The 72,089-nt window shown below is 42.1% G+C and overlaps 1 protein-coding gene across 5 annotated transcripts; it reads right to left on the bottom strand.

Moving 5' to 3' along the window:
* Positions 1-23,511: 23,511 nt before the first annotated feature.
* Positions 23,512-58,153, bottom strand: LOC125181577 (ubiquilin-1-like). 5 transcript variants are annotated; one of them, XM_066987343.1, is made up of 11 exons: positions 57,881-58,153; positions 43,275-43,426; positions 40,840-40,955; positions 39,745-40,007; positions 36,200-36,358; positions 35,323-35,563; positions 34,699-34,841; positions 33,663-33,746; positions 31,033-31,148; positions 30,522-30,690; positions 23,512-29,252 (listed from the first exon to the last, which is right to left on the bottom strand). In XM_066987343.1, exons 1-11 carry the CDS (start codon positions 58,037-58,039, stop codon positions 29,100-29,102), a joined length of 1,755 nt encoding a protein of 584 aa, XP_066843444.1. In that variant the 5' UTR covers positions 58,040-58,153; the 3' UTR covers positions 23,512-29,099. The 5 variants fall into 5 exon arrangements, with proteins under 5 accessions (XP_066843444.1, XP_066843443.1, XP_066843448.1 ...); XM_066987342.1 differs by having other exon boundaries at positions 23,512-29,255; positions 57,881-58,152; XM_066987347.1 differs by having other exon boundaries at positions 23,512-25,150; positions 57,881-58,152.
* Between the last annotated feature and the right edge of the window lie 13,936 nt (positions 58,154-72,089).

Genomic DNA, 72,089 nt, shown 5'->3' with positions numbered 1-72,089 from the left:
TCATGGAAACAGAAAAGCAGCTAACTCTTAAAACAACCTGAGTTCATGTGTGAGCTCAGATTGCCAATGGGACCGCTCAGGGAACTGTCAACGATTGCATTCCCCTGACCGACCCCCTCACTGAGACCCTAATCACCCCGGAAATACCAAAATCTGGTTAAACTGGGAATTGAGAATCTGTCCCAACAAGGTCCAAAAGAAACCCCTATGGAATTTTTGAATTTTTGGACCAACTTTGAAATGCAACGAAGAGAAAAAAACTAAAACAAACAGACAAAAATTTGGACCTGGCTTCAGAAAACAAACAGAGGCAATTGGCTAGCCTCTTTCTAGGGCAATCAGCCCCTGATATCAGAAAGAAATTGTCTTAGGCTGCAGGACAAACTTACAACCCGGAAATTATGTAAATAACAAAATCTGGTTAAATTGGCTATTGGAAATTGAGAATCTGTTCCAACAAGGTCCAAAAGAAACCCCTATGGAATTTTTGAATTTTTGGACCAACTTTGAAATGCAATGAGAAAAAAAAATGGACCTGGCTTAAAAAAAAAAAAAAAAAAAAAAACAGAGGCAACTGGCTAGCCTCTTTCCAGGGCAATCGGCCCCTGATATCAGAAAGAAATTGTCTTAGGCTGCAGGACAAACTTACAACAGTCAGGAATGACGGGGACCTGGGGCATCTACCCTAGCAGGTCCACTAGTTGAAATAAAGCTAGGAAACGAAGACAGAGGCTTGAATTTTTTGTTGGTTATGGGAGCTTCTTTCTCTGTGTTAATTAGGCTGTAAATGTAATAGGAGCAACATAGTGTTAAATAGTTTAAAAGGACGATTAGGAGCTAAGACAACTACAATAATTGGAGCCACAGGGAAAGAGGAGGAACGACCATTCTTACAACCCCTTGATTTGCGTTTTGGGGGTAAGGAACTAACCCATGAATTTTTGTATGTACCAGAATGCCCGATTCCACTCTTGGGACGGGATCTATTAGCCAAATTAGATGCAACAATAACCTTTGAGGATGGAGAATTAATAATGAAGGTACCTGAGTCCAAAGTAAGACAAATCCTAATGATCAAAGATAAACCCTTTGTTAATATTCCAAAAGAAGTATGCAGTTATACCAACAGTATGGGAAACAGATGTACCAGGGAAGTCGAAACTGGCACAACCGGTAAAGGTGGAATTAAAGGAAGGAGCCAAACCTGTTTGAATCAAACAATATCCACTTAAGATAGAAGCTAGGAACGGGAATGGTGAAAATTATCGACAAATTTCTCAAATATCAGATTCTGGAAGAATGTAAATCGGAATACAATACTCCAATTTTTCCAGTAAAGAAGCCGAATGGCGAGTATAGATTTGTACGAGATCTTAGAGCAATAAATGAAATAACAAAGGATATTCACCCGGTAGTAGCTAATGTGAGAAACACTCTGTAGCCAATAACCTAGGGTCAGGTGAGGATCTCAGTGAAGTAGTAATTTATTCGCGATTGCAATGGCGGGCGTCCCACAAGTAGGACCGCACCTTCTAGTCACATAGTACAGGTTATATACTTTCTTTCTCGACGACCGGGACCCTCCCCTGTTTCCCCATTGACTGGGTAATCCAGGTTCACAACCTATCCGATACTTCACAGACAATATATGGCCTTCAGTTGCTGGCCTGTTAAATTTCAAATTTCTTTTGACTTTTTTACTGTTTGAAGTGGTAATGTTTCCTCACTTATCTGATTTGACTTGACACCGTGATTTTCACCTAATTGCTCTAAGGAGTCCGGCTGTCTGCATTTTACAAGGTTTTCTGTTAAGCTTTCTTATCACTGTAAGCATATCTCAACACCACATTCCTTCCTTCTAAACAATGTAACACTGCAAAAACAACATTTCCATTCCCACACTAATCCTTACACATTGTTAACATCTGTGAAAGGGAAATATAAATGGTTTACCGTGATAGATTTAAGGGATGCCTTCTTTTGCATACATCTTGATAAAGATAGTAGAAAATTATTTGCCTTCAAATGGGAAAACATATTGAAATTTTTGGACCACATATGGTAACAACCGTTTTGGAACAAAAGGGGGGGGGCACGGGTTATCACCCAGCCGGATGATGAAATATCAGGCAATACTAACTGAACAAGATGACATAACCTTGAAAACGACTAACCTGTTATATCCAGCAGTATTTCTAGGAACTGTTCCAGAAGAAGGACCGTTGGAACACAATTGTGTGGAAATAATCGAACATACTCATGCCAGCCACAAAGATTTGAAGGATGTACCCCTTGAAAGGTATTCAGTGGGAATACCACACTCCGTGGCACCCACAAAGCTCAGGGAAAGTAGAAAGGATGAATCAAACAATAAAACAACAATTGGCTAAGTTAATGATCGAGACACAGCTGCCCTGGACGAAATGCTTACCATTGGCACTTTTAAACATAAGAACTAAACCACACAGTGAGACTGGATTATCATCATATGAAATGTTATATGGTATGCCTTATTCTCAAGGGATGCCCCTAGGGAACAATGTAGTTGAGGATCATAGTATCCAGAAATACATAATTACCATTGGAAGGAGATTACAGGAGCTAAGAGAAATTGGGATGATGACTCAGACACCACCTTTAGGATTTGCTATTCATAAAATACAACCAGGAGACAAGGTCTTAATAAAAACCTGGAGAGAAGAATCATTGAACCCCCGATGGGAGGGACCGTACCTTGTTTTACTTACTACTGAAACAGCTGTGAGAACAGCAGAAAGGGGTTGGACCCACGCATCCAGAATAAAAGGACCAATAACTACCGAAGCCTGGAGGGTTGAGTCCACTCCTGGGGAACTGAAACTGAGACTAAAGAGGAACTGATATCCCAGCAATGAGGTTCTGCATGAATTAAGGGCACTGGATAAAGAGGACAAGGCTGAAGGGAGGAAAGGGAGAAGGCAAGACCGGGGTAGGACCCTCCACTGCGGTGTGTATGGTCTACCGAGGGAGGCAACCCCTATGGGTATTGACCGCCGAGTGAGAGGGCCTCGACCGGACTTCTCCCGCGCTAAGATCAGGTTGTCCTGAGAAAAATAACATGAGAACCTTTTAAACCCATAATAAAATTGTGATTAGTTTTTCCAGGAGCTGGATCACCCCGAAGGGCTGAATGGTAACACAAGCTCTGAAAGCGGGCCCAACCCCATGATTGAAGGCACTTCCCACACTCTCAAGATTGGACAGCGAAAAAGGATAAGAAATGCTATACTTCCTGGTATTGTTTTTACAGGGTCAGTTGGGCCATGGGCAGGAATGGAGGAATAACTTTTTCACTTTGGGGGAGGAAGTGGCTAGGGCCTTTAACCTTAGTAACTGCTGGATTTGTGGAGGACCGGGGGGGAAGTGAAAGTTGGCCCTGGGTAGCAGGCCCGGTCGAACCCAAGTGGTGGGTCAGTAATTTGAGCGAAGTTCATAATGGGACGCAATTTTGGAAAGAGGAAGGAGGCCCATGGCAGTTGCACTCGTCAGCTCGGGGTGTATACTGCTTGAACAGAACAGGAACAGTGGCGGTGGGAAAAAGCATTTGCAATTGGACTCTGTCCCCCGGATATGATTGTACCGATCCTGGATGTAGTCCTGTAAGCTGTACAGCACGTAGTGGGAAATGGAACACCACGCATGTTCAGCTGAGAAACGGGACTTGGCTGAAATGCTCATATTGAGAATTTTTTGGATCCGGATGTAAAACTGTGGCAAGAGCACAAGCGGGGGGACAATTCGATGGTCAAATCTTGAGCTGTCAGCGTGATAACACCTCTAAGGAATAGCATGTGGTGCGGGTCTATCGCTGGAAATGGCAGGATGAGAATGGGAGGCGAGTGTTCTTTAAACATTTCTGGTCAGCTTATAATATGACAGGCCGCCAAAGAGAACTGAATTGTGACTGTAAGTGGAAACCCAACGTGGGAGCTTGGAAGTGCGCATATACGAGTACAAACGGGGCAGACATGGTAACAGGACCACTCGGTAACAAGGACACTCTGTATTATCACGCCCCAAAGGGTAAAGAGGGATGGGATGGTCCTTTTCCAAACGGGACGTGGGCCCTAAAGGGACATTATTGGGTGTGTGGCAAACATGCTTAGAAGAGGCTACCCAGAAACTGGTCGGGAATATGCTATGTGGGGTACATAAGACCCTTGTTCTTTTTATTGTCACAAACACAAGGAAATCATTTAGGAATAAGATGATATGATGACCTGAACAGAGTAAAATGATCTATTGACACTTCCTTAGCCGGGGGTAGTGCCCAAAAATGGGGAAAGGATGAATGGCCTCCTGAAAGAATCATACAGCATTATGGGCGAGCTACCTGGAACCCGAATGAGTTGGTATCAGGAGCCCGAGAACCTATTTATAATTTGAACCGAATAATTAGGTCGCAAGCTATCCTCGAAGTTGTAACCAATCAAACAGCGACGGCCTTGGATCTTCTGGCTGATCAATCCACTCAGATGAGGAATGCTATCTTTCAACGTAGAATGGTCTTAGACTATTTACTAGCAGAAGAAGGGAGAGTGTGTGGAAAACTGAACGATTCTAATTGTTGTTTACAAGTTGATGATAATGGAAAAGTGGTTAAGCAGATAACAAAGGAAATTAAAAAGCTAGCCCACGTCCCAGTACAAACTTGGAAGGGTATGGACTGGGATTTCTTTTCATGGTTGCCCGGTGGACCATGGGTTAAAAGGATGCTATTTTTATTTTTATGTGGTGTAATTGTTAGTGTTGGGGAGAATCGAAGGGATGTTTTATTAATGTCTCTTAGGTGATGGGTCATACAGTATAATTAAGCATTGCCAAATGTACTTACATTATCAATCAATCTATGTATACTGGAAACTTAGGGAGTACACTGAACATTCAAATGAATCGTTGAAGGGGAACCCTGGGAGGGAACAGGTACAACCTGACCTTGGATAAGGGCCTGGAAATGCTGAAGTGAGTTGAAGCAGAACCAAGGAGCGGAGGGAGCATGCGTCGAGTGAGAAAGGTGAAAAGTTTAGCGGAGAGGAAGACTCCTTACTTCATCTGGACGACCACCTGGACGACCACCAGAGTGCGCCACGCATGTGCAAAGGGGAGGGGAGCTAATTAGAATGGAATGCGAGGCTGATGTTGCAACCTGTAATGAATATGTATACCTGACGCAATGTTGAATGTATAAATAATGGCTGGGAAGTAACGGGACTTGAAGCCAGATTTGGGCACCTGCCCCGGCTTCCAGCGCTGAATAAAGCACCTTCATATAATCACTTGGTGGTTATGTGGTTGCTACGCTAACATTTTGGCGACCCAGATGGGACGGCGTGGGCACTGCTGAGGCGGATCGTGTCTCGGTTTCGCTCCAGCCGGCACCGAGGGATTCTCGGGGAGCAGTCGACCACGACCGACCTCCGCTGCTCACGACGTACCACTGGAGTGGTAAGCAAAGGTGCTTTCAACTTTGAGTATTCGGTACCGATTTGGTTGGGAAAGCCTGCCGGTCAGACGCGGCGAAAGCCACGCTCGGTTGGGCAGGGAGCTCCCGGGGTAAGCCTAGGCGCCGTCCGTTAGACAGAGCGAAAGCTCTGCAGGTTCGGCATTCGTGGTTTGGTATTGGTAATTGTATTGGTTTGTGCTGAAGGGTCAGCACCTGGTATTATTGGTATGTGGTAAGCACGCTGCTGCTCCGGCAGCTTCTGGGAGAGTGTGCTTCTGCTCCGGCAGCTTCTGGGGGAGTGTGCTGCTGCTCCGGCAGCTTTTGGGTTTGTATCATAAGCTCAAAATGAAAAAGATTAAAGGAATTCTGGGAAAAGATGTACCTATCCCGCGGACATCCCCACTGGGGTGTTTGCTAGCACATTGGAAAGAGGGAGGTTTTGGTCAAGAAATGCGGAAAGGAAAGCTGATTGATTATTGTAATATTTGGTGGCCACAGTATAAACTAGAGGACCAAGAAACTTGGCCTGAGAATGGAACATTGCAATATAATACAATTTTACAATTAATGCTATTTTGTAAGTGGGAAGGAAAATATGATGAACTGCCGTATGTGGAATTATTCTTTTATTTGCGCCGAAAGCCTGAATGGCAGCATGCTTGTGGAATAATGGTGCTTGAAGTTTCAACTGAGGAACGTTGTTGTGCATGTACTAAGGAGGGACGCTGTATACAGCATCAGGCAATAGAGAATAATAAGTATTATGGGGAAATGAATAATGGAAATATTGATTTGGAAGTTGCGCCGTCGGCTCCGCCGGGAAGAGCCAGGACAGGGAGGGAAAAGGGAGAAAAGGAAGATAGCTGTAGTGATGGAGAATCCCCGACTTTAGTCTCCCCTGTGTCACATAGGACCCGGCAACAGCGAAGGGCAGGAGAAACTATAAATGAACAGAGAGGGAAAATAATCGCTCCCCTCAGGCAAGGAGTGGGGACAGAAGGGCCGGTATATGTTAAGGTGCCTTTTTCAGCTGGGGATTTAATGATATGGAAACAAGCAGCCGGCACCTACAGGGAAAACCCAGATAAAGTAGCCAGGGTAATGAAAATGATAATTAAAAACCAAAATCCCGATTGGGATGATCTCCAGGTGATCCTGGATACTTTGATGGACTCGACAGAAAAAGGCATGGTATTGCGGGCAGCCAGAGAGAGAGCCCGAGAAGATATACGAAATGGATTAGTGCTTGGAAATCTAGATCAAAACTTCCCCACCGAGGATCCCCAATGGGATTATAACACAGGGGATGGAATAAGGAGGCTGAAGAGATATCAAGATTGGGTACAAGTCGGGGTACAGAATGCCATGCCCCGGACCATAAATTGGTCAAAATTGTATAATGTCAGGCAAGAAAAAGCGGAATCACCTTCCGCCTTTTTAGAGAGATTGAAAGAAACTGCTAAGAAATATACAGATTTAGACGTAGAGACTGAGCAAGTTAAAGCTCAATTAGCACTCATTTTCCTGGGACAAGCCCAAGAGGATATTAGGAAGAAATTGCAAAAGTTGGAAGGTGCAGATTTGAGAAATTTGGATAGGCTGTTGGAAATAGTCTGGAAAGTGTATAATAACAGAGAAAAGGAAACGACAAAAAGGCAACAACAGAACTTATTAGCAGTAATTCAAGGGAGAGAACATGCAGGATTAAGGGGCAGGGGAAGAGGAAATATTAACGGTTGAGGTAGAGGAACAGGGAGAGGCTACCCGAGCTCAGGGGGAAACCGGCTGGGTCTTAACCAATGTGCCCATTGTAAGGGGGAGGGTCATTGGAAAAACGAATGCCCTCTCTGTGGACAGCTGATCGTTGGTGGGGGAAATTCGTTCCGAAACCAAGAAGCAGCTAAGGCGATGGTTCTGGGGGAGTATAGTAGCTGACTAGGAGATCCGGTAGCAGAAACTAAAGAGCCCTTGGTAAAAATTCAAATAGGAAATAAGGAAGTAAAATTTTTAATTGATACAGGGGCCACATATTCAGTACTCAATAGATTAAGTGGTAAGATAGGGGAAAGGAAAACTACTATTGTAGGTGCCACCGGGAAGGAGGAAATACGGCCGTTCTTACAACCCCTTGATTTACGGTTTGGAGGTAAAGAAATTACGCATGAATTTTTATATGTACCAGAATGCCCTATTCCTCTTTTGGGACGGGATTTGTTAACTAAACTAAACGCTACCATAATGTTTGAAGATGGAGAATTGATTATGAGAATCCCGGAATCAAAAGTGGGACAAATATTAATGATTAAAGAGAAAGCTGTTCCTCATATACCAAAAGAGGTAGAAAATGCAGTAATGCCTACGATTTGGGAAACGGACGTGCCCGGAAAATCAAAAGTAGCCCAGCCAGTAAAAATTGAACTTAAGGAAGGGGCCCGACCGGTACGGATTAAACAGTACCCGTTGAAGCTAGAAGCTAGGCTAGGAATAGTAAAGATTATAGATAAATTTCTTAGCTACCACATTCTGGAGGAATGCAAATCCGAATATAATATCCCAATTTTCCCAGTAAAGAAACCTAATGGGGAATACAGGCTAGTGCAGGACCTTAGGGCAATAAACGAAATAACAAAAGATATTCACCCAGTGGTGGCTAATCCTTATACATTGTTAACATCTGTAAAAGAGAAATATAAGTGGTTTACGGTAATTGATTTAAAAGATGCCTTCTTCTGCATATCCACTGACAAGGATAGTAGAAAACTCTTTGCTTTTGAATGGGAAAATCCACAGAACGGACGAAAGATGCAACTAACCTGGACAAGATTGCCTCAAGGATTCAAGAATAGCCCGACCCTCTTCGGCGGTCAACTAGCTAAAGAAATAGAAGATTGGATTAACCAAGGACAGATTCAGGTACCAAAGGATCGATACCTGCTGTTACAATATGTGGACGATATATTAATAGCTACCGAAGGAGAGTCAGAATGTATTCAGGTAACTATTGATATTTTGAATCAATTGGGACTAAATGGGTACAAGGTTTCTAAACAAAAGGCAAAAATCACGTGCACAACAGTAATTCATTTGGGATGTGAAATTTCTCAAGGACAAAGAAAATTGGGAGTTAACCGAATACAAGCTATTTGTGAAATCCCCGAGCCGCGAAATTTGCATGAACTACGGGCTTTCCTAGGTATGGCCGGGTGGTGTAGACTGTGGGTAATGGACTCATAGCAAAGCCCCTCTATGAAACCCAAAAGGCCTGTACATTTACCTGGGGAAAGCCACAACAAGAGGCCTTTAAGAAATTAAAAGAAGCCCTGATAAAGGCGCCTGCCTTGGGCTTGCCGGACTTATCAAAGGACTTCCAGCTGTTTGTGCATGAGAGACAACGATTGGCATTAGGAGTACTGACCCAGCGACTTGGGAGCTGGAAAAGACCTGTGGGGTATTTTTCTAAACAATTGGATGCGGTAAGCGCTGGATGGCCCTCGTGTTTAAGGGCCATGGCAGCCACAGTCCTTTTAATACAGGAAGCCAGGAAGCTCACATTAGGGAAACAAATTGAGGTGTTCGTGCCACATATGGTGACTACGGTATTGGGGCAAAAGGGGGGCCATTGGCTATCGCCCAGCCGAATGATGAAATATCAAGCTATACTAACTGAGCAAGATGATGTAATCTTAAGAACTACTAATTTATTGAACCCAGCAGTGTTTCTAGGAACAACTACGGAGGAAGGAGACCTCAGTCATGATTGCGTGGAGATCATCGAACATACCTATGCCAGCAGAACAGACTTAAAGGATCAGCCTCTGGGGAGACCGGATTGGGAACTTTTCACGGATGGAAGCAGCTTTGTGGAAAATGGGACTCGTTACGCAGGATACGTGGTAACTACATCAAAGGTAGTGATTGAGGCAAATTCCCTACCTCCGGGGACTTCAGCCCAACGAGCAGAAATAGTCGCCCTGACACGAGCCCTGGAACTAAGCGAGGGTAAGAACGTGAATATTTGGACAGATTCAAAATATGCATTCGGGGTAGTTCATGTACATGGGGCATTATGGAAAGAAAGGGGAATGCTATCCTCACAAGGGACTAATATAAAATACCAGGAAGAAATATTGAAATTAATAACAGCTGTACAGAAACCCCAACAGGTGGCCATAATGCATTGTAAAGCCCATCAAGGAGGGGTGTCAGAGATTGCAGAAGGTAACAGACTGGCAGATTTGACGGCCCGGAAGGTTGCGCGTGAAGTATGGGAAGTAATGGCTCTAATTCCATCAAAGGTAGGCCTCTCTTGTTTTAAATTACCTAAAGACCCAAAGTATTCAGCAGAAGACGAGAGACTTGCAAATTTGATGAAGGCCCAGAAGAATCCTGACGGATGGTATGTGCTTCCTATAGTAATGCGAGAAATCTTACCTATTTGAAACGAGGTGTCAGTAATGTCAAAATGTGAGGTGGAACCGACCCCTGGCCTTGGAGAATCCAGTGCATGATATACAGCCAGGAGACAGAGTCTACATCAAAAATTGGAACGAGGAACCCTTGAAGGAACGGTGGGATGGACCTTACCAAGTTCTACTGGTAACCTTCACCGCTGTTAAGGTAGAAGGGGTAGATGCTTGGATACATTATACTCGGGTGAAACGAGTACCGAGACTTTGGGAGGCACAGCCACTGGGCCCTACAAAATTAAAGATCTAGAGTATTTGATATGATTGTTTATCAAATTTTGGGAGTGTTTTGGGGTTGGTGGGTACTATCGTATTATAGTGAGACAAATGCTGCTTCTCTGAAAATACCTCAGAAGGAAGAGAATAAGACCGTATATGTCGGAAATAATGCCACTCTGATCTGCAGGGTCAAAAGTGATTCCCCGATAGATCTGTCTAAAGCCCGGATTATACAGGAAAAGATTCGAGACCCCCCGCAAGACCCCGATACAATTTACAACAACAAGGGCGGGCATGAGGGATTATGGGAACGCTGGAAAAAGAAAAGGTGGGTAAATGAAAAATGTCAAGGGAAAGGAGGAAGTGTAGAGCTGCACCCCCGGAACCTGACTCTCGAAGACCAAGGAAAGTATAGGTGCTTGGTAAGAACTGGTGAGAATTTGAGAGGAAAAAAGGGCTATGGAATTAGGCCTGGTCATTGTTGTAGGTTACAGGGTAACAGTAGAGCCAATACCAGCCGGACAAGGAACAACGATCCAGTTGAGGAGGATGAGAAACACAAGACAGATACAGGATTGGGAGGCCAGATGACCCTAACAATTAGAGGAATTACCAGGGAGAACTTAGAAGAATATCAATGTTCGTATAATAACGGAACTGCTGGAGGATTTAGTAAGATTATAGTCTCCGAAACCAGAAGGAAAAGATCAATTCAGCCTACAACACCAAGAATGCAATGGGTAGTAAAGAATCGAGAAGAAAATCTGATGATAGGTTTGATTAGGGATTTTGCAAAAATGCGGAATGTGAGTCAAGTAACTGCTTGTTTACCTATACCCAAGTCAGCAGGGGACCCTATACCATGGGGGATAATAACATCTTCCTTGCCCCAAATTGAGCGGAATAAAACAATTCAATGTAAAGCAGAAAAGACTGTGAAAACAGAAAAGATCGAGGGATATTATAGGGAAAAGATAATTGCCTACTACTCACAATGCGAAAAGAAAAGAAACTATCAATTCACGAATTTAGACACCATGAGCAGACGACTAGGATGGTGTGAGTATGATGAGCAACGTACAAAATCACAGGAGAAAGTTAAATGGGAATGCGAGGAAGTAAGTGAATCAGGAGAATTAGAAGGCTGGGATAGCGCATGGACCATGAGCATACTGCAGAGATATCAATATGGAGGAAATACTCCCTGGTGCATACAGTGGACTGGTAAGAGAAATGATAGCCAAAGGGACCAAGAATATATGGCAGATCAGAGGGAAACTAGTAGTCGAGAACGAGTGAAGGCAGTCCCATGGTGGAACTGCACCCAGATCCTGAATTGCGATACGGACCTGAAAACCATACCTTTACTCCCAGTAAAAATAGCTTTAGCGACCGGATGTGCATGTAGGGGACTGCGAGTCAACGGAAATATAACCAGTCAGAAGAGCAACAAGAGAATCAAGGTAAATTGCAAATATTCAACAATACGGAGTATGGGATACTTCGTATGGGCTGCTAATGATGGAACTTGGACAACACACCTGGAACTAGATGGTCCGGCGAAAGAAATAACACTAGGCTTGCCCACCTTGTGTCCGCTTTGGAAGAAATCTCCTTTTAAAGGGAGTTCGACAAACTTGCGAACTAGAATAAGAAGGGAGGTAGACCAAGATGATGATTGGCAAGACCCCTCAACTGCAATCAGGATAGGATGGGTGATAGAATCACTATTTGCCCCAATAGCAACATACCAGAATAGGGAAATAATATATAGCTTAATGGGCCAAGTAAACAGGTTGGCAAAGGTGACCAAGAAGGGGTTCAAAGATTTAAATTTACAATTACAGGCCACAACCAAAATGACCCTGCAAAACAGAATGGCTCTGGACATGCTTTTGTTAAAAGAGCATGGGGTGTGTGGATATTTGAAAGGCAGAATTGATCATTGCTGTGTACATATTCCAAATATAACTACAGATGTGGAAAATGACATATCCCAACTAGCTCATGTGGAACACGAGCTAGAGGAAGAAAAGCAAGAAGCTGAGCAAAATTGGTTGGGAGCAACTTTTGAGGGACTAGGCCTTCATCTGGAAGGATGGCTCAAGTCCCTCCTACAAAGCATTGTGCTGCTGTTAATTGTATTCGCTGCAATGGGAGTAATGTTCTCGTGTGTGAAAGGAGAAATAGTTAGGAGTAGTGCATGGAATCGCCGAATAATGAGAGTCCTTACTGGGAATCACCCAGAACACCCTATCCCTCTTACTCCACCCCCATCCTATAGTACTAGCGTTAACAACCAGGCATAGAGGAATCAATAAGATAGTAGACTAACGAAGATGCGTTAAGATTATACTTACTAATCTCTATATCAAGTTATACTCACTAACCTCTACTAACCTGATTCAACCTAATAGTAATGAAAATACTTGCTCTTGGTATGAGTGAAGTATTTTCAAAGGGGGGAAATGTTAGTGTTGGGGAGAATCGAATGGATGTTCTATTAATGTTTCTCAGGTGATGGATCATACGGTATAATTAAATATTATTAAATGTACTTACATTATCAAGTAATCTATGTATGCTGGAAACTTAGGGAGTACACTGAACATTCAAATGAATCGTTGAAGGGGAACCCTGGGAGGGAACAGGTACAACCTGACCTTGGATAAGGGCCTGGAAATGCTGAAGTGAGTTGAAGCAGAACCAAGGAGCGGAGGGAGCATGCGTCGAGTGAGAAAGGTGAAAAGTTTAGCGGAGAGGAAGACTCCTTACTTCATCTGGACGACCACCTGGACGACCACCAGAGTGCGCCACGCATGTGCAAAGGGGAGGGGAGCTAATTAGAATGGAATGCGAGGCTGATGTTGCAACCTGTAATGAATATGTATACCTGACGCAATGTTGAATGTATAAATAATGGCTGGGAAGTAACGGGACTTGAAGCCAGATTTGGGCACCTGCCCCGGCTTCCAGCGCTGAATAAAGCACCTTCATAGAATCACTTGGTGGTTATATGGTTGCTACGCTAACATAATGACATTATTGTTTATACCTTGTATGATACCTTGCTTTACGTTGTTGATATGGCAAATAATAAATAGCACCCAATTTGTGATGACTTCGGGAGAGAAAAGGTGATGTGTCAATAATGATGCTTAAGAAATGGACACCCCGAGAACTGACTGATGAAATCCAATTGCTACTAACAAAGGTTGAAGAAGAGACACGAATTGATGATATTAAAAAGAAGGGGAGGAATTGTAAGGAATGGTCCAGCAATTCGTGCCACTAAGGGATTTGAAGGGTTAACATTGAGGCCTGGGTTTAGGCGAGAAGAGAACAAAGGGATTTCTTCAGAGAAAAACTGCTGACTTTGCACGGACGTGCAGTAACTTCTGACAGCCGGCCAAGAGACCACTAGATAAGGAGGAAGAATATGAGCCTCCCCGTCCGAGCGGCCCCCGGAGAGACTAACAGAGACTGATAAGCAGACGCACCTGGGAGGACTTCGGATTCGGGAAACCAATTATAATAACCCTGCCTCTTCTAGAAGTAGTAATGAATATGTATTAGCCTAGGAGCACAAAAACCAGCCGCCTTATGTAACAGGTGTGCGTCCTGGTGGAGCAGAGACTCCCGGCGCACCTAGCGCTGTTTGCTTGCCTCTATTCGTTTAATAAATTGTAAACTTTGATTGTAATCCTATTTGGGACTCAGTCATTTATAACACCACGGACTGACTGCAGCCCCCACTCCCACCCCCGCCCCATGCCACTCAGGGTGGGGAGGAGGTGGAAGAGAGTGGATGGGGGAAGGTGCCCCCAGCTTGTTTCTTTGTTTCTCACCACTCCAGCCCATCAGCAATAGGTAATAAATTTTATTAGTCTTTTTATGCTAAGTCTGTTTTGCCTGCGACGATAATCGTAGAGTGATCCCCATGTCCTTATCTCAGCTCTTGAGTCCTTTTTCATTTTTCAAGGGCTCTCAGTGGGACTAGGTTTCTGAGAAGCCCTGACTCCAGGGCAGAACATACCTTTGTCCTCTTTCAGTCAGCTGTCTCGGCTATGACCCCTCCCAACCTCTTGCCTACCCCCACCCTACTCGCTTTGAGAGGGCAGAGGAGAGAGAACAAAGTCCTTGACACTGTGCAAGCACTGTTCAGCAGTAGCCAAAACTCTGGTGATATCAACAACTGTTTTAGCCACAAAGGTAAAGTACAGTACCATGCTGTACTATGAAGAAAGTTAACTTCAGAATGTGATATATGGAGTAATAATTCGTGTCAGGAAGATGGTTGATGTTAATAAAGAAGGGTGAGATGTGGGAGTGTGGCCATGGGGGTCGACAAGCCCCATGGTTGGTGATAACATCGGACTCTTAAGGATGAGTCCATCAGGAATGTAAAGAGTTTAGAGGGAACAAAGAAGGGTGATTCAGGAGACGCCATGCCGTCTCGGGTTGCTTGTTCTCCCGCCGTTAAGGCATGGAAGTTGCTGGGGGTTTGCTGGTTGCCAGGCAAACTTGTTTGACCAATGAAGAGTTAGTGGACAAGGACTGCTGTGAGGCGAATAGTATAAGAAGGGAGCCTGTCCTCAGTATGGGATGCAACACGATACGATGAAGTTCTGTCATCAATAAAGTAGTAGCAGTTACTGATCCTAAAAGAACCCTGGTGTCCGTGTGGTCGTTACGCCACAAATGGCACCCGAACAGGGACCTGAAGAAAAACAGGGACAGGGACAGGCTAACAGAACAGGGACCAGGACAGGAACAGGGACATTGATCGCCTAATGAAGATGGGTTCGGCCAAACTCAGCAAACCGCTCAAAGAAGCTCGTATAGAAAGTCACCGGAAATAGGCGCACCGGAGCTGGAAGGAAGCTCAAGCTGAGAGAAGCGGACCCGCACACACAAGTGCCCCACGCTGGCCGAAGGTAAGCAGTTGCATGCTATGGGGAACCATACGCCCTTAGAAACAAAGACTGTCCTGGTAACCTTACAGCTTATTCCCTTTATTAACAATCAGACAGTTTATGATCCTGAAACATGGGACCAAACTGAGGTCAAGGTGTGGGATTCTGCTACTAAAAATGACAAGGTTGCGGTGGGATTGCTCAGCACCTGGCGAGCAATCTCTGAAGCCTTAAAGAGCCATGTGGGACCACAATCAGAAACGTGTGGTTTGCCAGATAGTGAGGGAGCTGCGGGCTCGTCCACCGATCCTTCTGCTACACCATCGGCCCCCCACCGCCGCTACTGCCATCGCAGGCCTTTGCTGTTACGCCCCCTGGTGACCTGGACGTTCCTTTTGATCCAGGCCCTATAGGCCCTGAAAAGGAGCCGGATCTGTTTCCCTTCGATCTGGGAGGAATAGGATACATAGGGCCCGAAGGCCGAGTTGCTTAACAACTTAAAGCGAGACATACTGACGTGCAGAAAACGGACTCCACAATCAGCAAGATTGTAAAGTAGGTATGTTTATTCAGCGCTGGGCAGCACGGGGGGGTAGCCCCTCCAAAATCGTGCGCACCTGATGCGGCAACTTGCCATGGTTATATGCAGCAAAGAGTTACATATGCATGAAGTTTCACAATACACCTATACATATTCATAACCCGTCCCCGCTTCATAGTAAAATTAGTTCCAAGGAGTCATTTCCATAAACTCCTCCCATCTGCACTTGCGCAGTGTATTCTGGTGGTGGTCTTCGGGGGTCGTGGGGATGAAGATTGATGACTCTTCCTTGTCACCGCTAGTTGACCTCTTGTCTCTGCGCAGACTCAGTTGCTTCTTGGATCTTGTCCATCCGCAGGACCAGTTTCTACCAGTTTCCTAAGATAGGCTCACACTCTTATTAAGAGACTGACCTTGGTGAAGGGGCCCAAGGCTTCTTGCTTTAATTAATTTGCACAAGCACCATAGTTAGTAAAGACACTAAGTAGGATCCTAGTTTCATGCTGTCAGCACTCTATCTCTACTTGATAAGATTCCCCTAACTCCCTCTCTCAGTCCCCCTTTTCTAAAAAGTTAGTAAGTTCTCTAAAAATTAGTACATTATTATATTCTCCTGACTCTCCCTCTCTCAGTCCCCCCTTTTCTAAAAAGTTAGTAAATTCTTTTACTATTTCTAGGTTCAATATAGTGTTTCTCTATCTAACACTCCTTCAAAGTATCTGTTAGACTCCAGTTTCTGTCTGAGTTGGTTCTTTTTCCACTCACTGTAGGAGTTTCCTGTACTCTTAAAACACCATAAGGTACATCGGATCACTACACAAAGAATCATGAACAAAACCACGACCACGATTACTGTGATAAACAACTGTTTCAGCCAGGTTAGGTTTGGCAACCAGGAGGTCAATTTTTCTACCAAGTCTGTAAATCCCCAGGACGTGTCATCCTGAGCTACTGCATGCAAAATTTTATTCGTTTCCCAAATCTTCTCCAGGTCAGTCTCAATCTATTTCTGTTTGTTAACATGTACACAGCCAGTTTGGTTTATGACTGTACACAGTCCTCCCTCCTTGGCTAAAAGCATATCTAATCCCATCCTATTCTGAAGTACTACTTTGTGTAGGGAGGAAATTTCTTCCTGTAATGTCGAAAGAACATCAGCTGTGGTATTTTCAATAATTTCTAATGTGGCTGAGATATTTACGATAGCTTTTTCTATTTCACTTATTCCCAGGGATGGAATCAACCACCTTACAAAACTAGGGAATCCCGTGGGTCTCATCACGAGGGGGTTATTCGGAACAGTACGTGTTTGTCTCCATAAGGTCCGGACTATTCCCGGAGGTGCTTTAGTGAATATACCCCCTCGAGGGCTAAGATAGCCCCCGATACAATGACCCTTCCAATTTAAGGGTAAGCTTTTCCTAGCACGCCCATCTCCACATAGCCAATAGAATCCTTTTTGTAGCTTGCAAATTTGCATGAGAGAATTGAGGCCGTGAGATCCTGAGTTCGTATCCTTTTTATCAGCACATATTGTGACACCTACACCATAATCTCTAATTTTAGTAAGATTAAAAGTTCCTACATATTCTGCCATACTACAGTTGTCAGGTTTCTGAGCTAAATAACTAAGTGGACCTGTACCTACGCATGGGGTTTTATCGTTTAAACATCTGGTGTATATGTTAACATTGTCACGTGGGAGTAGTTCAAATCTCTCCCCTAGACGTTCACGACCATCCTTGCCAAATGGACATGTTCCATTTCTTGGTTGCGCAAAGGTCAATGTCCAATTCATACTGGGTATGCCCCATACGGGGAATTCTAGGTTGCCTCTAGGCAGCACTGTGCACACCCAACAGTCAGAAAGGTTGAAACTATCACTCACTGCCTGGGTGAGTTTCACATAGGTATTGTGCACCCACTGTTCAGTTTCCTTGGCCAATGATACCATTAAGACCGTGAAAAATGTAACCTTCCAGGTTGCACCTGAGTAACCTTCCATGAGGTCTTGGGTGCCTTTTTCACTCTGGTATGATGGATCCAGGCATTCTGTTCCTTGATTCTGATCGCTGTGAAGGAGGTGAGGAGTACCTGGAACGGTCCTTCCCACTGAGGTTCCAAGGTCTTCTCTGCAAGAGACTTTACATACACATAATCTCCAGGTTGTATATTGTGCACTGGTCCATCTAACCCTCTACCCCGAGTCCCACTCACATGCTTTCCAATTTCATTGAGCTGTTCACCTAAGGCCACCATATAGGAAGTCATAATTTCATCCCCAGCTTGCATGGATATCCCTCTTTGTATTCCATAGGGTCGTCCATATAAGATTTCAAAGGGGCTTAGCCCTTCCTTTGCCCTTGGTCTAGTTCGTATACGCAAAAGGGCTAAAGGAAGAGATTGAGGCCAAGCCAAATTCGTTTCCTGTCCCAATTTCACAATTTGCTGTTTGATTAGGTGGTTCATTTTTTCTACTTGGCCACTCGACTGAGGGCGATATGTAGTATGAAGTTGCCAGTCTATACCCAAATGGCGACTAATTTGTTGTACCACTCTTGAGATAAAGTGTGGTCCCCTGTCAGAGGATATAGTTGCTGGAACTCCAAAACGTGGTATTATTTCTTGTAGTAATATCTTAGTTACCTCCCGAGCCTTGGCTGTTCTGGTTGGGAATGCTTCTGGCCATCCTGAAAAGGTGTCAGTTAATACCAATAAATACCAATACCCCCCTTTTCTTGGGAGTTCGGTGAAATCAATCTGCCATTGTTGTCCAGGCCCATTACCTTTTCCAATTTGGCCCATTTTTGGCTTGGGAGTGTTCTTGGGATTGGTCTGGAGACAAAGATCACATTGCTGAGTTACCTGTCTTACTGTGGTATATAAGTTTCTGGCCACAATTTCTCCAATTAGATGTTTATACAGGGCCTCTGTTCCCCAATGTCTCTTCCTATGTTCTTCTCTAACCAAATGCCATACCAAGCAGGAAGGAATAATTAGCTTCCCCTGTGGGGTAAGAGCCCACCCTTCTTTGTTATATAACCCTTCTAAATCTGAGATGAGTTTCTGATCCTCTTTAGTGTATTCTGGCTTACCTTCTAAGGAAATTCGTCCATCAGGGATCAGAGCCCCTTCTGTATTTACCTCAGCTTTAGCTACTTGTTTTGCCTCTCTGTCCGCCAGCTCATTTCCTCTTTCCAATTCTGAGCTTACTCTCTGGTGTGCCTTAATGTGTATAATCACCACTTTATCAGGGAGTTGAACTGCCTCCAGCAGTTTCAGGACTTCTTCAGCATGCTTGATATTTTTGCCCTGAGAGTTTAATAATCCTCTCTCCTTCCAGACTGCTCCGTGTGCATGTACAACCCCAAAGGCATACTTTGAGTCCGTATAGATGTTCACAGTTCTGCCTTGGGCCAGTTCCAGGGCACGAGTCAGAGCAATTATTTCTGCCTTTTGTGCAGAGGTATTCATGGGCAAAGGCTTTGACTCTATTTTTTGGCTGGTGGTGATGGCATATCCTGCATGCCTCTTACCACTTAGGACATAGCTGCTTCCATCCGTAAACCAATTTTTCCCATCTTCCATAGGGCTGTCTCTCAGGTCCGGACGGCTTGCATATGTTGCTTCAATAGTTTCCAGGCAGTCATGATGCACTGGTTCTCCCATGTTTCTGCTGAGGAAAGAAGCTGGGTTGACAATGTTAGTGACTACAATTTCCACATCATCTTGTTCTACTAGTATAGCCTGATATCTCAGGAATCTTTGTGGAGATAGCCAATGTCCACCCTTTGCTTCTAGTACTGCGGATACTGTGTGGGACACTAGGACAGTCATCTTCTGGCCCAGGGTAAATTTTCGGGCCTCTTGTATGTTCAATATTACTGCTGCGACTGCTCGTAAGCATCCAGGCCAACCCTTTCCAGTTGCGTCCAATTGTTTGGAAAAATAGGCAACTGTTCATCGATATGGGCCCAGATCTTGTGCTAATATTCCCAAGGCAATCCCCTGCTTCTCATGTGAGAAAAGGAAAAATGGCTTATTCACATCGGGAAGCCCTAAGGCTGGGGCCGACATCAAAGCTCTTTTCAGTGACTCAAAGGCTTGCGTGGTCTTCTTGTCCCATTTAAGGTATTTCTGATCAGTGGTCGTTAGTGCATATAGTGGTTTAACAAGCAGTCCATAATTATAGATCCACAGTCGACACCACCCCGTCATCCCCAAGAAAGTCCGTAACTCTTTGACCGTCTGGGGTCTCTGAGTCTGACATATTGCCTCTTTATGGGCCTGTCCCAGAGTTCTCTGTCCTGCACTAATTTCATAGCCCAAATAAATCACCTTGCGCTGTATTACCTGAGCTTTCTTCTTGGATACTCGGTACCCTTGGAGTCCCAAGAAATTTAGCAGACTCACCGTCCAGGCCATACAACCACCCTCCGTCTTGGTAGCAATCAGGATATCGTCCACATATTGTAATAGCTTCCCTTCTTCAGACGGGGCCTCCCAAGATTCCAGGTCTTTTGCGAGTTGATTACCAAAGATGGTAGGGCTATTCTTAAATCCCTGTGGCAACACCGTCCAAGTGAGCTGTCTTACGCCCACTTTTAGGGTTTTCCCATTCAAATGCAAATATTTTCTGGCTGGCTTCATGGAGAGGGAGGCAAAAGAAGGCATCCTTTAAGTCTAAAACAGTAAACCAGGTTAGTTCAGGTGTCAATGCAGTTAACAAGGTGTACGGATTTGCTACTACTGGGTAAAGGTCTTCAGTGACTCTATTTATGGCTCGCAAGTCCTGGACCACTCGATACGACCCGTCGAGTTTGCGAACTGGTAATATGGGGGTATTGAAATTGGACTCACATTCTTTCAATAATCCAAATTGTAAATATTTCTCTATTACTGGCCAAATTCCTTCCCTATCTTCCTTCTTCAGGGGGTATTGCTTAACTCTTACTGGTTGTCGACCTTCCTTGAGTTTAACCTCTACAGGTGGAGCATTCTTTGCTTTTCCAGGTATATCGGTGGCCCACACCCCAGGATATACCTGGTCTAGGATCTCTTCGTTGATTTTTCCTTCGGTGGGAAAACTGGTTAAGGATAGACTCAGAATTTGAATGTACTGCCGATCTTTTACCTTCAGTGTAATTTCCCCTTCTTCAAAGGTAATCTTTGCACCCAGTTGCCCCAACAAATCTCTCCCCAGAAGAGCCTTCGGAGAGTTGGGCATATATAGAAATTTGTGGATGCCCCATTGTTTTCCCAATTTGTACTTTAAAGGTTCACAGAAATATGCCTTTTCACTTTGGCCAGTTGCCCCTTTTACCATAACATAGTCATTTCCCAAAGGCATCAGAGCCTGATTCAAAACTGAATATGTTGCCCCTGTGTCAACCAGAAATTCTACTTCTTGTTGTTTCTTCCCTAGCTTCATTATAACCAGGGGATCTGCTAGGGTAGATTCCCCAGGTCCCCTTCAGTCTTCCTTCATGTGGGCTACTATTTTCCCCACCTGGTGGCTTCGTCTCCTCTCTTTGTTTCTTGGGCATTCCTTTTTCCAGTGACCAAACTTCTTGCAAAAAGCACATTGATCCTTGCCTAATCGGGACTGTTCTTGTCTAGGCCTTCTTTCCTCCTTTTCCTGGATTACTGTCACCAGCCTCCTTTGCCCTTGTCTGTATCTTTCCTCTCTGTTACTGAATACTCTCCATGCCTCATCCAGTAACACTTCCATATTTCTACCTTCTGTGGGACGTAACTTCTGGAGCTTACGCCTAATGTCCCCTGTAGACTGACCCAAAAACAGGGAGACTAATTGTTGTATCCCTACCTCAGAGCCAGGATCCAGCGGTGTGTTACGGCACATCACATCCCTCAGTCGATCCAGGAATTCGGACGGGGACTCGGAGGGACCTTGTTTAATTGCGTATAGTGCTGACCAATTTATAGTTTTAGGAATGGCCTTTTCCATTCCTTTTGAAATCCACTCTTGATATGCCTGTAACCTTTCCATCTCTGCGGATCTATTTACATTCCATTTTGGATCCTGGAGGGGAAAGTATTCCTTAACATCCCCTCCAGTAGTCTTATAATGATCCTCAGCCAAATCTCCTGCAGTTTTTAAAATCAATTGCTTCTCTGTCTCAGTCAGGTGTTCTAACAATAACTGTATGTCCTTCCAATCAGGGTTATGTTGCTTTACAATGAACTGAAAATATTTGGTGACACTTACTGGATCATTCCTATAATCTTTCACAACCCTTTTCCATTCTCCCAGATCAGTAGTGGTAAAGGGTATTTTGATCAGCACTGCCCCACCATCAGGCCCTACTGCCTCCCGGAGAGGTGCTTGTAAGGCTGTGGAAGCATATTTCTTTCTGGTACTGGAAGATACAGGACTGTCCGGGGGAGTGGATGCTCCGTCTGAGTCCTCACCCTGTTCCTGTGGTCGAGGGGGAGGCTTAAACAAATCTGTTAGATCCTGCTCTGGTGCTTGATAGATCTTTTCTGCTCTGGTACACCTTTGTCCAATACTGCATGCCGAGCAACACCGTGTCAATTTACCCCTAAGCTCTCTGTTATTTTCTCGCTCGAGCGCCAGTACCATGGGATCCTGTGGTGGTGCCATTCCACAGTCCCTTTGCCACTCCGGGTGATTTCGGAGGGTGAAAAACATATCCGCATATGAAACCTCATCCCACTTTCCTTCTCTCCTTAAGAACAACATCAATTGTAAAAGAGTATTATAATCTATTGTCCCGTTGAGTGGCCACTTAACTCCATCCTCTAATTTATACAGTGGCCACCACTGATTACAATATTTGATAAGGATTTTCTTACTTTCTGTACCTCCAGTCCCAACAATATCCCTCCAGTAAGCTAACACACAGCCTAAGGGGCTCTTCTTCAAAATTCCTCCTTGAGTATTTCCCATTTTACAACTCCTTTCACTGAAACTTCTAAACCGTTACTTAAATAATGCTCCCGCCTTTCCCTTGTCACACGTCAGGATATTTACAGACGGGACGCACCACTAAGCCCGTATATTATCTAATCAACACTTCGGTGAAACAGAACTCCCTTTTGATCTGTCATGCGCTTTGTTCGTCTCTGGCCACTCCCCTCGCGGAGAATACGGAACCGCGGATCGGAACTCCGCACTCGCTTGGCAGCGATGCTGCGTCTCACTCACACAGCACAATCACACAATCACACAAAGGGCCCCTTACACTTCTTGTTCATACCACAAAAATATATCACTTAGAACAATAACCAAACTCGTTTGTACCGTCTCAAACTCACACACTTACACAAATGCCTTCAACATGAGCTATCTAGACATTTACAAATAAGACCTACAGTTATTAACATTCCAGCCAATATCCCTCCAGCAGCTGCAAACATTACCCAAGTAACCTTGTCACAATTGCGAGAGGCCCGCTTACCCTTCTCCTGCTTCTTATACAGTCATTAGTAGGTCCATCCTGGCTCCCAACACTGGGATGCAGCGGTAACCTCGGATTTGCTCGATCTACTCCCAAGATCGCTAGCGGCTGCTCTATTGGTCACCAAATCCCCTTTGATCATGCAGGGTACCTTCCTCTCATATGGGGACTATGCTGCACGCCAGACATCTTCTGCGCGATTTACCAGCTGCCCCGACCACACGTACGACTTACAGGCCCTTCCCACAACACATACCGTTTTATCCGCAGTTTCAGGAGGTTTTTGTCTGCTCCCGTGGTGAGTGGCTGGCAGCGGAGACTCCTCCTAGGAAAGTGCTCGGGGGCGCCCAGGAGCGTCCGCTCCACAGTCGATCCCGCGGCCAAGCAGAGAGTCTCCTGCCTGGCTCGCCAAATTGACGTGCGGAAAACGGACTCCACAATCAGCAAGATTGTAAAGTAGGTATGTTTATTCAGCGCTGGGCAGCACGGGGGGGGTAGCCCCTCCAAAATCGTGCACGCCCAATGCAGCAACTTCCCATGGTTATTTGCAGTAAAGAGTTACATATGCATGAAGTTTCACAATACGCCTATACATATTCATAACCTGTCCCCGCTTCATAGTAAAATTAGTTCCAAGGAGTCATTTCCATAAACTCCTCCCACCTGCGCTTGCGCAGTGTATTCTGGTGGTGGTCTTTGGGGGTCGTGGGGATGAAGATTGATGACTCTTCCTTGTCACCGCTAGTTGACCTCTTGTCTCTGCGCAGACTCAGTTGCTTCTTGGATCTTGTCCATCCGCAGGACCAGTTTCTACCAGTTTCCTAAGATAGGCTCACACTCTTATTAAGAGACTGACCTTGGTGAAGGGGCCCAAGGCTTCTTGCTTTAATTAATTTGCACAAGCACCATAGTTAGTAAAGACACTAAGTAGGATCCTAGTTTCATGCTGTCAGCACTCTATCTCTACTTGATAAGATTCCCCTAACTCCCTCTCTCAGTCCCCCTTTTCTAAAAAGTTAGTAAATTCTCTAAAAGTTAGTAAATTATTATATTCTCCTGACTCTCCCTCTCAATATTGTTCCCACAACTAGCCCTGGAATTCTCCGGTGTTTGTAATCAAGAAAGGGAATGGAAAATGGAGACTGTTACATGACCTGAGAAAAATTAATGAAGTCATGGAAGATATGGGAGCACTTCAACCAGGATTACCAACTCCAAGTATGTTCCCCCAGTCATGGACATTAATAGTAATAGACTTAACGGATTGTTTGTTAAACACTTGCCAGAATTCGGAAAACTTTGCCATGTTTATGTTTCAATTGATACCTTTTCTGATTGTACATATGTATAGGCGTATTCGGGTTTCTTACGAATATGTAAAAGCAATGTTCTATATATTTAGAAAGTTTGACGGTTGTGCGCGCGTGTTGGTAGAGCATAGACTCCCCGCGCACCCAGCGCTGTTTACTTGCCTTTTATAAATATTACTAAATTCAGATTGAGTTGTATCTTCGTTTATAACAAAAACTTAATCCTATCCAGACACAGTACAATTCTTATTGAAAACTAATCTTTCATTAATGGTTGGAAGTTCAGATAAGCCAGTATCTCACGTAAAGCAGCATTGCACAATTTAATGAATAAACCATTGGTGCATGATACCAAGCAAGAGGGAAACACCTCTTCTGAAACAATCGGTGATGCAAAATTCTACGGGCCTTCTTGAATGCCAGGGGGAAATTGTTCTATAATGGCAATAACAAAAAATTTGTTACATTTATCTGTCCACATCGTCATTTGCTGCACTCACCCAGCAGTAACTGTGTTGAAAGATGAAATAGGAACACAAGTTCAATGCTCAGTAGGTATGACAAAAGCTGCTGGGAGTTTAAGGCTTAAAATTTGATTATATTGAGATTCCAATCAATCAAATTACATTTGAAAAGCTACTGAAAAAAGATGCAGCTTTCATCAGATACTTCTAGGTATTTGTAATATAAAAGCACTACTTCGCTAAACCCCTTTTATTGATAAAACATCTAGCACTTCTTTTTAGCCTTCAGGCAGTGGTAGTAAATCTACATCTGGAAGAAAGAGATACAAAACTGAACTTAGCATGCATTATAATACTTATTTTTATCATCAAATACTTTAAAAATTAGAAGTGACTGTTTCAAATAAACTTCATAAACAATTTTGAATTAACTTCTTTAGTTTCTAGGACAGGATTCCCTGGTTTTGTGCATTGCGTGATATATTAAGGAGGTAAGAGAACTGCTATCATTAATATGTTCTAGTTAAAGAGGAAAAAAATTTGCACCACTACCTTAAGCGTTTTCCCCATTGTATTCCAAAACAAAAACATATGCAGTAGTATAAAAATATTCTGCAACTAGTAAAAGCATTATGCATTCACTAATCTAAGGTATTATAATAATTGCTATGGGTAAACTAAGCCCCGCATAATAGCGTTGGGAAAATTGTTGCCAATGATGGTTGTTTTTCTACTGTCTGTATAAAGATAATTTCAAGGATCCAGTTCAGTAATGAACCTGACATTAGCTTCTTCCAGACAGCATAACCACAGAACATACTGATAATGACTACAGTATAAAATTTTCTAGATTATTAGTTTCAATAATTACCAAATGCCTAATCATCTTGGACAGTATGATTGGATTCTTTTTAGGAATGTTTATTTTTAGAGATTTAAATCAGCTGACCAACACATCATTCATGCTTTAAAATGCAAGATCAAACTATTTTGAATACATATTTTGCTTTTTGTGATCAGAATCCTGAATATAGTCAGTTACACAACTCGCAGAATTTAAGGTTAATATCTTCTTTAAAAAGCTCTCTATTCCCTGATACACAATAGATGCCTCTTCAGCTAAACTTTATGAAAAAGCTGCAAATGATTTGTGTAAGAAAGATTCTACAAGACATGAATAGAATCATCCCCATGTACAGTTGCGTATAGATTTTTTTTTTTATTATTGTTGCCATGCTAGTTTAGTCACTATGAAAATTAAAGAAATGGCACCCTCTTGTGGTACCTTTGCTTTTAATGAAGTCTTCATAATTTTCCCAATACACAATTTTACAAAGAGCTTTTCTAAAATGCCCACTATTAAATGCAGATTTATGCTTGCTTTTTTTCAGACACAAGAAAACTAAATAATTCAGGAAACTACACAGTGATAGGAAAGCAGCTGCATGAGAGATTATCAAGCAGTAATATTAAATTTCAAGCCCTCATACCCCAAAAGAAATCAGACATTTTCAAAGGTGAGCACCTAAAAGCCTAGTGCGGCAGGAGCAGGAGATAGAATCTTCATGATTGCTTACTCTATTATGCCATTAAACCAACAAGTGTGATGTATCATTTATTATTAAAGACATAATAAATTTTTACTCCTACTACAAACCATATTCCACCTACTGCCACTTTTAACAGTGAAAGTCTTTTCCAACAAAACCAAAATTCCTCCCACACTAATGATGTTTCAGTGTTTTACCACTACTCAATTACTAATTGTCATTACTAGTTGACAATAGGTACATAGTTAAATTAGTGACACAGTTAAACACTGATTGTACAAGAAGTAAACTTAGCTCAAGGGTTCATCGTACAATTTAGGTTAAACCACTTTTTTCTTAAATTCTAACAATTTGACTTAAAATAGCATATCTCTGTTTTAATTGCAGAGGCGAACTAGATATTGTCTCAAAAGAATGTTCATGTAGATCAGATTAAGTGTTTTAGTATCATAGTAAAGCTTGGCAAAAATCACTCCCTTCCATATATTTCAGCCTTGCCCTTTCAGTTTGACAGCGGCCTTTTTGCAAGTTACAGATTACTTTTTTAGAAGGATATGCCTTCTGAATGACTGGAGATCTCACTGTTTTAAAGCAAGGTTCCTATAAGGCATACTATAAGGTCAAGTCAGATTAGTTACTTTGAAGATCTTAAGTGTAACTGTGAAAGTAACTGTGAAAAAATTGTGATTTATCTACAGAAACTACTTGCTATTACTTCTCTATCACAGCCTTGTACCCAGTACAATGAAAGCTACCTACCCAAAAAGAAGGCACTGTGAAGGTCTGGTCACTTGCAGATTTACTATCATTACTTTTGTTTCTTAGCCAATAATTTCCCACCCGAACTAAGTATTTTAAAAGGCTTTGACTATATAAAACTCAAATCACCAGAAGATTCTATTTTAATTCAGTTGTGCGTTTAATACTCTTTGTTGCTGTATGTATGAGACTTTGATCCAGAGGCCTGACAACTGAGTGTTTTTTTTGATTATTTTTTTTTAAACTTTACCCAAAAGAACATCAGCAGCATTTGATCAATTAATTTATTGCTGAAGAAACAAGGTTACTGGACAGAAAATCTTCTGAGAGAAGAATGCAACACGATTACTTCCTGAAAAATCTGCATGCTTGGCTTTGCCAAGAGTTTTAATAACTTAACTGTATGGAGAAGAAAGCGTGCTTAACACCCCCCTTTATATTCCATTAGAATATAAAGGAACAATAGTTTACTATTATAATACTTCAGTTTTAGTTAAAACTAATACTTCATTTCACTTATTAACAACTTTGAGCCAAAGACCAGTAAATTTAAACAATTTGCAGACAATGTTTTTTAGAGCAAATTGGATTTATATTTGTACCGAAAGAAAAGTTTGTTCAGATTGTTTAATGCAACAGAGGAATTAAATCAGAATGCTCACAATTACACTGACACCAAAGACCAATAAAAAGCAAATCCCATTCAGTAACACACAACAGAATGCTTTATTTCACTACCTCCACTTTATCTAAAAAGTCTTCAATATCATATTCTTCTCTGCCCTCCACTTTATACTCCAAGTATTGCTTGCTAATCTCAGCCCAAAGTCTGTAAATATTCCCAGAGCTAACATTCAAATGACAACTATATTAAGCTGATCAGTCACCTTGAATGCCAGAAAATCACCAATTGCACACATCAAAACAATATGCTTAAATACTTTTAAATTCATTTATTACCTGTGCGCAAGAGGTAACTACCAATAAAAATTAAGAAGATTTACAGTATTTTTCACATGGTGGTTAGAAGTAATTAGAATATCACATGACGGTGGCTCAAAGTAATGTTTCCAGTTACAAATCATAATACTTTAGAATCTCAGTGGAAAAAGTCAAAAAAACCTTAGAAGCAGTTTCAGATCAAAAGGCAATTCTCCTTTAATTTGCAGAAAGGTAATTTAATCTGTAACAATTTTTCAATGAGACAATGTTACAATGCAAGTTTCTTTACAGTTAGATGTAAAGACATAACTAGAACATAAAGATATACTAGAACAGCAATTCTAGTATATTTTAAACAAACTTGCCCAAGCATTTTTTATGAGATGTTTACCAAGATGCTGGAAGATTCTACACTGAAAACCATGTCTTACAACTTTTTTTTTCCTGGCCTTTTTTTGTTATTTGTAATTCCATTCTATCGCAACGTGTAAATTTCTAGAAATGAGCTGTATCCATTGTATGTTATATTTATACTTTACACAAATAAAAGCAAAAATGGTACTCAAGTGGTATAAATCTTGCAGCATTTTGCTAGCAAAAAATACATGCTGAAATCATCATAAGCAGCATTGGTATCCACAAATTATAGCTTCAATTGTTTCCTTTTTAATTTGTATCCTGCATAAATTACTACTGAAGGCTAATGGTTTAGTACTAAAAAAAACTGGACAGATGCAAGTCAAACAAAACCTGCTCAACCAACCATGAAAGCTGATAGTTTGAAAAAATTAACAAATAATGCAGAACAAAAGTGATGCATGCAACAACCAAGTGAAAACACATCAATTCCCCATTTGAAAACTACTGCATTTTACCTTAAAAATACATAACTGATTTTAGTTATAACAAGAAAATCCCAAGAGTCAGAATGAAATAAAGCAACTATTTTAAAGATTTAAGAGCAGTTATCAAAAATAAATTAATTTTTTTCAAGTTAAAGAAATGCTGCTATGAAGGCTGAGAGCCAAGCAGCCTTTCAATAGCTGCACTGATATCTCCTCCTGTTGCTATTAGAGCTTGTAAGTTTGCTTCATGGTTCAAAAAGCCCATTGCATTCAGCTGCTCCAGTTGTTGCTGAAATCTAACTTCTGGATTTTGTAACTGCTAAGAAGAAAAATTTAAAGCTATAAAAGCATAATACACATTTGACAAAGTACATAGTTGGTTCTGAACCACTCCACATCTTTAATAACAATTTCTGAATGCATCTTTCTCAAGTTCCCCAAGCTAGACTATGACAAATTCAATTCACAATTATTGATTGAACAAATCAGACTAGCTTCAAATTTTAAGAGTATCTATATTTACATGACATTTTTGAACTATAAGGACATCTACTTGTTTGACAGAAGAGGAACAAAAACTAGGTCTGGCAAATTTATGTCCTGAGAACGGTTTCTTAAAGACGTGTGCAGGTTTTGTTTGTTTGTTTTAAAATTAAACCAGTCCAATCTAGTGACAGTAGGATTTTGGTGATTTCAGTGTTGGCAACAGTGAATGCTGTATGCTATTTTATTTTTCTTGACATAAAAATTACCTCTTTAGTGTTCCAATTATTTATTGACTAAATTTACCAAAATTCTAGTTAGAAAAACTTCAGCCTAAGGCAACAGAGGAGGCAAGAGCAGGAATGTTTCTTTCACCAGCAGTCTACCATTACACTGGATATGTACCACAGTGTAACTAACAGTGCTGTTTCACACAGACAGCACTCTTGAGATACTACTCCATTGTTATGGGAATGCCCTCTTTAAAACTAGTCTTACTCACCACCTTACAACTACCTGCAAAGCTGTCACCTTTGGTCAACTTCTGGAGTTCTCTGGAAAGCCTGAACTCCACTTGGTACATTAACACAATGTACACTGTGCAGTCTGGACCTGCAGGATGTCAGGGAAGCAAGCTATAAATTCAGACCCCAAATAACCTGAGTGTGGCTATTCTGAAGAGTGGGACAGAGTCTGTCACAGCTACAGAGTAACAACCAGAAACATAGATACAAAGCACAGAGATAATGGTGTTCGGTACACTTACATTATTTTCTTGTCTGAGCCCATGTTTCACTCACCAGTGAACCAGTCTTCCCTTAACACCTTAATCTGCTTCTTTCCAGGCATTTCAGAAACTCAAGGGTATGAAAATAGGTGTACAACAATCAACCGTTCAGAGGACATTTTTACTCAAATTTGATATTTTTCCAGCATTTATTTGCACAGCTACAACACCACTTTTAAACTTCCTCTGTTCTCCTTTGACCAGAAGTATTATGGTGGTGCACACAGGGGAGGGATTAAAACCAAAAACAAACAACAACAGAAAAACACCTCACACCCCAAAAACACACACACTAGAATATAGTAACCTACTTACCTGAACATTTACACCAGCAAGCGCCTGCAACATTTGCTGGACAAACTGCTGGTGACCAGGTTCAACGGCCCCTGATGCTAGACTAGTATTTTCACTGGGAACAGAACTAGGTACAGTGGAGCCTGTAGGAACTCCAGTGCTTCCAAATCCACCTAAACCAGGATTAAATCTGCACAAGTGACAGAGAAATACATCAAAAATATAGAAAATAGCTTACTTGTAATGTCTCTTCCCATCATATTCAATTACTGAGTAAAAATCTTGTCAAATAAAGAGTGGATGACAACTAAAGTAAAGCACCAAGACAAAGACCATAGCCATCATTGCTAGAAAGTGCATTGCAAACAGAAGTGTGACAGATTCTAAAACAAGTTTAGCGAACCTAAAAAATGCAAGAGGAACGGTCTCTAAAACTGGATAAACCTCTACACATTTTATAAAAAAGACAAAAAGATGAAAAAACAAACACAAGAAAAAAGTTCTTGTATAAATTTGTATGATCAATTCTTACCCTGGTATAAGTCCTGGTGCTTCTGTTGCTAGCGTCTGCAAGCCCTGCTGAATCTGTAGCAAAGCTTGCATCGCTCTAGAGTTTGACATAGCTGATAATGTGTCAGGACTCTGCATCTAAGAACAAGAGAGAAACTCACAAATTTAATAATACATAGACATTCAAAGTTAATCTTTATCACTAGATGTTATACAGAATTTGACATCCTTTCAGAACTTGCTGTTTCTCAACTTTAGTTACATGAAGTCCTTCAGATATTTTTCTTTTTTGAGAAAATTTTCACAGATGATCGATGAGCTCTCTAGACTCCTTTCAAATAAGGAGTACATAAACAAAAGTATTTCTCATTACCCCTTCTAGTAGACTTTATCATCTTCTAAAGCCATAGGAGTGTATTAGTCCAACATAATTTTAAAATTAGTTTCCCATATCACAATACTGATAAGCAATAAGGATGAATACAACAAAACTTGACCAGTAGGTATCTAATGCAAAGTTATAAAACATCTTTTTGTAGCTAAATTTAGACCACAACAGTTTGATCATGATAATTTGTGTACCTGTTCATATTTGTAGCAGCATTACTGCCTACAGACATGCGAACACTCTGCAAAACATACTAGCAAACATATAATGTTCAAGGACCTTCACTCTACTAAAAATTCAACTAAAAACCATCTTTCACATCCACAGATAATTTAAAAGACAAATCCTTTTGACATCTGAAATTAGATGTCCCAAAATTGGACTATTTTAGATACAAAACCAAAACTACTGGCTTACGCTCACCTCTGCTTAGAGATGCCACTTGTAGTGAAAAGGTATTTGTTTCAGTCATAAGTGAGGCAGTCTTAGTAGCCAGATCTGCTTCAAATACCAGACAGGCCGATTAATTTCAGCAGCCTTCACTTGGTAACTAAACCAAATTCCTTCTGCTGCAAAAACACTTTTTGATTCACAATGAACTGCACAGATTAATGTTAAATTTTCTCAAAACAGAATAGCAGAATAGGGTACAAAGATCAAACATTGATTCCGTCCTGAAATATGGGTATGTAATGAGACCAGGGCACAGTGAGTTTTTAAACAATTTGTCTCTCGGATTCTTCCTGTCTCTTCCTGATAGCTAAAAGTCAGAGGATAATAAATAAATGTATAGCTGGTAAAGTTAATCCAAACCTTTAAAGGAAGAATACATTTTAGGTTTGCTGAAGCAAGCTGCTGTAGTTACCTTATTTACAAAAATAACTTAAGCCATGACTTACTGTCTGATATGTGGAGTTGCTTTAAAGAAAATTGTGACCCAACGATTCTTTGAGCACTTAAGTGACTTGGATCTCTATTAATGTTATTAATCTATCTAAAAATTATGTAAAAGGAGTAGACTGAGTAGCTCACATGCATTTTCCTAGTTGTGCTGAGCAACCTTTATTGCAAGAAGTGCTTTCAATTATACAGAGGAACATTTCATGGCTTCCATCACCCAATCCCATAATATAATACAAACAGATGAGTGAGGGAAGTATGGGCTGCAATGCTGTCAACATTCTGAGAACACCCATGTATTTCTCTAGTTTACTTCCTCTATTAATGTTGTTGATCATCTGATTTAACGTGGAGAAGACACCAGCGAACTAGCTGTGCAGATAAATCCCAAGGCGATACTGATGTAAAGATTTACCCAAAGGAAACAAAGGATTCCCGCTGCCTCTTCATGATATATTAATCAGGATTTATTCACATATTTCAAAATATAAATGTGATATTAGCTCTTCAGGTACTACTGAGTCATCATGAAGCAGTGGCACTATGAAATGCTACAGCCATTCATGTCATTAAAGCAATGTAAACAGTTTCTTCTTAACACTGAACTTGCTACTGTAATTCATGTTATTATTATTTATTTTACTCATAACACTGCCTACCTGCAATAAGATCCTGTCAACACACATTTACTTTGATTTGCAAGGACTACCTAATGATGGAACTCATGCACTGAGTTACATTTTCAATTCCTAAAAATTTTGTTAACTCTTATTTAGAGGACACAGCCCTCATATACACTGTGACAACTAAAGTCAAGCAGATAATGGGGCTGCAACCACAATGGTTTAAGAGGGGAAGCTGGTGGTAGGACAATCTTTACAGGCAAATATCTTCAGAACCCACTCTGTTTCTTTTGAATTAACTCACAATTTGTCTCTTTCAAGGCATGCCATGAGGTCTTTTTTACCCCAAAATTTTTAGGTCAGGATGGAGAAAGGCATGAGAAAAGCACAGGTAAGACTTACCTTAGTAGCAAAACAAATTATGTAGCAAACAGAAGTGTTTTCTAGCTGGTGTGCAGTAAGAACAAGTCTTCTTTTTAAGCAAAGGCACAAGAGCAGATCAAAGTAGTTGTGCTAGTCACAGAAAATCATCCACTAAAAAATCAGGCTTAACTTAAAAGGGATGAAGAAATAAATCAAGCATTTAATTATCAGGGGACAATGCAACTTAGTGTCTAAAGCTAACGAGAACCATATGCAACAATCTAGCTTTGAGTGAGATCAAGGAAAGGCACCAGTTTACTGCAAAAATTGCTTGTGAATTGCAGACATTTATTAACAACAGGTAGTATTTCATCTTACTTGTTGAAGGTAAGTAGGAAGTTGTTGTCTCATTTGTTCCTGAAGTTGAGGATTTCCAGCAAATAAAGGATTATTCAACATCATCTACAGTACAAAAATATTTAACTTTTCAAACAATAGATCAAAGAGTAAGTACTAGAGTGGATTTTAAGACAAGTACTTACTACACATGAATCACAGAACAAGATAATAGTCTATGAAAATAATCTCATTATCTCCTACTAGTTCTTTGGCCAAAACTTGTTATGAAACAATGAACCACAAGCCTGAAGACTAACTGAAGTCACCGGATTTTGTTTGTTTTTTAAAATTTTTAAAGTGAATGCCAGATCCTTGCCAAAACAACCTCATTTATGCTATAAGGAAAGCCTTCTCTGGTCAGCCCCCAGTACAGACATGATGTTTTCCCTGTAAACATCATCTGCAAAAAGCAAGGGATTTTTCCTAGCGTGTAATATACAAAAGAGAATATTTTTATCTTAGTTCAAGATTTGACTTTTACTGCTCTAAGGAAAATTTGAAAGCACTTCTACAATACCATTCATAAAACAGCAGTAGTATCACCACTTTTATAGTGAGCAAGGGTCACAGATGAGAAACGAAAATCAGAATAACAGCTAGATATGGCAACAACTCCTTCCCCTCCATTTCTGTCCTCCCAAGCTAGGGTGGGTATTTATGTACTAGCAGATCTACCTTAATTTACGATCAAAGCATTTGTTTTGTCTAACTAGTTTTTATGCTAGGCCACAGAAGTTTAGGGCTGTATGAAACATACACAAATTTACAAGCTGTTTCAGAAGAATGCTTGGCATGATGTCCAACTACAAATTGAAGAAGCTTAGTACAATAGATTGTTAAAGGTAACCAGGTAATAATTTCAATTAGTCTGGCATTGACTGGGCCATTCACAACAGACAAGTAATCATTGGGAAGTTTGTACTATCACTCTTGTGAAAATAAAACTGTATCAAAGTCAACTACTTTTTTTTTTGCTTCAATGCACACAACACACTGCTACACCAGAAGCATTTACCTGTACTGCAAAATCAGGATTCTGGCTTAATGACTGCATCATGCTTCTCATATAGGGTGCAGACAACATATTTTGCATAAGTTGGGGATTTTCTGTTATCTGCTGTAACAAACTCTGTATTCCTGGTGTGTTGAACATACCAACTTTAAAAAAAAGCAAAAGGTCAATTTAGTAAACATCCTGACTATAATCAAATGAATTAGACTGCCTAAAACCGGGATACAACTTTTTTTTTTTTAAATGAGCTTTAGCCCATTAAATACATCTCAATGTGGTGTTCCTTATGCAGATGCATTTGCCCTAGAAACAAATTGAAGCCAGAGGCTGTATCCAACAAGCAGTCCCACTAAGTATCTACATTATTAGTTGTTTTCCTGTTTGTCTCCATCCAGGAAAAATAATAGCATTCATCTACAGATTCCCTACTTAGAGTACACAAGTATTGTTAATACTCTTCATTTACTTCTCATGTTTGCTTTTCTACAGAAGACTTCGATATTAATCAAATGTTCTGTGAAAATAAATATCAATACAAACTTGAAATCAAAACATCTCTAATAAAACAATCATTTCAGCAAACTCCTTAATATGCACAAATACATAGAATTGCATTAACAGACACACCTCCTAGTCCAGGTCCCAAATTTGGTATGGTTGAGCTCTGTCTCATACTGGCAGAGGTGCTGTTTCCAACGTTACTACCGCCACTGCTCTCACCACTGGTGCTGGCAGTTGTGGAACTCTGAGAGCTGGACTGAGGAGCCCAGGGATTTGGTAAAGGATCTCTATTTTCTGTACGAGATGGCTGACTGTCCCCTCTGGATGATACATTGCTTACTAAGGAAGCAAATGGGTTACCTCCAAACTACAGAGGAAGGAGAAACAAACATATAAACTATTAAAGTCATCTACTTTTAATACTGCTAGAAACAGCAAGTTACCTTTCCAAAATTACATATGAATACAAATGTTGATGGCTCTTGATCAACTATACTCACCATCCTAAAATAAGCCAGTGTAAATATTCTGAAAAAATGCCAACATAGAAAGAGATATTATCAACTCCAGCAAAAAAGTTAATCACACTTCATTTTAAAAGCAGCATTGTTACTATGTTAGTACTTCAATCACAGCAAGATTATATCTTGCATAGTGGTTTCCAACTTTGAAATTTGTTTCTAAGCCTTTTTCTTCCTACCTTAAGTTGCAAGTTACTAAACACACCCTTCCTAGACCTCAGAATTTTATAATTCCAAGAATTAAAAATAAAGAATAAATTTAGAATATTTAACAAAAATGTATTAATGGTAAAATAGCTTCTCGAACTCACAAAACAATCTTTGTTCTTTCAAACTTAAAGAGCATAGGAACAGGCTATGCAGTGGCTTCAAGAAATTAAGTTTTGTCAAGTACACATTTGAGAAGTTACATTATTTACCTTCTTTCATTAAAAAAAAAAAACAAAAAACATCTTTCAGTGGTCCTTGCAATCATTTCTCACCTGTTCCTGTGCTGCATTCAACATTGGCTCCTGAATATCTGTGTACATACGTCGCAAGGCATTGTAGCCACCTGGTATACTTTCAAGGTTGCTCAAGGCTCGGTCTTGATTTCGCATCATTTCCTGCATCATTGCAGGGTTTCTAGCAAGTTCTAGTGTCTAAGGAAGTAGAACATTTAACTTGTATCAATACAAGAAAATTCATTCTTTTGTGTTTTAACCCTGGTAGGCAGCTAAGCACCACATAGCTGCTCACTCACTTCCCCCCTGCAGCAGGATAGAGGGGAACAGAATCTGAAGGGCAAAAGTTAAAAAAAACAACTTGTGGGTTGAGATAAAGACAATTTAATAAGATAAAAACAAAACAAAAAAAAACACAGAACCAAAGGAAAAAAACAAACAAACAAGTAATGTGCAATGCAATTGCTCACCACCAGCCAACCGATGCCACACCCCAAGCAACTGAAGCCCCCTCCAGCCAACTCCCCCCAGTTGAGCATGATGTCATATGGTATGGAATATCTCTTTGGCCAGTTTGGGTCACCTGTCCTGGTTGCATTTCCCTCACAGCTTCTCGTGCACCCCTGGCCTACTCACTAGCATGCAGTTTGAGAAACAGAAAAGAGCTTGGGTCTGTGAAAGCACTGCTGAGCAGCAGCTAAAACACTGGTGTGTTATCAGCACTATTTTCATAGAATCACAGAATGGTTTGGGTTGGAAGGGACCTTTAAGATCTAGTTCCAACCCGCCTGCCGTGGGCAGGGACACCTCCCACTAGACCAGGTTGCTCAAAGCCCCATCCCACCTGGCCTTGAACACTTCCAGGGATGGGGCATCCACAACTTCTCTAGGCAACCTGTTCCAATACCTCATCCACCCTCACAGCAAAGAACTTCTTCCTAACGTCTAATTTAAATCTACCCTCTTTTAGTTTAAAGCCATTACTTCTTGTCCTATCACTACACTCCCTGACATAGAAGTCCTCCCCAGCTTTCCTATAGACCCCCTTTAGGTATTGGAAGGTTGTTGTAAGGTCTCCCCAGAGCCTTCTCTTCTCCAGGCTGAACAACCCCAACTCCTTCAGCCTGTCTTTGTAGGAGAGGTGCTCTAGCCCCTTGATCATCTTCATGACCCTCCTCTGGAGTCATTCTAATACTTGCTGGAGGCCCCAGAGCTGAGCACAGTACTCCAGGTGGGGTCTCACGAGAGCAGAGTAGAGAAGGAGAATCACCTCCCTCAACTTGATGGCCACGCTTATTTTGATGCAGCCCAGGATATGGCTGGCTTTCTGGGCCCACAAGCACACATTGCCAGCTCTTCTCATCCACCAGCACCCCCAGGTCCTTTTCTGCAGGGTTGTTCTCAATCCACTCATTGCCCAACCTCTATTTGTGCTTGGTATTGACCCAGCCCAGATGGAGGACCTCACTCTTGGCCTTGTTGAACTCCATGATGTTTGCACAGGTCCAGCTCTCAAACCTGCCAAGGTCTCTCTGGATGGCATCCCTTCCCTCCAGCATGTCGACCGCACCACACAGCTTGGTGTCATCGGCAAAGTTGCTGAGGGTGCAACCAATTTCACTGTCCATTGTCACTGACAAAGATGTTAAACACTGCCAGACCCAACACTGACCCCTGAGGGACACCATTCATTACTGATCTCCACCGGGACATTGAGCCATTGACCACAACTCTTTGGGTGCGACCATCCAGCCAATTCCTTACACTTCAAGTGGTCCATCCATCAAATCCATGTCTCTCCAATTCAGAGACAAGGATATCATGGGAGACAGTGTCAAATGCTTTGCACAAGTCCAGGTAGATGCTGTCAGTTGCTCTTCCCCTATCTACCAATGCTGTAACTGCACTGTAGGAAGCCACCTGATTTTTCAGGCACCATCTGCCCTTAGTGAAGCCATGTTGGCTGTTACCAATCATCTCCCTGCTTTCCACATGCCTTAGCATAGTTTCCATGAGGATCTGCTCCACGATTTTGCAAGGCACAGAGGTGAGACTGACTGGCCTGTAATTCCCCAGGTCTTCCTTTTTTTCATTTTTTAAAAATGGGGGTTGTTTCCCCTTTTCCAATTTATCGGACTGCCAGAACTTCTCACGTATGATGGATAGTGTCTTAGCAACTACATCCGCCAATTCCCTCAGGACCCATGGATGCATCTCATCAGGTCCCATGGACTTGTGCACCTTTAATTTGCTTTAAAAAAAAATCATTACAAATCCAAAACATAACAGCATGCAAGCTACTATGAAGAAAATTAACTCTATCCCAGCCAAATCCAGCACACATTCTAAAGTGGAGACATCAGCATTTAACAGTATGTCAGTTACTAATTTCTAACTCTGTTTCAAATTAGGATTAAAGCCAAAACCAGATGTCATCTTAGTGGGAGTCAGTGGTATTTGATATTAGTCAAAGTTCTGTCACAGCTACCAGTATGCTAGTTGAGTCATAGAGCACTGAAAAAAAGCAGGGAAAAAACTTGAATATACCATCCTGTTCTTTCTTCTCTTCTCCTTTTGAGCACAATATACTCTTACCATTTCTAACATCAGTACAGCATTCATCTTATAACACTGTAAGAAACTAAGCTGTGTTTTTGCAGTAGAGAATTACTTTTCTGTATTCCAAGGTAGTTGTGTAGTCATAATAAGGAGAAATGCTAAGTAGATAAGTGGACAGTAGAAGGCCTCACTGTTCCAAAATAAGGTAGAAGCTTGAGAAAAACAGGATGAGCAGTGTGAGAACAGTAAAACAAAGATCACAAGTTCTCAAAACATAAGAAAGGAGAAATTAAAGGGTTGAAAAAAAAAAGAAAAATTGTACATATATGGTATAGAGGAGCGTCGAGTAGCTTGTGAACCTGTAGCACTCAGCCAATGAGGAAACAGGGGAGGTGATCAGGCGTCGGGTAATAGGGAGTAAAAGGTTATGATTTGTTTACTAAAATGCGCTCTTGATTGACAGGATGCCCACCATTGCAATCGCGAATAAAACAGCTTCATAGAAGATCCTGTCTGAAGAAAATTATTGGGATTTTTCTCACAACATGAAGTTGATAAAAATCAATTCCTTTATTTTCAAAATCCTCCATTTTGTTTCCTGATGCCCTCTGCCACATAAGACATAGCTTACACACCACATAATTTTTAACTGTGTAGTCCCAATTGCTTCTAAATAAACTGGAAATAAGTTTTTTTTTTTTGAGAATTATTACTTTTGGTAAACTCACTGTTAGATGAATAACAGAAGATTTCAAGTGGCATCCAATTCTAAACTCAGAAGATATGATTATATGGTTTTTAGCATCTTTCAAAACTATGCTGTAATTTTTCTGAGTTATCAGCCTATTACAGACACAAGCAACTAAAAATAAAAACATTTCCTATAGTGATCTTTTACAGACTTTCTAACAAGCCTAAATTCTTCAACAATATTTCAGCACTCATCTGAGCATATCCAGTTTTGCTCTTTTGTTCACAGTTACAGTATAATCAAAGTCATGAACTTAATAGATCTTTCTACATACCTGTCTCATTATATCTGGATTATTTAGCATGTGACTGATTTCTGGATTTCTCTGTATCAGTTGCTGCATTTGAGGGTTAGCCATAATTAACTGTCTCATCATGTCAGGACTTGAAAGCATACTCTGAACAAATGGATTTTCCATTATCTGAACCATCATTTCTGGGTTGGACATCAGTTGTCGTTGCATCTGACTTTGCAGCTCTGAAAAGTTTGATGCATTTAAGCCCAGGCTACTCAGACCTGCCAAACTTCCAAGACCACCTTTAAGAGGAAGGAAAAAATATAATTATAGCTTTCAGTTTCTAGTATACTTCTAAACACATCCAGGTTCTTTCTAAATATGTAAACGTATCCCACACTTTAAAATAATGAAAACCAATGGAAATTCCATCTTTGCAATGATTTTAAGGAGTCATCCACAAAGAGGCTACTTCATTACATAACAAGACATCTAAAAACCCAAACCTCATCTGAAATATAAGTTGTTACAAATCTAACAGCTTTTATTCTACTTTACTATAGCTAAGGTACAAGGGATACTTGAGTTTTAGGGCCTTGGGTTATTTCCCAACACTTTCCAATACATTTGTAATAAATCACTTATAGCCTGACCACCAAGAAGGGACAGACCACCAAACAGGGATCTCGTAATATGATGCATACTTCCTATTCTAAACAAAAAGCAGAGTTCTTTTTGCTGATGTACCAAGAACTAATAATGTTTTAAATTCTCCTTTGCAGAGCTCAGCGCAGAAAGAAGTTCCACATTTTTAGAAGGTAATAGTAAATCTGGAGAACTGTTTATTCTGGAGACTAGAAGGAGTTAATTACTTATACTGTCAGAATACAACATCAGTGGCACCTGAAGATGAAACATCACAAGCCTGAAGTTCTGTATATAAAAAATAAGGAAACAACTTTCCTTATAACTTATTAGTAAGAAACATTTTACAGCCAATACCACAAATTTTTGTAACTGGTAATTTTTATTTATTTATTTTAGCCCTGGAGCTTCATTCAAATGTAAACAGGATTATTACCTGAAACCAAGGTACCCAAGATACCCACCATGTTACCTAACCAACATTCTTACCCAAGCCAAAAGAGTTACTATTTGTTGAAGTTGATGTTGAGGTACTACTGCTTGATATTGATGCAGTAGCAGTACTTCCAGTAGCATGTGTTTGTTGAGCTGGGTGATCTTGTGATCTGAGGGAGAGAGAGAGAGAAGTTAAAAGATTACAAGTTGGACAAGTAAGTATCCCTACCTCTTGTCCCTCTTGTCCGCTCCTAGCCTACGGGGGGGGGGGGGGGGGAGGCACACGGGACAGAGTGAGAAACATGAGACAGTGATACCGTGTACTGTGTAAACACTGTTCAGCAATAGTAAAAATAAATAAAATTGGTGCGTTATCAACACTATTTTGGTCAAAAATCCAAAGCAGCACTACTGCTATGAAGAAAGTTAACTCCATCCCAGCCAGACCCAGTACACAAAATAAACAATGCCATTTAGTAGAGAAACAATGTCATGACAGGACAAGGAAAAGGATGAAGTATTGAATACTTTCTCATCAGTCTATATCAGCAAGACTGGCCTTCAGGAATCCCAGGTCCCAGAAACCAGGGGTAAAGGGCAGGAACAAGGAAGATGTACTGTTGGTGGAAAAAGGTCAGGTCAGGGAATACTTGAGCAAACTGGACATACATAAGTCCATGGGGATGCATCCATAAGTGCTGAGGGAGCTGGCAGATGGCATTGCAAGGCTACTCTCAATCATCTTTGATCAACTGTGGTGATTGGGAGAAGTGCCCAAGGACTAGATGAAAGCAAATGTTGCTCCTATCTTCAAGAAAGGCAAGGAGGACCCAATGGACTACAGGCCAGTCAGCTTCATCTCGATACCTGGGAAGGTGATGGAACAGCTCATCCTGGAAACCATTTCCAGGCACATGAAAGAGAAGAAAACCATCAGGAATAATCAGCATGAATTCACTGAAGTCAAGTCCTGCTTGACCAACTTGATAAGCTTCTGTAATGAAATGACCAGCCTGTAGGATGAGGAAAGAGCAATGGATATTGTCTTCCCGGACTTCAGGAAGGTCTTTGACAATGTCTTCCATAAGATCCTCATAAAGAAGCTGTTGATGAATGGACAGGCAGCAAAGTCAGTTAAAAACTGGCCAAATCACCAGGTCCAGAGGGTTGTTATAAATGGAACCTTGTCTAGTTGGAGGTCAGTAAATAGTGGTGTATTCCAGAGGTCAATACTGGGTCCGGTCCTGTTCAACATCTTCATTAATGATCTGGACCATGGGGTAGACTATACACGTAGTAAACTCATGGATGATATGAAACCAAAGGGAATGGCTGATATGCCAAGGGTCATGCTGCCATCTAGAGGGACCCAGACATTCTGGAGAATTAGGCTGACACAAACCTCATGAGTTTCAACAATGGGAAGTGTGAAGTCCTGCACCTATGGAGGAACAACCCCAGGCACCAGCACATGCTTGGGAGCCACCCAGCTGGAAAGCAGCCTGCCGGAAAAGGATCTGGGGGTTCTGATGGACAACAAGTTGAACACGAGTCAGCAATGTGCCCTTGCTGCTTAAGAAGGCTAATGGTATCCTGGGACACATTAAGTGATGCAATGCCAGCAGGTCAAGGGAGGCGATCCTTCCCCTCTACTCAGGGCTGGTAAGACCACACCTGGCATAGTGCATGGAATTCAGGGTCCCTCAACACACGAGAGACAGAGCTACAGGAACAAGTCCAGACTACCAAGCTGATCAAGGGACTGGAAGGGCAGAGAGAGCTGGGACTGTTTAACCTGGAGTAGAAGCAGCTCATGGGGAACAATATCTATAAATACATAAAGGGAGGGTACAATGAAGAGGACAGAGCCAGGCTCTTTTCAGTGGTACCCAGTGACAGGATAAGAGACAACGGGTACAAAGTGAAATACATGAGGTTTTGTCTCAATATCAAGAAGCACTTCTTTACTGTGCAGGTGACTGAGCACTGAAACAGGTTGCCCAGAGAGGTTTAGTCTCCCTGCTTGGAGATCTTCAAAAGCCACATGGACATGGTCCTGGGCAACCTGCTCTAGGTGTCCCTGCTTGATCATGGGACTTTGACCAGATGACCTCCAGAGGTCCCTTCCAACCTCAACCCTTCTATGATTCTCAGACATCTGTCATGTCATCACTTTTTCAGAACAGGACTTTCAAAAAATTAAATTGATGGGCATCACCACAGCTATTACCACTTTTTCATCCTGTGCCTGGGATGCCTGCCAATGAACTGTTTCCTCAATCTGTATCTTGTTTTAGGGATCCTTAGCCTTATCCTCACAACCTTACAGAATTTGAGTTGCCTCTCTTGTTCCATAACAAGAGTATTTGTACTGCTTTTGAATGTACTGTAGTCAAATCTAGGTTTGTCCAAAAGAAAGCAATTGCACCAGTAATTAAGAACATTTTTAATTTCTTAGAGGTAAATAGACTGCTCGTAATTCAGGTTACCTGTTTTGTGTTTTGATGACCAGGTGAACAGTGAGTCCATCGTGAATTCCATGCTGAATCAAAGTATCTTGATCTTTTAAAATTTTTCCAGCAAATATCAGAACAAGTTGATCAGCGTGGGACTTGAAACGCTTAGAAATTTCTTCCTTGAACTAAACAAAAAGTTATTATATTGAATACTGAACTATTACATTTTTAATAATTTACAGCAGAACTGTTGCTCACATTTATTATACTAACCCACTTGCACTATATGTTCTGCTTTACACAACCTAGAAATAATTCAGTAAGTTCTCAGCTTTTTTTTGTCCAAAAGAGAAATCAAGTCATTCCTTTTCTGCACAAAGGAAGCCAAGTGTTTCATATCTATAGCACTAACTATATAGCTGGTAATAACAAAAATTTGAAGCCACAGTGAAGTCTTTAAGTGGAGCAGTCAAGCACATACCCATAACACAATATATATTATTCAATATGCCAATAAAACTATCTGTTGCTGGCATACTGAGGATACAATGTCACATTTGTGCTAGCGCTGAAAGTAACAGTACCCTTTCTTCTTGAACATAATACTGCTGCCTTCCATGAATCAGAACTAGTATTCCTTTCTGTACAGTCAAAGGTTACTTCTGTGGTGGCTCTACTCTCTCACCCAACTCATGACAGCTACACGAAATGTGCTTCCAGCCCAGGGCATGGTGAATAGTCACATATTTAAGCTGACAGCTAAAATCATACCCTCATTAAAACAATGGAACCTGGTAAGCCATTGTATCCCTTCCTGCATTCTTAACCAGTAATATAATCAGGTTATGCTTCAATTTAGTTTTGACTGAGATTCATTATTCTGCAGAGAAGTATTCTCATAGAAAAAGTAATTAGTTCACAAAACATGAAAAGGCAAATATTCAAGAAAAACAGATCAATTTATTCAACGTGACTAGTCAGTAGACTGTTTCTGAAAGGATGTTAGGCAGTTAAGAAACCCTCCAGAAGTTCAACATATTTAACATTTTTCAAGTAGTATGGTAAACATTATTTTAAAAGAATCCTATTTGAAACACCCTAGCGAGCTCCTGTGGTGGTTTTACTCAGCTGGGCAGCTGAGCTCCACCACAACCACTCTCTCTTTCCCCCTCCTCAAAGGGAAAGGGTTGAGAAAATATTATGAAAAGGGCTCAAGGGTTGAGACAAGGACAGAGATCACTCAACAATTATCGTCACAAGCAAAACAGACTCAGCAAAAGGAGATTAGAGAAATTTATTGCCTATTACTAACAAGCTAGAGAAGCAAGAAACAAAGAAAAACTAAAAACACCTTCCCCCCATCCACCCTCTTCCACCTCCTCCCCTTGAGTGGCACAGGGGAATGGGGGCTGCGGTTAGTCTATAGTACTTCACCTCCGCCGCTCCTTCATGGTCACTCTCCTTCCCCTGCTCCAACGTGGGATCCCTCCCATGGGATGCCATCCTTCACGAACTGATCCTGCATGGACTTCCCACAGGCAGCAGCTCTTCAAGAACTGCTCCAAATATGGGTCCGTACCATGGGGTACACCATGGGCTGCAGGGGGACAACCTGCTCCACCATGGTCCTCTCCACAGGCTGCAGGGGAACTTCTGCTCCGACACCTGAAACACCTTCTCCCCCTCCTTCTTCACTGACCTTGGTGTCTACAGGGCTGTTTCTCAGTCCTCACTCTCCCAGCTGCTGTTGCGCAGCAGTCCCCCCCCCCCCCCTTCTTAAATCTGCTCTCACAGAGGTGTAAACAACATCGCTTGTTGGCTTGACTGGTCAGTGACAGGTCCCTTTGGAGCCGGCTGAAATTTGGCCCTTATCTAACATGGAGCAGCTTCTGGATTCTTCTCACAGAGGCCACCCCTGCAGCCCCCTGCTACCAAAACCTTGCCACACAAACCCAATACAGCTCCCATACACGAACCCCAAATATTAATCTTGCAATGACTTATTACTAAATCATTATCTTATAACAGGAAGGGCTAACAAAGGAAAACCCCACTGTATTATACTCTGAAGGCAAGTCCCTAATTGAAAGGATTTATAGCGTAGGAGGAGATAAAAGAGATACCAAAACAATGAGTCTAAGACACAAGAGGTAAGAAGTCTCTGTGCCTGGGTAGCAGGTAGCACTCAGTCAGAAGTCTCATCACACAATTCCAGTTCTTAGAGAAACATCTTTTAAGTCAACCTTTACACTGGTAAAATTTAGGCTTGCAAGCCTATTCTAGGAAGTCATTTAATCTATTCCTGCTGGAAGTGGGTTACTCACCTAAATTATTCAGACATGTTTATCTAACCTGTTCTAAGAGGTCCCCAGTGACAGAGACTCCATAGTTTTCTTCTAAGGAATCTATTTCAGGGCTTCACTATCCTATTTCTTCATTGTCCTGTCCACCATGGACAATGCAAACAGATTGTTTTTCTCCTCAGAATAAAAGGTTGCAGTAAGGCTAATATTTCCTTGAGGGTTGTTTTCCTATCAAATCATTCCCATCACTCTAGATTTTTAAATCCAACCATATTTTTCTGTAATGTAGGAATCAAAACTAGCAACAGTAATCCATATGAATTCTTATCCATACTTCAAACCAAAGGAATCTACACCTTGAAAGCTATTATTATCATTTATAAGAAAAAGTGAAAAAATCCATATGGGGAAAACACAGTTTAACAGTGTTGATTCATTTAACAGCTATAGTCTCTAGATCCTTTTCTGCAGAGAAATTGTGTAGGCAGTTGCTTCCCATTCTACATTTTTCCGGTTAACTATTCTTAAGAATATACATTCCACTGTGACATTAAAAACAGCAGAAATCCTAATAATCTGATACAGAGATAACACATAAGAATAAAGAACTACCATACTGTGCCAGATCAAAGAGTAACATAGTTTATCCAAACTCATTTACTATCAACAACTTAGTTGTCATCAGATTGCCGATGCTGTAGTATAATCAACGTCCAGACTACTTCAACTTCATCCTAAACATTGTTGCACATTTTTAGAAAGAGGTATTTATTCACAAGGTCAAGGAAACAAGACACTTATCATAGAGCTTATCCACACTAAATGTTACCAGTATACAGGTATCAAAGCATATAACACTTCCCTTTCTCTAGTAACATGTAGCCATGGTAATTAGATGACCTGTAAAAACAGTACTACAGTAAGAAATGAATATGTCTGTGAACCATGACCACAAAAACAAACCAAAACACTCCTATAGCAATATATGCAAATGATCCACATGTGCAAGGGATCTCTTTCCAGCCAGTATAATGACTATTGTGAATGCTGAGCTACAGCTTTGTATAATTGAATCATATCTATATTAAAAGCCCAACAGAACTGCAAAACAGTGTCAGGTCTCTTCATCAGCACCACTTGCATTCAGCACAACCTTTCAGCTTCTGAATGAGAAGATATGAACAAAAACCACCTGTTTGATGTTTCATCCACAACAGAAGACCATATAAAAATCTAGGTTACCATCTAAAATATTTTGCAAATGAATCTCCTGATTATTGTTAACAAAGATACAATCAATAACACATTAACACATCTATAGCACACTTTTTGCTGAAGGAAGAGAGTCCAGCAATTGGACTTGATGATCCTTACAGGTCCCTTCCAACTCGGGATATTCTATGATCTATGTATCTGTACTAAAAAAATCCTGAAAAACATTTTCAATACAAGTTGGTTTTCCTGTGGTTTTTTTTTGTTTGTTTTGTTTTTGTTGAAAGTTGAAGTGCCTTGCCTGGATTACCATTTCATTTTTTTTTAATTTAAAACATTTAGAGTTAACAGAAACAAATTAACTATTTTATTTTTACAGGACAGAATAATTTTTCACCTTGAGAATGTTTTTAGCAGCACTCAAACAATTTTGTTTACGCTCTCAATGACTTCCATGCCAAATATCTTCAAATTCACAAAACCCAATACTCTAACAAAACTCTGCTCTTTTGTTCAACAGTAACAGAAGAGAGCAAGCTCCACAAATTAAGTTAAAACTTATTACACCTGCTCAACTTGATCATCTCTAAAGGTTTTGACAAGCATAGGTGATGCACTCTATTGATGCCCAGTTCTGAAAAAAAAAAAGTGAGAATTCAACTTGCACTCTCATAGTTCAGCTAGTTTTAGCAAACATTTTGTCACTGAATAAAGCCAATATCTTTTCATACACATGAAGTATAACAGCTGACTAAAAAGGAGACTATTTCATACAGCCATTTTGCAGAACAGATCCATTCTTCAAACATTAACTTAAATATCTGATATTTTTATGGATATAAAGGTCCTATTTTTTTTACAGGACCCTCCTAGGCCAAATTATCCTAAGTGTAAAAAAAAAAAAAAAAAAAAGTCTTAAAACCCAAACTGTCATCTTTTGATGTTACCACTATATAATGATTCAAAAGCTTTCTGCTGCCCCACAGTATGCTACAATAGTTCCTGTTTTTGATGGCATTAGTGCCCATTCACATGACAAAATGCTGTTAAAGAAAACGAATTAAGAGATTTTCTCAATTTCTCTCAACCTTGGTTTAATATGAGACACTTCAAAATCAGATTACAGTAGGCCAAAAGAGGCCCCATGGAATTAAACATCCAACTCCCACTGAAAACAATGTAAAGCAGGCCTCTAAAACTGTGACTGCTTTGAAAATACTAGAGTTATAACCTTTATCTAGATGACAATAAAAAAAAAAAACAACAATGAAGTTCCTGACTCTTCCCAAACCAAACTCTCTTTTGAGCACAGTGTTGGGGACATTAAAGCAAGGGTTTATATCTAGAGGACAGAATTTTACAGTTCCCACAGTTTCTCAAATCACTGTTCTACTACAACATCATTTGAAAAAAAAATAAAATCTTGTTCAGAACTGTTGTTTCAAGTCATAAAATCATAGAAACATACCCTTGATGACTTAAACTTTCAACTATATATTTTAATAGGAATAGCAGTTCACTGATTTATGGATTTAAATGATAATCTTCGTTCAAATTTTAAACAGAGAATACAATTCTAACCAGATCTCCATTTGTAAATGAACAGAATCCCAACACACTGCACATACATTTACACACAATTCAGTAGATAAGTTTATTTATAATTCAGTGTAGTACAGAAAGTAGAATTTTCAGGTATATAATTAAAGAATATACTACAAACTGACAATATCTATTACTACTGAAAACTATATTTCTCACTGAAGAAAGATTCCATTAAACGGTTGAAGTTAAATAAAAACGGAGAAAACAAAATTGAAAAACATTTTCTACGGTTATATGAACGAAACTTGATTTTACTAAGTTTTCCAAATGGACATTACCCTGAAATTTTCAGATAAACGTAGGATTCTCTGCAAGAACTGCAAGCTTCTAAGATTAATATTGCATAGTTGCTATAACCAAACTCTGCTGGCTTAATAATTAAGAGTATAAAGCAAGCTATGTTATTCAGTTTTGGAGTTGCAGCTTTCATAAAATGCATAATTTGATATCTTGCAGCCTGCATATATGTTGGTGGATGGTAACTCTGAATCAATTACAACAAAATCTTCAACTCTGTAAACGCTGATATGTTCATATTAAAAGATACAGGGTAAAAAGAATAAAAGAAGAGTAAAATTGCTTTTAACATAACCTATTCCAACACCTCAGCACTCAATTCAAGTCACTCACTAAGAAAAGATTCATACATAGAAATGTATGAGTAGCCTGTAACATGACTGCTCTCTCTGTGTCTGAGTTTTACTAAACAGGTACGCTCTTTGCTGAATTAAAAACTGGCTTGACAGCCTGGCCCAGAAAGCAGTGGTGAATGGAGTGAAATCCAGCTGGCGACCAGTCATGAGTGGTGTTCCCCAGGGGGCAGTGTTGGGGCCCATCCTCTTTAATATCTTCACTGACAATTTGGATGAGGGAATTGAGTGCACCCTCAGTAAATTTGCAGATGACACCAAGTTGGGGGGAAGTATCGATCTGCCAGAGGGTAGGAAGGCCCTGCAGAGGGACCTGGATAGGTTGGACTGATGGGCAGAAGCCAGTGGGATGAGGTTCAACATGGCTAAGTGCGGGGTCCTGAACTTTGGTCACAACAACCCCATGCAACGCTACAGGCTTGGGGCAGAGTGGCTGGAAAGCTGTGCAGAGGAAAAGGATCTGGGGGTGCTGGTCAACGTTCGCCTGAACATGAGCCAGCAGAGTGCCCAGGCAGCCAAGAAGGCCAATGGCATCCTGGCTTGCATCAGCAATAGTGTAGCCAGCAGGACCAGTGTCCTGGTTTTAGCTAGGATAGAGTTTATTTTCCTCCTAGTAGCTGGTAGGGTGCTATGTTTTAGATTAGGATGAGAAGAGTGCTGATAACATGCTGATGTTTTAATTGTTGCAGAGCAGTGCTTACACCAAGCCAAGGACTTTCCGGCTTCTCGCTCTGTCCTGCCAGCGAGCAGGCTGAGGGTGCAGCAGGAGCTGGGAGGGGACAGACCCAGGACAGCTGACCCAAACTGGCCAAAGGGGTATTCCATACCATCTGACGTCATGCTAAACAATATATAGGGGTGGCTAGCCAGGGTGGGGGGCCGGCTGCTCAGGGATAGGCTGGGCATCGGTCAACGGGTGGGGAGCAATTGCATTGCGCATCACTTGTTTTGTGCGTATTATTAGTATTATATTTTCTGTCCTAATAAACTGTCTCTATCTCAACCCACAGGCTTCAGTTTTCTCGTTTCTCTCCCCCACCCCAGAGAGGGAAGGGGGAGGGTGAGCGAACGGTTGTGTGGTGTTTAGCTGCCAGCCGGGTTAAAATCACAACAGTCCTTTAGGCGCCCAACGTGGGGCACGAATGGTTGAGATAACGACAGATTTGACAAGAGTGTGTTAAAACAAACTGATGTAATGCTTATCAGAATCTTAATAGTTACTAATCACAATGCCGATTTTTGTGATCTCAAGTATGCTGTGCCTGTTTTCCGAATTCAGTTATATAGCACATGACTTACTGCATACGTTCCCTGTCGTATTACTTATCACTTCTGGGGGTTGGTACAAGGTTATTATTTTGCTGTACTGTGTAACACTGGCTTACGATATGATAAAATTACCGGCCATGAGACTAATCTGGTATTTGTACTCAGCATTGTCATCAACTCCATACTTTGGGAACCCTACCTCAGAAACTGTTAATAATTACACCTTTCATGCTTTTTCTTCAGGGAGCCAGTCTATGGAGGGGTCAGGGGAAGATGTTTTTTCCCATTTGTTCACTCTCCCTTTCTTCTCCTCCAGGCGAGTTACGGTAGCTTTCCAGAACTTTGAATATCCTTGGGATGTTCAGACCAGCATGTTCTCATTGCTATGTCTCCTGAATGCACTTCAGGTTTTGTCTAAGGTTAAACAAATACTTAAGAGTGTCATCCAGAGATCTGTCCTGAGGCAGGATAGTTATGAGTGGCAGGGAGAGTGGGAGGATATGGGCAGGCATCTAGAGCAGTGGGCACCTCCAGTGCTTTGGAAATTTACCCCCGAACAACTGAAAAATCCTAAAAAAACTGGTAGAGTGCTTGAAAAAGGTGTCATCACCCTGGCAGTACCAGACATAAAGAAATCACTGCAACATGCTGGGGCTTGGCCTATGCTTACCGAGCTGCACTCAATGCCAATATAACCCCAGTGACAGACCCAGCGGCCACTTCAACCTCTGAGACAGAGCCAGCGGCCACTCCAAGCCCTAAAACGGGCCCCAAGGCTGAGCCAGGGAAACAAACTGTACCAGTGTCGGTTGCACCCATAACCAAGATGAGAAAATGGTATATAGATTCAGGTCGTTTGGAACGCAGACAGTCTTCTGCTAGGTCTAAGTATAGAGAAGACGAGGCTGGGCCATCAGAGGAGCAGGAGGATGAAGATGAGGATGTCGAAAAAATAGCGGTATCTAGCCGAAACCTATACGAGTGTGAGCTATGAGATGTGCAAAAAGATTTCAGTTGCTGTATAGGTGAGCAGCTTGTCACCTGGCTGCTCCGGTGCTGGGACACCGGAGCCAATTGTGTGGAATTAGAGGGCAGGGAAGCCAGGCGCCTGGGATCCCTTGCTAGAAATGCAGGCATTGACAAAGCAACTGGAGATGGAGTACGACCTTACAGCCTCTGGAGGTGTCTCCTGTCAGCTGTGCAGGAAAGGTATCCCTTCAAGGAAGAACTTGTATGTCTACCAGGCAAGTGGACCACCATGGAGAAGGGAATCCAGTACCTGAGGGAATTAGCCATACGGGAGGTGATTTATGAGGACCTAGACAATGCACAAATATCCACAGATCCAGATGAAGTCCATGTGGCGGAAGTTTGTAAGGAGTGCACCATCATCATATGCCAGCTCATTGGCAATAATGGCCTGGAAAGAGGAGGAGGAACCCACAGTGGATGAAGTGGCTAAACAGCTCCGGCAGTATGAAGAAAGTCTCTCCACTTCCCTACAGGCCTGTGTCTCAGCTGTGGAGAAACTCTCTGAAGAAGTCCACCAACTTAAAGAGAGTTTATTTTCCTCCCCACCTGTACAAACCAGTGTCTCAGCTATTAGGGGTAAGCGTTCATCCGTGCAAGGAAGATAATATGGTGGGTACACACCCCACGCCACCCTGTGGTTTTACCTACGTGACCATGGAGAGGACATGAGAAAATGGGATGGAAAATCTACCGCGACCCTAGAGGGACGGGTACATGAGTTGCAAAAGAAAACAATCGGGAAAAAGGGGTTCTCTGAAAAGTTTGCTGCTCCAACTTCCCGCAGGCAGTCCTTTAAACACAGAAACGAAGATTCTGACCAGGACTAGAGGGGCCCTGCCTCCAGCCAGGGGGAGGAAAGGGACAATCGAGTTTATTGGACTGTGTGGATTCGATGGCCTGGCACGTCAGATGCACAGAAGTATAAGGCTTCAGTAGACACTGGTGCACAATGTAATCTAATGCCATCAAGCTATAAAGGGCCAGAGCCCATCCGTATTTATGGGGTGATGGGGGGATCCCAGCAGTTAACTGTATTGGAGGCTGAAGTGAGTCTAACCGGGAATGAGTGGGAAAAGCACCGTATTGTGACTGGCCCGGATGCTCCGTGCATCCTTGGCATACACTATTTGAGAAGAGGATATTTCAAGGACCCAAAAGGTTTCCAGTGGGCTTCTGGCATAGCTGCCTTAGAGACAGAGGACATGAAACAGTTGTCTACCTTGCCGGGTCTCTCAGAGGACCCTTCTGGGGATGGAAGAAGGATGGAAGGCTGCTGTATGGAGTCCTACACGACGAATTGCAGAAGCTGCTGAGGGAGAAGGTAAATCGAGTCAGTTTGCAGAAGTGAAAGCCATCCAGCTGGCTTTAGATATTGCTGAACGAGAAAAGTGGCCAGTTCTCTATCTCTATACTGATTCATGGATGGTACCAAATGCCCTGTGGGGGTGGTTACAGCAATGGCAGCAGAGCAACTGGGAGCGCAGGGGCAAACCCATCTGGGCTGCTGCATTGTGGCAAGATATTGCTGCCCGGGTAGAGAACCTGGTTGTAAAGGTATGCCATGTAGATGTTCATGTGCCCAAGAATCGGGCTACTGAAGAACATCAGAACAACCAGCAGGTGGATCAGGCTGCTAAGATTGAAGTGGCTCAGGTGGACCTGGACTGGCAACATAAGGGTGAATTATTTATAGCTCGACGGGCCCATGACACCTCAGGCCATCAAGGCAGGGATGCAACATACAGATGGGCTCGTGATCGAGGGGTGGACCTGACCATGGACACTATAGCACAGGTTATTCATGACTGTGAAACATGTGCTGCAATCAAGCAAGCCAAATGGTCAAAGCCTCTTTGGTATGGAGGACAATGGCTGAAATATAAATATGGAGAGGCCTGGCAGATTGATTACATCACACTCCCTCAAACCCGCAACGGCAAGCGCCACATACTTACAATGGTGGAAGCAACCACCGGATGGCTGGAAACATATCCTGTGCCCCATGCCAGAACCTTATATAAGAACCTTATAGACACTTGGGCCAAAGAACGTGGTATTGAGTGGGTGTATCACATTCCCTATCATGCACCAGCCTCCGGGAAAGTTGAGCGATACAATGGACTGTTAAAGACTACACTGAAAGCAATGGGTGCTGGGACATTCAAAAATTGGGATACGCATTTGGCAAAGGCCACCTGGTTAGTCAATACTAGGGGATCTGCCAACCGAGCTGGACCTGCCCCATCAAACCTGTTACATACTGTAGAAGGGGATAAAGTTCCTGTACTGCACGTAAGAAACATGCTGGGGAAGACAGTCTGGGCTACTCCTGCCTCAGGAAAAGGCAAACCCATTCGTGGGATTGCTTTTGCTCAGGGACCTGGATGCACTTGGTGGGTAATGCAAAAGAATGGGGAGGTCTGGTGTGTACCCCAAGGGGATTTAATACTGGGTGAGAATAACCCATGAGTTGAATTGCGTTATGTTAATTATTATATAATACTGTATGTCATCACTACCATGATTCCTATATGTCAATGTCCTGTTAATGGTATCACAGTAACAACTACGCAGATACTGATGAATGAATTTTGATAGAATTGGACATGCAAAGTGATGTGATGGAACGAGAACGGGCTTCAATGTATGACAATCCAACATCACACACCATCTCTTCTGCCCTGAAAGACTGCAATGACAGATGGAGCCTGAAGTCAGTCATGGACTACGCAAACTCAGTGAACATCCTATATAATGAAAATGGTGGTCAATTGGAATGTATTGGAAAGGGTGTAATCTGAGCATGACATTAATGGTATGGAATAAGGGGTAGATATATGTCCTGGTTTTAGCTAGGATAGAGTTTATTTTCCTCCTAGTAGCTGGTAGGGTGCTATGTTTTGGATTAGGATGAGAAGAGTGCTGATAACATGCTGATGTTTTAATTGTTGCAGAGCAGTGCTTACACCAAGCCAAGGACTTTCCGGCTTCTCGCTCTGTCCTGCCAGCGGGCAGGCTGGGGGGTGCAGCAGGAGCTGGGAGGGGACAGACCCAGGACAGCTGACCCAAACTGGCCAAAGGGGTATTCCATACCATCTGACGTCATGCTAAACAATATATAGGGGTGGCTAGCCAGGGTGGGGGGGCTGGCTGCTTGGGGATAGGCTGGGCATCGGTCAGCAGGTGGGGAGCAATTGCATTGCGCATCACTTGTTTTGTGCGTATTATTAGTATTATATTTTCTGTCCTAATAAACTCTCTCTATCTCAACCCACAGGCTTCAGTTTTCTTGTTTCTCTCCCCCATCCCAGAGAGGGAGGGGGGAGGGTGAGCAAATGGCTGTGTGGTGTTTAGCTGCCAGCTGGGTTAAAACCACAACAACCAGGGAGGTGATTGTCCCCCTGTACTCTGCTCTCCTGAGGCCACACCTTGAGTACTGTGTTCACTTTTGGGCCCCTCACTACAAGAAGGACATCGAGGCCCTGAAGCGCATCCAGAGAAGGGCTACAAAGCTGGTGAAGGGCCTGGAACACAAGTCCTATGAGGAGCAGTTGAGTGAACTGGTGTTGTTTAGTCTGGGGAAGAGGAGGCTCAGGGGAGACCTTATTGCTCACTATAACTACCTGAAACAAAGTTGTGGGGAGAGGGTGGTCGGCCTCTTCTCCCAGATAACCAGCGATAGGACTAGAGGGAATGGCCTCAAGTTGCACCAGGGGAGGTTTAGGTTGGAAATTAGAGGACATTTTTTCCTCAGAAAGCATAGTCAGGCATTGGAATGGGTTGCCCAGGGAGGTGATGGAGTCACTGTCCCTGGGGGTGTTTAAGGAAAGGTTGGACATGGTACTTAGGGACACGGTTTAGTGGGTGATATTGGTGGTAGAGGGATGGTTGGGACCAGATGATCTTGGAGGTCTTTTCCAACCTTAATGATTCTATGATTCTAAAAAACACACTGTTAAGTCAAACCTACTACACAAGGAATCGCACAGACTGTGTTGTCATGAATACATGAAGAAAGATAAACAGAGCTAACTGAGCTGAAGTCTCCTGTGTATTTCAAATCAGCAGGCTTATAGGTATTCATCCTTACCTATCATGAATACAAGTCTTTATACAGAACAGTGTATGGGCCTGTAAGTTCAGTATCTTCCCAAATCAAGTAAGCAAATATTTGGTCCTTATCCTAATACTGAACCAAGCTGTACCACAGAAAATAAAGACATATGGGTGACACAATCAACTCACCTCCTACAGTGGCTTGGTGCTTGACTTGTGTGTTCTTTTCCATTCTAACCTACGCATACTGCCTGTTCTGGAGGAACAGCGTAGGTCAGCAATAACAAACTATGTTGCTGAAGTCTTCAAACAGATGAAAAAATTCATCAACTTTGAACAGCTGCAAACCTGGCTTACAGTCAATGAAGCAATATAAAATACATTTTTGTAGCCCTAAATTTAGCCTCAATAACCTATTTACTTTAAAATCTTACGGTTTTGTTCTGGCAGTATCCTGAAATGACTGTAAACAAAAACAAGCCAAGTCACTAAGCCGTAATATTAGCTACAGGAACATACAGCAAAATACAAGTCATTCAGTTGTGTGGAAAAAAAAGTCCTGAACTCACCTGCAAATAAGGCAGACATTGCTGGCTTGCCTATACCAACAGAACAGTTCACTTGCTGATCCCAGATACATTTGAACAGACACTCAATTTGTTTCTTATTTGAGGCTAACATATTTTCTGGGCTAGCTCTAGAAATATCACATCTATAGTTGATGCTTATTATTAACACATTATTTTGACATTTTAAGAAAAATAGCCAATACTAGTCACACTACAGAGACTGTAAGTCCTGCAATTTTTTGTACTATCTGTAACTTGGTCTGGGAAATCAATGCAAATGGAGGGCCCACAGGGACAACAGCAGTCTTACTTCACAGTAATGGAAATTCAACTGCAAGTCTAACCTGTTAATATTACCTCAAATGGATACCAATAAAATGTTTAAAGTTTAAGATGTCTTCATTGTCTATAATTATTTTAAAGCAATACATTATATTAATCATTAATTTTTATGACTGGTTTCAATAAAGAATTACAGTTTTGTTAGCTTGTTTAACTATTTCTTCAGTTTTAAGACAACTGTCTACTAGACAAACCTGAAATTACCATTGGGATTCACATTTGAAATCGTCTTATTAAGGTTAGATACATTATAAAATTTACATCTTAAGTGAATTTGTTTATAATTCCTGCAGTACTCAGTCTTATTGCGATCAAACAGTTTTTCAGGACAAATGCGATCCTTAAGTTATATCCAGCATACGGGGTTCTTTTTTTTTGTTTTTAAGTAACTACAAAGAATTTTATAACAGCTACATCGATGCTATTCACAAGTCTATGAAGATCAGAGAAGTGAAAAAGTGCCCATTTCAGATTGAGATTGCTGGGAATACAGTGGACAAAATCAAAAGCAGACAACAATTTCAGCTTTGGTAGAAAAGCCTAGAAATTAAGCTTACAGAGTAGCAGATACCATGCAATACTGCAGCTGCCAAACGACCAGTGAAGACAAGAAGAGTAATCTCACCTATCTGGCAGGTGGAGAGCAGACCAGTGAAACATGTCTGGAACACTTATAAGCCAAATATTGGCATAAAAAAGAAAGCTTGAATCTTGAACTGCCCCAAGAGTAAAAACTTGTAAGAAACACCAGCGTTTACTGCACCTTTTCTGTTTTGTAGCCCCCAAACAAATTAAGTCTTGGTCAATATTCACATGGAAAGCCTCCAAAGAAAACATAAGTGTTGCAGGAAATAGCGTCAATGATTCAGTAGGTGCCACTGTTTCTCTTGAGCCAAAGGCATAACTGGACACTAACTTCCATAAAAACGCAGAACAAAAACCCTAACAATTCAGAGTTATCAGACCCTAAAAACTGAACAGAGAACAAGCTGTGCTATTTGTAGTGGAAGTTATATAAGGTCTGAAGACATGGCTTTTCTAAAACTGAGATGTTTGCCATAACCTACTCGCTGTTTCTAGTCAGTTTTAGATTTAAAAAAAATATATTGTCACTATATGCAATCACATACATGACAGTACTATGTTTTCTACAGTTGCACTAGTTAGCTAACAAGCCTCCTACTGTCAAACTGAGTCAGCTCAGCAGGACAACTCAGAATTTAGAAAAGAAGCTACGTCCACTTCCCAAGGCCAGCTCTCAGCATCGCAACAGGAAGAAGAGGAGTCGTGGTGGAAACAAAGCAGCAGGTTTCTTCACCACTCCCACTAGCCTCAGTTAGCAGCACACTCCGCAAGGCCGGGCCAGCCCCGGTGCTCACCCAACAGCGCCGATAACAGCTTGGATAAGATGGAGCTGCTTTGTCATCGCGAAGGACCCTCTCCACCCTACAATGCGAGAAGTAGAAACCACAGGCGAGGGCTCTTACCCCGGGCAGGGCAGGGCTGCACCCCGCCGCCCGCCTCCCCCCTCTTCCCCCGCCTCCCCCCTCTTCCCCCGCCGCCCCCCCTCTCCCCTCCCCCGCCGCCCCCAAGCCTCTCACCTGCTGGATGTTGCTGGTCTCGGACACTGCAAACTCCTCCTTCTCCTTGGGGGTCTTCACTGTGACTCTGATGATCCGCGGCTCAGCAGCAGTGGAACCCTGAGCAGAGGACTCAGGAGGAGTATGGGCCCCCACAGGGCTCTCCGCGCTCTCCGACATGACGGGTGGGGCCTAACTCGCTCAACCACGCACTTCCAAACGAGTCCTACGCGACACAACCTCACTCCCAAAGCGGCGACCAGAAACAACTCAGCTCAGTCGCGACGCACACTGATGACGCCCCAAATCAGGGAAGTTACTAGAAAGGGGAGTTGTCTCCCCAGATGTGGAGTTACCCTCCGTGCGCTTGCGCGCCAGAGGTGGTAGTTTGAAGATTTAAATCTTAAAAAGACATTTCTAAGTAGTTCCTTAAGTTTGCTTGGAAGATTTAAATTTATTTTCAGATATAGATAAATGATTTCAGTACATTGAAATTCTAAGTAGATGTATTAAAAACGTTATTATGAAGTTTACAATATTAATGTGTTGATGTCCTACATATAATTACATTATTGCTTACATATACTATAATGCACAATGACTTTGTATGAAATATCAAAGCCATGTTGTGTCCTGTATAGCTTTCATCTTTAAAAAGAAGAGGGAGAAAAACTATATACAGCCTCAGAACCTATATAAAGACAGATCATAAACTGCCTTTTGCTTCTCATACTGCCCTGCCGGTGAGGAGGCTGGGGGTGTACAAGGAGCTGGGAGGGGACAGAACCAGGACAGCTGACTCAAGCTGGCCAAAGGGATGTTCCATACCATATGACATCATGCTCAACCATAAAACTGGGAGACGTTGGCTGGGGTGGCTGCCATTGATAGGGGTCTGGCTGGGTATCAATCGGCTGGTGGTGAGCAATTGCATTGTGCATCATTTAGTGTTTTTTTTTTGTTTGTTTGTTTTTTCTTCCCTCCCTTTCTCTCTTGTTAAACTGTCTTTATCTCACCCCACGAGTTCTCACTGTACGAAATGGTCCATCAATTCGTGTCACTAAGGGATTTGAAGGGTTAACATTGAGGCCCGGGTTTAGGCGATAAGAGAACAAAGGGATTTTTTAGAGGAAAAACTGCTGACTCTGCATGGGACGTGCAGTAGCTTCTGACATCCGGCCAAGAGACTACCAAATAAGGAGGAAGACCATGAGCCTTCAGCCCGAGCGACCCCCGAGAGACCACCAGAGACTGATACGCAGGCGCACCTGGGAGGACTTCGGATTCGGGAAACCAATTATAATAACCCTGCCTCTTCTAGAAGTAGTAATGAATATGTATTAGCCTAGGAGCATAAAAATCAGCCATCTTACGTAACGGGTGTGCGTCTTGGTGGAGCAGAGACTCCCGGCGCACCCAGCACTGTTTGCTTGCCTCTATTCGTTTAATAAATTGTAAACTTTGATTGCAGTCCTATTTGGGACTCAGTCATTTATAACATCACACTTTTACCTTTTTTAATTCTTTCCCCTATCCCACTAAGGCGGGGGGAAGTGAGTGAGCAAGCGGCTGTGTGGTGCTTAGCTGCCTGCTAGGTTTCCTCCTTATTCTCTTCTCTGTTTCTTTCTTTCCTACTTCTGCGTTCTCTGATGACTGCACAGGTAACTCATAGGGATTTGCTAATCCATTTTAAGTCAGGCAGCTCCTATTTGTTCTCTGTAATGCTCCCTTTAACAACTATTTCAATATAAATAATATCCCAGGATTTAGTACCACATTCAGTGCTGCACAAATTGTGCATTTTCATGGCCATATCACATTTACTGACAGTACACACAGGGCAAAAAAATTTGAATTTTGTCGCAGCACAAGATGAACTATTTACTACTGAGCATGCTCTGAGGCAGGACACGGCATTTTTCAGAGCTAAAAAGTAGAAAAGATCTTTTTACATGGTAGTTGCATGTGCTAGCTTCTGCATCTTGCAACTAAAACTCATGTATATACACACAATGAAAATAAAAGTATACAGATGTGCTATACAGGGAAAAGAAATAATGACTATTGACATTGATTAGATTCAGATTCAGCCACAGCAAAATGGCTTTGCATGAGCTGCCGCATTTTTAGTTTTGGTTTGTTGAAGCTTTCACCATTTGCATACTACTACATTTGCATCAGAATCATAGAATGGCTTGGGTTGGAAAGGACCTTAAAGACCATATAGTTCCAACCCCCAATCTTGATAGTCATTAAATGAAGAAGTCTTATTAATTGAGAAATTTTAAGAAATGTTAAGAAAGCAAGAATTCAAGCATACAAATTGAAGAACAAGTTTTATTGAATGATACAGAACTTCTTATGGCATTACAATTGAAGTTTGAGCTCTGCTAGTATATTAGCTTTCTATTTTTTCTTTAACAGAATGTGAAACAATTATTCAGAATGTTAGTCAATTATTCAGAATGATAGTCATACTAGTAATTGCAATTTGTACAACAAATACATAGATTTTTCCAAAACCCTGATTTTTATTTCTTTTCTTGGCTTTGAATGTGGTGGCAAAGGAGATCATCTGCACTGGTCATCTTCTGAGTGTCTTTTCCCTTTTTTCCCCACCCTGTAAGAGAATTAAAAACAAATGTTTACCTAATATACTAGACATGACACTTTATATCTGCAGTTATTTTCTATATTAAAGTAGTGTAAGTTAACAAAATAAAGGCTTAGGGTATTTTTTTAATGCATACCTTTGTATAATTTTACAAGTGTATTTATATGAGACACAAACCTATCTGAACACTACATGTTGACATAAATTAATACAGTCAAGGCACTTGTAGGATACACAACTGAGATAACATCTGAGGATAAAAAGCACACTGCTTTATTGATTTTTGTTGTTGTTGTTGTTTGTTTCTTTGCTTCTTTGTTTTGAACCCACCCAAACATTTTTGGTTTATTTTTTTAAAAGGCCTACTAGAGTTTCAAAGCAGTATTACAATAAAGAAGGCAAGTCTAATGTTATTGAAGACAATACCACAAGAAAAGTGGTAGTATAAGAAGGGTTATCTTGGACAGCCTGGGAGGATTATAGGAGAGAATAGTAAGAGCAGTAATGATGATTCCTGCAAGGTAGATGAGATTGAGTTTTCAAAAGAGAAAGCTGTGAAAACATAACAGCATATTGGACAGAGGGAGGCAAAATAAGCAGGAGGAGGAATGATTTTGTTGTAATTATGAAGCATAGAACAGACTTTTTTTGGTATTTTTTTTTACTGTTGCCCGGATCATTCATTATTACAATTAATTGCAAAACAATTATTTTTTATTCTTTTTGTTTGTTTGTTTACAGAGAAAAATACTAAACATTAGCAAAAGCATAAAGAGCAGGGGAAAGAGCAGAGAGACTGAAGTTGTAAGCCTGAACAGTGATGTGACAGTAACAATAGATTTATTTTAGTTTCAATTAGTGGTATAAGCACTCTGCTTGCCTGTAAGAGACTGAACAAGAATATATATTTGGGAAATGTTGCAAGACAATTTTAAGTAGGAACTTGCTCACTTGTGGTAAAGTGACAAGGGAAAGAAGACGAGATTAAGTACAGAACACCATGTAATATTAGCCAAAGAATTTTACGTAATCAGAAAAGATTTGTTGCTTCAGAAAGAGTAATTATGGCATAATGGGTCAGTTTTCGTGAATTTATAGTATTCCAAAACAAAAACATGTTGCAACTTGAAACAAGATCGGCTGCCAAAGACTAGAGGGCACCTGAGAAGTTTCTACTATAAACTATAGGCTCTCCTTGTAATCTATGCAAAATGTCACAAAGAAAAACAAAAGTATGTTAAATAAACCATGCAGAAGTACAAATCCTTATTCTCATGGGGCTAAGTAACTACACTCTTTAAAGAGTCAGAAGTTTAAGCAGCATACTATTTATATGAAAGTTAACTGAAATTCACTAACATGAGTTGCAATTGCAGCCAAGCTGAACAAAACAGCTTATGCACAGTCAGCAAGACTCTTATCACTCACATTTCAACAGAATTTGCTCTGAACCTCCTACGAAAAAACTTGGCTATAGACAGAAATAAGATATAGAATATGGAAAAGAACATGTGGCCAAAAAAAGTCACAAAGTCTGTCAGTCTAGTTACACAGACACAGAGTATGAAAGGTGTGAAAAGAACTTGTTGCATTTGCTGTTTATTTACCAGTACACTTGAAGAAGCTTTAAATCATAAAACAGGTATCAAAGTTCTACTTGCCAGAACTGTGCTTTTACTACTGTTTTTTCCTACAACATGAACCACTACAGATTTTTTTAAACATGAAAAAAAATAGTAGAGCTAACAAGTCAGTTTAAATCACATTACTTGATGTAGCTGAGAACATCTTGAAGAACAGGTGAACTTACATCTACAGAAAATAAGAATACCTGATATTTTGTTAATTCTGCCTGCAATAGTCTCCCTTTGGATCTTTCTTGCTCTAAGGCAGCATGAAGTATAGTTACCTAATACATGTAGAATGTTGCCTTACAAAATATGCTTTACATCCACAATAGTTCTCTTAGTATTGTGAGAAACACTCGTTAGTCAATAACACAGACTCAGGCAAGGATCTCAATGAAGTAACATTTTATTTGTGATTGCAATGGTGGGCATCTCACAAACAGGAGAGTGATTATGGACGCAATTTTCACATCTTTTATGCCCTGTTTCTCGACGCTTGCTCTCTCCCCTGGCTCCTCATTGGCTGAGTACTACAGGTTCACAACCTATCCAATGCTACGTACTATTTTCATAGAAATGTTATCAACCTGTAATTCCTCCCTTTGTTGTTTTTTTATTATTATTTATTTTTTTCTTTTGCAACCTTCTTACTGTTTTTAATGTCTTTTTAGCCTTTTGGTCATGTATACCCAGTCAGTGCTTTTCTGTTGAATATCAGTCTAGTACTTGTTTCCCCCCCATACATTGTGCAGTCCCAGGAAACAACATGCCTTGCACTTCCTGTGCTTATGTTACCAATTCTGATGCAAAAACAACATTTTCGTTCCCACAATACCCCCCTTTTCTTCTTTATAAGTTGTTGAGTTTTGCAAATTCTCTCTAAGGTGTAATTTTGTAGATATCTTCTTCACTTTCTTCGCTTTCCATCTCTTCTAATATCATCATCTTATCTGAGTAAGGTGGTGGTTCCAATGTACATTTGTTTCAATAGTGTTGTTTCAATTAACTGCTGGACCAATCCTCTCGCACAGGGGATAATCATAGAATCATAGAATGGCTCAGGTTGGAAGGGACCTTGAAGATCATCTAGTTCCTACCCCCCTGCCATAGGCAGGGACACCACTTGGATCAGGTTGCCCAGGGCCTCATCCAACCTGGTCTTGAACACCTCCAGGTGCATCCACAATCTCTCTGGGCAACCTGTTCCAGTGCCTCACCACTCTCTGAGTGAAGAATTTCCTCCTAACCTCTAATCTAAATCTCCCCTCTTTTAGTTTAAAACCATTCCCCCTTGTCCTGTCATTATCTGACTAAGCAAAGAGTCGCTCTCCATCTTTTTTATAAGTCCCCTTTAAGTACTGAAAAGTTGCAATGAGGTCACCCCGGAGCCTTCTCTTCTGTAGACTGAACATCCCCAGCTCTCTCAGCCGGTCTTCATAGGAGAGGTGCTCCAGCCCCTTGATCATCTTTGTGGCCCTCCTCTGGACCTGTTCTAACAGCTCCACATCCTTCTTGTACTGGAAGCCCCAGACCTGGACACAGTACTACAAGTGGGACCTCACAAGGGCAGAGTAGAGGGGGACAATCATCTCCCTCGACCTGCTGGCCACTCCCCTTTTGATGCAGTCCAGGATGTAGTTGGACTTCTGGGCTGCAAGTGTGCACTGCTGGCTCATGTTGAGCTTTTTGTCTACCAGAACCCCCAAGTCCTTCTCTGTAGGGCTGCTCTCAATAAGTTCTTCACCCAGTCTGTACTCCTGTCTGGGATTGCCCCGGCCCAGGTGCAGCACCTTGCACTTAGTGCAACATAAATTCACTTGCACTTAGTGTACATAGTGCAACAAACAATGGCTGTCAAAACTCCTGCTACTACGATCAAGGATGTAAATATGGACATTACCATCCCTTTCCAGTTACTAAACCAAGATTCCAACCATCCTGTGATGGAAGTGCCTGTTCCCAATTATTCTGCCAATTCATTGGCAAGGGTGGTAAGCCCTTGCAATGCTCTAGTTACTGTGCCATCCGGGGCAGTATTGTTGGGGATAAAAGTACAACAGTTGCCCAGCATCATGCACACACCTCCCTTCATCATATCTAATGCTATTCTGTTTTCCCAAGCCATTCTTCTGGTGGCATCTAGTTGTTCAGCAATTCCTCTTATTGCATCCCTTGTATAATTTATGAATCTCTGCTGATTATAATAAATGTAATTAATCCAATCAACATTCATGTTGATTGTTACCCATCAGAACAGTGATGACTCAAACCCTGCAGCAATTTGATTTCTGGCTTTATGTTCATTGGGAGAGCCTCTAGGCACCCTAATAGAATCTATGTATACTCTATCATCAAATGATACTCCTAAACTGCTTCTACTTCTTCTGGATACATGTGACCAGAGGTCTGCCCTGGGGATCTCAAATCTTGAGTAATTTCCCATCAAGTCCTTGGTAACATTCAGGGTCCCTGTGCACAAGGCAAATTCTCCTAGATGTTGGGTAGCATTCACACCTTGCCGTGAAAGGCAATCTGTATGTTTACCTACAGCTGTAGAGAATACAGGGGGAACCACTGGTATCCCTGCCACGCAAGGAAGGGAATAGCAGAGAGAGAGAGGCTTACAGGTCTCATTTCCCTAGACAGTCCTTTCTTGTTACAAAACAATCATACATTGCATCCCCTGGGAATCCTTGGTCCATCCCCAGAGAAAGGGCACTATCTGGGCAATCGGTTGTCCCGAGGTGCAAGCATAGCAATTGCTATGGTTAAGACTCTGGATGGTATATTTGACCCATTCTATCCAGGCATTCACATCCCCATACCCCATTTCAATTTCAAATGTTTGCCTGAGATCCTTTATTTCTTTAACCATTACAACTGCAGGACTTTGAAGAGGACCTCCTGCTTCCTTCTCGAGTCTCTCCCCATCTTGGGTGACATTAAGGAATGGTTCCCATACAGCTATCCTAAACCTGGCTATTATGTCTTTCCCAGTCACATCTGCTCTGAGACCAAAGGTATGGTTAATAAGGTCATCAGCCTTATTAATTGTTATAGTTATATATGCTGACAGTTGGGCTGAACTCTTCAGTGCTCTCAGGTTATTAGATGCTCTAAGTGCATATGTCTGTCCTGTATAAGTGGCTGTCCATCACACGTTACTCTATCCCCCCCAAAGGGGTCCTTTATCCAAAGATATTTGTTTTCACTGATCAATTGCCATTGAGCATTTACATCCCCACAAGCTAGCACCTGACAGTCATCGAACATGACAGTCTGAGGCACTTCATTCTTTGCCACATTCACCCATATCTTGTCAGGGTATCCTGTCACTCCCCTTCTCTGGTCATTCTTTTTCCAAGCTGCCAATTGACCAAGGCGTTCTCTGAGGCATGCAATCACCAGGATCAAAACTAATAGTTGACCTCTCCCTGTCATTATTTTTAAATCTTAGGTTTCCAAATAATTATGAATATAAAGAATACAATGCACTCTGCTACAAGAATAAAACCCCCTTGGAGGCACACCAATTCTGTATAGGCCAGTACTTTTGTGAGAAAAATCTCAATAATTTTTGCAGACAGGATCTTCTGTGAAGCTATTTTATTCGAGATTGGAATGGTGGGCGTCCTGCAAGCAGGAGCACACATTAAAAGTATATCATAACCTTATATTCCCTATTACCCAACGCTTGATTCCTCCACTGTTTCCTCATTGACAGAGTACTATAGGTCCACAAACTACTTGACACTTACTACTATACCATATATATACAATTTTATTTGACCAACCATTAATTTCTCCTTTTCCTTTTTTTTTCCTTCTTCTCATGACTAGAGGGCCTGTGATTTTTGTTTTTACTGATTTCGCACTGCTCATCCTGTTTTTCTTACCTATCCTCCTTGTTTTGGGACAGTGGGACCTTCCCCTTATCTACTTAACATACTCCACACTGCTATGCTACTATCATGCCTGTACAATCAATGCCAAATGTGTATCCCAATGTTTGAATGTCCCAGCACCCATTGCCTTCAGTGTAGGCTTTAACAATCCATTGTATCGCTCAATTTTCCCAGAGGCTGGTGCATGATAGGGAATGTGACACACCCACTCAATACCATGCTCTTTGGCCAAAGTGTCTATAAGGTTGTTTCGCAAATGAGTCCCATTGTCTGACTCAATTCTCTCTGGGGTGCCATGTCACCATAGGACTTGCTTTTCAAGGCCCAGGATAGTGTTCCGGGCGGTGGCATGGGGCACAGGATATGTTTCCATCCGGTGGTTGCTTCCACCATTGTAAGTACGTCGTGCTTGCCACTGTGGGTTTGAGGGAGTGTGATGTAATCAATCTGCCAGGCCTCTCCATATTTATATTTCAGCCATCGTCCTCCATACCAAAGAGGCTTTGACCGTTTGGCTTGCTTGACTGCAGCACATGTTTCACAATCATGAATAACCTGTGCTATAGTGTCCATGGTCAGGTCCACCCCTCGATCAGGAGCCCATCTGTATGTTGCATCTCTACCTTGATGGCCTGAGGTGTCATGGGCCCGTCGAGCTATAAATAATTCACCCTTATGTTGCCAGTCCAGGTCCACCTGAGCCACTTCAATCTTAGCAGCCTGATCCACCTGCTGGTTGTTTTGATGTTCTTCAGTAGCCCGATTCTTGGGCACATGAACATCTACATGGCATACCTTTACAACCAGGTTCTCTACCTGGGCAGCAATACCTTGCCACAATGCAGCAGCCCAGATGGGTTTGCCCCTGCGCTGCCAGTTGTTCTGCTTCCATTGCTGTAACCACCCCCACAGGGCATTTGCTACTATCCATGAATCAGTATAGAGATAGAGAACTGGCCACTTTTCTCGTTCAGCAATATCTAAAGCCAGCTGGATGGCTTTCACTTCTGCAAACTGACTCGATTCACCTTCTCCCTCAGCAGCTTCTGCAACTCATCGTGTAGGACTCCATACAGCAGCCTTCCATCTCTGATGCTTTCCCACAGTATGACAGGACCCATGAATGAACAGGGCATATTTCTTCTCATTTTCTGGTAGCTTGTTTTACAGTGGGGCTTCTTCAGCACGGGCCACCTCCTCCTCTGGTGATATCCCAAAATATTTGCCTTCTGGCCAGTCCATAATCACTTCCAAGATTCCTGGGCGACTGGGGTTTCGAGCCCGCTGAGTTACCAGTGCAACCCACTTGCTCCATGTAGCATCAGTTGCATGATGTGTAGAGGGGACCCTTCCTTTGAACATCCAGCCCAGTACCGGCAGTCGGGGTGCCAGGAGGAGCTGCGCTTCAGTACTGACCACTTCCGAAGCAGATCGAACTCCTTCATATGCTGCCAGTATCTCCTTTTTGGTTGGAGTGTAGCGAGCCTCAGATCCTCTGTATCCCCGACTCCGAAACCCTAGGGGTCGACCTCGAGTTTCCCCAGGTTCTTTCTGCCAGAGGCTCCAGGTGGGGCCATTCTCCCCGGCTGCAGTGTAGAGCACATTCTTTACATCTGGTCCTATTCGGACTGGCCCAAGGGCTACTGCATGAACTATCTCCTGCTTAATTTGTTCAAAGGCTTGTCATTGCTCAGGGCCCCATTCGAGATCATTCTTCTTACGGGTTACTTGGTAGAGCGGGTTTACAATCAGACTGTAATTTGGAATGTGCATTCTCCAAAACCCCACGACACCTAGGAAAGTTGGTGTTTCTTTTTTGCTAGTTGGTGGAGACATAGCTGTTATTTTGTTGATCACATCCATTGGGATCTGACGACGTCCATCTTGCCATTTTATTCCTAAAAACTGGATCTCTCGTGCAGGTTCTTTGACTTTATTTTGTTTTATGGCAAAACCGGCCTTCAGAAGGATTTGGACTATTTTCTTCCCTTTCTCGAAAACTTCTTCTGCTGTGTCACCCCACACAATGATGTCATCGATGTACTGCAGGCGTTCAGGAGCTTCCCCCTGTTCCAGTGCAGACTGGATCAGTCCATGGCAAGTGGTAGGGCTGTGTTTCCACCCCTGGGGCAGTTGATTCCAGGTGTATCTGGTGCCCCTCCAAGTGAAAGCAAACTGTGGCCTGCACACCTGCTAAAAGGATAGAAAAAATACATTAGCGATATCAATTGTGGCATACCACTTGGCTGCCTTTGATTCCAGTTCATACTGGAGTTCTAGCATGCAGTTCTAGCAATGCAGCACTCAGCGGTGTCATAACATCATTCAGGCCACAATATTCCACTGTTACTCTCCACTCACCATTAGACTTTCGCACTGGCCATATGGGCCTATTAAAGGGTGAGTGAGTCTTTCTGATCACTCCTTGGTTCCCCAGCTGACGAATTAGCTTATGGATGGGAATCAGGGAGTCTCGGTTGGTGTGATATTGCCGCCGGTGAACAGTTGTGGTAGCGATTGGCACCTGCTGTTCTTCTCCCTTCAGCAACCCCACAACAGAAGGGTCCTCCAAGAGACTGGGCAAGGTAGACAATTGTTTAATGTCCTCTGTCTCTAAGGCAGCTATGCCAAAAGCCCACCGGAACCCTTTTGGTTCTTTCACATATCCTGTCCTGAGGTAGTCTATGCCAAGGCTGCACGGACCATCTGGGCCAGTCACAATACGGTGCTTTTGCCACTCATTCCCGGTTAGACTCACTTCAGCCTCCAATACAGTTAACTGCTGGGATCCCCCCATCACTCCAGAAATACAGATGGGCTCTGGCCCTTTATAGCTTGATGGCATTACAGTACACTGTGCACCGGTGTCTACTAAAGCCTTATTCACTGACTTATTCAATGATTCTATTCATAGACCTATTCACTGTAAACACCAGTGATAGGACCCGCAGGAATGGTGTTAAGCTGAGGCGGGGGAAGTTTAGGCTGGACATCAGGAAGAGGTTCTTCACCGAGAGGGTGGTCGCACACTGGAAGAGGCTCTCCAGTGAAGGAGTCACTGCACCAAGCCTGTCTGAATTTAAAAAGCGATTGGACTGTGCACTTAGTCACATGGTCTAAACTTTGGGCAGACCTGTGTGGTGCCAGGAGTTGGACTTGATGATCCTTATGGGTCCCTTCCAACTCGGGATATTCTATGATTCTATGATTCTTATTCTTCTGTGTGTCTGACGTGCCAGGCCATGGAATCCACACAGTCCAATAAACTCGATTGTCCCTTTCCTCCCCCTGGCTGGAGGCAGGGCCCCTCTAGTCCTGGTCAGAATCTTCGTTTCTGTGTTTAAAGGACTGCCTGCGGGAAGTTGGAGCAGCAAGTTTCTTAGAGAACCCCCCTTTTGCAATAGTTTTTCCTTGCAACTCACGTGCCCGTACCCCTAGGGTTGAGGTAGATTTCCCATCCCATTTTCTCATGCTCTCTCCATGATCACGTAGGTAAAAAGCAGGGTGGCACGGGGTGTGTACCCACTATATCTTCTTTCTTGAACAGAGGGATGCTTACTCCTGATCGCTGAGACACTAGTTTGTACAGGTGGGGAGGAAGATAAATTCTTTTTAAGTTGATGGACCTCTTGAGAAAGTTTCTCCACAGCCGAGACGCAAGCCTGTAGGGAAGAGGAGAGACTTTCTTTATACTGCCAGAGTTGTCTAGTCAATTCATACACCGTGGGTTCGTCTTGTTTTTTCCAGGTCATTACTGCCAATGAGCTGGCATACGCTGATGGTGTGCTCTGTACAAACTTCTGCCACATGGGTCATGTACTTTTGACTTCATCTGGATCTTTGGATAGCTGTTTGTTGTCTAGGTCATCATAAATCACCTCCCGTATGGCTAAGTCCCTCAGGTACTGGATTCCCCTCTCCATGGTGGTGTCCTGGTTTCAGCTAGGACAGAGTTAATTTTCCTCCTAGTAGCTGGTAGGGTGCTATGTTTTGGATTAGGATGAGAAGAGCGCTGATAACATGCTGATGTTTTAATTGTTGCAGAGCAGTGCTTACACTAAGCCAAGGACTTTTCAGCTTCTCGCTCTGTCCTGCCAGCGGGCAGGCTAGGGGTGCAGCAGGAGCTGGGAGGGGACAGACCCAGGACAGCTGACCCAAACTGGCCAAAGGGGTATTCCATACCATCTGACGTCATGCTAAACAATATATAGGGGTGGCTAGCCGGGGTAGGGGGGACGGCTGCTCGGGGATAGGCTGGGCATCGGTCAGCGGGTAGTGAGCAATTGCATTGTGCATCACTTGTTTCATACACATTATTATTATTAGTACTATTATTATTATTATATTGTCTTAATAAACCATCTCTATCTCAACCCACAGGCTTCACTTTCCCGTTTCTCTCCCCCATCCCAGAGAGGTGGGAGGGTGTGTGAACAGCTGTGTAGTGCTTAGCTGCCAGCCGGGTTAAACCACAACAGATGGCTCACTTGCCTGGTTGACATACAAGGTCTTCCTGGAAGGGATACCTCTACTTCATGCCTGGCAGGAGACTCCTCCAGAGGGTGAAGATTTGTGCTCCTTTTCCAATTACTTTGTCCATGCCTGCTTCCCTAGCAAGGGATCTCGCAGCTGCCTGGCTTCCCTGCCCTCTAATTCCAGACTATTGGCTCCACTGTCCCAGCACCAGAGCAGCCAGGTGACAATCTGATCACCTGGAAGACGACCAAAATCTTTTTGCATATCTTATAGCTCACGGTGGTATAGGCCTCAGGTAGTTATTGATGCTTTTATGATATCTTCATCATTGTCTTCCTGTTCTTCTGATGGACCAGCCACTTTAGAGTAGCCTGCCTCATCGTCTCGTTCTTCATCCCTAGTCTGAGTAGGAGTTCCTTTGCTTTCTAAATGACCTGACTTTATCATCCATTGTTTCATGTTGGATACAAGGGTTTGGAGTGGTCATAGGGTCTGTCACTGGGATATAGTGGCATTGATTGCAGCTCGGTAAGCATAGGCCAAGCCCTAGCACGTTGCAGTCATTTGTGTCTTCTTGGAATTGCCAGGGTGATGACACAGCTTTTTCAAGCATTCTTTTTTTTTTTTTTTCCTTTTTTTTTTTTTTATGATTCTTCACTTGTTCACGGGTGAATTTCCAAAGCATTGGAGGTACCCACTGCTCTAGATGCCTGCCCATATCCTCCCACACTCCCTGCCACTCATAACTATCCTGCCTCAGGACAGATCTCTGGATGGCATTCCTCAGTAGTTGTTTAACCTTAAACAACATCTGAAGCGCATTCAGGAGACATAATAATAACATGCTGGTCTGAGCATCCCAAGGATATTCAGAATCTTGAAGAGCTATCGTAACTAGCCTGGAGGAGAAGGGGGGACGTGAAGGACAAAGGGAGAGTGAACAAGTGGGAAAAAACATCTCCCCGTCCCCTCCATAAATTGGCTTCCTGAAGAAAAAAGTTAAAAAGTGTAGTTGTTAATATTTTCTGAGATATTGTTTCCAAAGTATGGAGTTGATGGCAATGCTGAGTACAAATACCAGTTTTGTTTCATGACCATTAACTTTATCATATCATAGGCCTGTGTTACACAGTACAGCAAAATAATAATAACCCTAAAATAATAATAACCCTAATAACCCTAAAATAATAATAACCCTAAACCAGGCCCTAAACCAACCCCCCACTGCACAATAAAATTGCTCACCACCTGCTGACCAGTGCTCACCCTGCGACGGACCCGATAAGTATCGTGGGTTAAGGCAAAGGCCCTCCCCTGAAGAACACTACTGCTGCCGAGAAGAACTAAAACCTCGTAGTTGGTTGCAACCCAACTGACGAGCAAGGCAGAGGAGTGAATTAGTGGGGAAAGATGGGTCTCGGTCATTCCTATTGGTATTTGGGGGTCCTTGCAGTAATCACCTCCTGCGTAGCGACTCAACACCACCCACACCAGCCTTTCCAGTGGAGTCTGATAAGAGGGGAAGACACCACTATGGTACAACAAATCATTGCGGCTGGTGCCCCCAGTTTTAAGACAGACCTTTGCAAAATAACAACCGTAAAACC

The sequence above is a fragment of the Anser cygnoides genome, chromosome W (assembly GCF_040182565.1).
Source record: "Anser cygnoides isolate HZ-2024a breed goose chromosome W, Taihu_goose_T2T_genome, whole genome shotgun sequence".
Taxonomy (NCBI): Eukaryota; Metazoa; Chordata; class Aves; order Anseriformes; family Anatidae; genus Anser; species Anser cygnoides.
The sequence above is the reverse complement of the archived record's forward strand: the minus strand, read 5'-3'. Positions and strand labels throughout refer to the sequence as shown.

Coding starts and splice junctions, on each gene's coding strand:
- LOC125181577 (XM_066987342.1), bottom strand. CDS start 58,039: ATGTCGGAGAGCGCGGAGAGCCCTGTGGGGGCCCATACTCCTCCTGAG. Junction 40,956..43,274: donor GTCATCAAAACACAAAACAG/GTAACCTGAATT, acceptor TCTCTCCCTCAG/ATCACAAGATCACCCAGCTC. Junction 35,564..36,199: donor TGAATGCAGCACAGGAACAG/GTGAGAAATGAT, acceptor CTTCCTCTGTAG/TTTGGAGGTAACCCATTTGC.